This window comes from Megalops cyprinoides, chromosome 4, assembly GCF_013368585.1.
Source record: "Megalops cyprinoides isolate fMegCyp1 chromosome 4, fMegCyp1.pri, whole genome shotgun sequence".
Lineage (NCBI taxonomy): Eukaryota > Metazoa > Chordata > Actinopteri > Elopiformes > Megalopidae > Megalops > Megalops cyprinoides.
Window position 1 is genome coordinate 24443350 of NC_050586.1, and position 51896 is coordinate 24495245.

Below are 51896 nucleotides of genomic sequence, written 5' to 3' on the forward strand. Positions count from 1 at the left end.
AGTTGTTTGTAAATCACAATTGTCCTAATATTTTTTATTATTATTATCCTAATTTTCCTCTTCTAATTATCATTACTTGTACTGACACCACAAATAATACATAGTAGTACATAACAGTACACATAGTAGCTTAGTAGTACCAATCCTTCCATTATCGTTAGATCCAGAACAGATGCAGTATGAAAAAATCATTCTATTGCTACATTAGAACAAACAAAAAAAATCATTACGAATAAAACACTTTCGATACATAATGAGTGTAGAACATTGGTATGAATTGTCTGCATATGCACTGAATAACCTGACACAAACACAACCTGGTAAAGATAAGTAGCAGGTATCTTTTCCTGATCCTTCCCTGCATTTCATACTTTGACGCAATACAATTCTCTTCAAATCATAAAATTGAAATGCAGGGAAAATTTACAAGAAATAACTTAGGAAACATTGAAATAGTTTGCTATGTAATAGCCTGTTCAGTTGTTCAGACCCAAACTGTTTAGTTTCACATCAATTTGATACAATTTTAATGACAGACCAATTATAGCAAGTATTTCTACACAATAGGGAAGTTCATTGTATGGGGAGTAACTTGGCAACGTTGTTCACTGAAGGCATTCCTTAGGGAGATTGGGATGACAAAAGTAGAAGGCCTGGGAGTGAGTGATGTTTCGAAAGAGATGACAATATTATTACAGTTTCTACTTCAGCATATATTTATCTCTTCATTTATTTAAGGATGCCATTGTTCATTTCAGTATTAAAGTATATACTTGTCTAATACTGAATAAAATATCGTCCTCAAAACTAAGGAAACTAAAAATTGTCACACAAAGCATTCAAACAAATAAGCAAAGAACAGTGTGTTTTGAATGCTTTTTGAATTCAAGGTGAACTCATCTCAGATACTTAAGCTCACATATAATGAGACAGAAGGATTTAACTTTTTGTCCAGGCTGCTGTTTTCACTGGCCACTGTACTTGGCCTGCGACTTATGGCTCAGAGCTTTTCAAACTGGTTAATGCGTGCTGAATTTCTGCAGGTATACCTGACTTCTGATCCATTCCGGCACATTCGGAGGTCTACAGAGAACAGCTATTTCAGCACATTTTGTGCATGCATGCCATTTATAGTTGTCCATATGTAAATGTACACAATTTGTACACATGTGACAACTTCCACAATGTCTGCACGGGCCCTGTGAGAACAATACGTCAATAATGCCCCCATTCAACAGCAGCAGAGCACAAGGGCCCGATGTAAATCACCACTAACTGCAAGGCCATCCTGACACACAGCTGCCCGGTTTCCTCCATTATTCACTGTGTTCTTACACATCTCCAAACACACCATCGAAAGCACTGCCAACAACATACATATATCACCCAAAGCGATTATTTCAAAATGCAAGGAGCATCCTTTTTAGAGCCACCGAATGGAAAAGATGCAGTATAACTGCTAAAGGGAAAAGTGGCAAATCTCAGTCAGCTAGAAAACATCACTAGTGTATTGTTTTGTCAAATTCAAATCATAGACATGACATTTATCAACATGACAGTGTTTCTGTAAGGGAAATAACCATGATAAAGAAAAGTAAGTGCTGACAAAACGAGGCAGAATATCTGTTCTTTAGCTCCACAGTGATACCAGTAGCAATGGTTATTCAACATTAACATCAACTGTGTTGAAGCAATTGTATTGCAAAGAACTTCCAGAGGGGGTAATGTGGAGTTCAGAAAATAACCTCCTCCTTCTTCCCCCTTGCCTTGGGATCTTGTAACAGCCTGTGGGGAGTGTACAGTAGCAGAGGCTCTCCACAAGGGGGTAATGCTTCCACAAGTACTGCCAGCACACCTCCGACTCCCCACCTGGCTCACAGCAATCACAGCCAACAGGGCGAGGAAGAGGCTGGCTGTGGGGCTTCCACATCTGCCCAGCAGGGCAGCCCTGTTAACTGCAGAGCTGCCCAACCAGTTCCTAACACACACACACACAGACAAAAGAATGTACATGGACATTGGGCACACACAAAGAAAACACAAGAACACACGCAATACAAGCACTGAGACATAGACAGGTCTCACATCACTCATCTGACTATAACCCACTAGATTCACCCAGATTCACCATTCCTCCACTGACATCCTCCTCTTTTTTCTAACCTTGAACAGTTTTGAGAATGACATGATTGTGGTGACAACTCCATATTTGGCCATAAGAATCCAGTGGCCCATTTTATTGGCAAATCAAATAATAAAAAGATTTTTTTTTTATAAAAAAACGTATACACTGTTTAACTAGGGAGCGGCTTATGCTGTATTTGGTTTATCCACAAAGTACACCATCTGAGGATATAAGCCTCTGCGTTCTGTACTAATCTCAGTGTACTCCTCATCTACCAGAAGGTTGACCACATGCAGCAGATCAAGAAAGAGAAACAGACAGGGAGGGTGAAAAGTCGAGAGACAGATGGACAGATTGACACAGAGTGACAGATTGAGAAAGTCAGGGACAGACAGGGGCTGAAAAACACAGAGAACAACAGGAGACAGGCACAGAATGAGACAGACAGGGAGAGACAGAGACAAATGGGAAGACAGGCAGCTAGAGATGGACTGACGTGAAGACAGAGAGAGACAGAGATAGGACGACAGACAGTTATAGATGGTTTTCCATCAGTTCTGTAAGTTCCAGACCTCCTGCTTGCCCAATCTGCAAGCAGGGAGGCAGGGGTTGTGGAGCTGGAGAATGAGAGTTGCCTAGGTTAGGCTATGGCAGATGAAACGGCACACAGGGGGTCTGCGCAGGTTTGTTTTGACTGTACAGTGCAGGCACATCTCAGGCCTCAACAGCAGACACCTCCATATGCTTGGGGCAGGTGCATCTGAGGGGGTATTAAGTACATCTTTAGTAGCTCAGCAAGGGAAGGGGAGGCTGTGAAATCACACTAATGTATTCCTGCCTTGTCGGCACCTCAGCATTTTAATTGCCTCTCACATGAAAACCGTGTTTCTGTAGTTCCCTTTTTAGATTGCCTAAATTGGGAGAGAGGAAAAAGCTGATGGGGGTCTGAAAGAGAGGAGAGTGGGGAATCACAAATGTGTAGACACAGTCCTCAGCTAAATATTTAAAAAAAGCTACCTCACACAAGACAAAAATAATGCAATAGTAAGATTTAAACAACTGTAGGCAACAAAGGACTTCTCAAAATCAAAATATTTGTTACCTGTAGTGATATCATGATGTTACTGCAAAGGCAGGAACACGGAAAGTTCACATTTCAAACCCTGAGGGTGAGGATGACACCAAGGGAAAACTAAAACCATTGAAAAACTAAAACCTTGGAAAAAATACACCATCAGAGAAAAGAAAAAATGGAACAGTGATTCTAATGTCCTAAACTAGCCCAGTACAAAATTTAAGTAACCTCCAAATTCATACTCTATAGGATTTGAGGTAATTAAAAATGATTTAATTGCGCATGCAATTTAGTTAATTCCACATCTGAAAAAAAAATCACTCCCAGCAAATTAAATACAAACCTAATTTTTTTACTTATTGTTCTGAACACCTTCCAAAATGTCTTTTAATTGGCAAAGAAAGAAATCCCCACTGCACTGCTATGTTTGACAGTTAACCTTAATTAAGAACTTGTTGAGAGAAGAGCTGTGTGCGAAACCAGTTAGTGTTTTCCGAATCTTGACTCAAAGCTCCTGAGTGGCAAAGCTGTAGCATTTGGGGGAAACTTTGAACACAAGCCCCTTTGACTTGTGTTGGGTAAATTGTCCCAATGGCCTGACTATACACTAAATACTCATCAAGGGAATAATCACGCGATCGTTCGTGCAATAATTACACAACCCTACCCTATCAAATTAGGTGTACGTGCAAGCATAATCAATGCACAGTGAAATTAATGAATGACTTATTGATGGAAGTACAACTGATAGGTCTTCCAGATCTTCTATGCTGCGGCATAATGTGCTGCTAAGGCAAAACTATACACCTTATCTTGGAGGCTCCCAAGTGGAATAGTCAGTATTGGCTCTGATTCTGAGTGGAGGCTGAGCCCTACATCCCAAGACATTGTAAGTTTGAGGCAGAGCTTTGTCCTTACCCAACAATGGCTCAACACAGCGGAACACAAATGGCCTCGTTCCACAAGCGTTAGGGCAAGTTACATCATCCAGGGTCCCTGCATCACACCACTCATTAACACCATTTAGTGATTCATGCTTTCCTCTTTTTGCCATGTTCTTCTGCAGGGTGCACTGTGGGTCTTGAAAAATAGTTGTTGGGTGTGTGGGAGTGTATCAAACAATGTTCTGTGTGACTGTGCAAATGCACACATGTGGAGAATCTTGTGGTGAGGTGAGCTTAATGTAGAATTGTTAATTCCAAAGTTGGGGGAGAAAAAGCATAGAGAAAACAATAAAAATAACCCTCAATTTCATTTAACAAAACTGCATTTTAGGATATTGTTTGTTCAACCAAACCCAACATAAAAGCACAAAAAGTATACAAATACATCATACAGGAATCAAGAATTAGGGTCATGTATGTAGTTAAGTTAACGACAGGGGGCAGGGATTGTTCTTACTTCATCTGATCACAACAGAGGGGTGGTGGCAGGGCCATGATAAAAATGAAAATGAAAAAATTGACTTGTACTTATATTTGATGGAGAGAATTAATGGTCAAAGAAAGTAATACACAAATTAACTTTGGAGTCACTGACAGCTGCATTGTTTTCAGCAAAGATCTTGACTGTTGTACTGACATTAATGAAACGAGTCACAGGTGTTAAACCCTGAAGTTTCACAACTGCAATCTCATTAAGCGTTGCTGGTTGAAGAGGAAACACACAATATTGTACAGTGTGGAATTATTTTACAAAAACTGAAGGTGACACCTTGAAATGTAACTTATCTGATGTAGTGCTGTTTCCACCAGACATGACTGACACCAGTCAACATGAACCAAAGCCCTAGGTCAAAAGCTGATTATATGCCATTTCAATTGGATTAACATATTATGTGAGAAATTTGATACAGGTAATCTTCAAGTTGTAACTATGAATTACATATTTCATTTGATGTAATATAGCCAGGGTCTTCTGGTCATAGCTTGTATTGTGAATAAAACCTATTCCTGTAACTGCATGGTTATTTGTATTCTGCTCTATACTATGTAGTGCACTTACGTATTCACACACATTTTAAACTACGTTGTATAAGAGCATAGGAACAACAATGAGGGTGGTCAATTCTGATATTGGTATGGCCAGCTCAAATCTTCACAAAATTTCATGAATGCATTTGACCTCTGAAGGAAAATTTCACATCAACAACTTTATTTCACAAAAATATTTTTATCTACCAAGGCCTCCTTGAAGACATTGCAGGTTTTGAATGAAACACTCAGATATACTTTTGGTATCAATTTAAATGTTTTTTTCCATGACCCAAAAGACTACTTCTTTTTGAAGTAAAAGTACTATTTCAGTGAGTCATTTGGCATTGCGTCCAAAGGTGTGATAATATTTATTAATTATAAAGGGTGATATAACCTCCCCAACCTACCGATGCTGATCTCTCTTCAAAAAAAAAAAGACAAGCCAAAGGGAAACTTGTCTAAGCCCCGAATCTTTTCAACAGCTAGAAACGTCCCTGCACTGGATCTGTATTAAATTGTCTTAAATGTAGTTTAATATAACATTGGACTCCCTTTTCCACATCTGCCGGTCCAAAATTACATTTTCAGATCCTCCTGCACATCAAATACATTATATAAAAACATCTCCCACACAACAGCGCTAAATATCTCAGTATCCTGGATGTGTTAAATGTTTGCCTTTCTAGTAATAGATATTTCTAAGAATATTAGATGATCCTGCCACCAACCGTAATTCATCATATAAAACTATGGGGAACCAACAACATATGACATATTAATATTGATTCTATCAACTTCAAAGTCATGAAATTTATTGGGACATGCAAAAAGATGTAAAATGACAGTAAGACTGTGGCTTTGCCATGAGTAGGTCAGAAGATAAAATATCTTCAAGACAGCCTTGGTAGACACACAATGACAACTTGTCTCAAAAACTGACATAGTAATGTGAATTTTTTCCTCAAATCTTTGCTCTACAGGAGAAATATATGGAACAATGTCATGAAAATTAGAAATGGACAATGACTAACCACTTGAATTATAGTACAGTATGTGATGACTTGAATATTGCTAATTGCTAAAGTACTGTTTCTAAACAAGAAAGGAAACATAGTCAGCTGATAATATAATTAGTCTACAATTGTTCTCATTCTTGATGGTCATACTGGATTTTGACATTCTTGATTGAAGTATCAATGGTTCAGATGTTAAACTTCTAAATTAATTCCAATGTATTTGAAAATGTTTATGTAAGTCACATTTGCTTGTCAGATTGGATTGTGTAAGCATTAAACAAGCATCATCTAAGTTCATTACAGTGGGTTTTCTATTCTGTATACTGTCCTTTCTCTAAATTTGTGAAGGGAAAGTAAAAATGAAAAAATGTGGCAACCATGAGCCAATGTAATCTCCCATTTTTACATAAATGTTTGTATAAGCAACAGTATTGTTGCCAATTCAATTAACCAAGTCAAAGTCAAGTCTCAAGTCACAAATAAGGCATGAGGGAAAAAATCTGATCTCCCACCAAAAATTAGATAAAAGGAGAGAGTGACATTGAATCCAAAAAATCTCTTTTTTAATACTTGTAATACGTAGCACACATAGTAGCATGTGTGTATAAACAAATCTACATTTAAACATGACAATGCAACATTACATAAGAAATGTAAAATTTAAGAGATTCTAATCATATTATGATTCCTCTTAGATGATTTAAAAGAAACAGGTACAACAAATTTGTGAATTTTTTTTAAATTTTACTTTTCAAAATAGCAATGTACTGTACACCTATTTACTGTTGAATTAAAAAAAAAAGATGAGCAAAAAAAAAAAAAAAAACTTTGCTAACAGTGTAGACCATGAAGTTATACTGGTTACATGCATCAGAGACAGAAAATGTATACAAAAGTTGACATATAAACATACATACTTTAAGAGCAGAAAGGGACAACACCTAATCAGCGTTTCATTTCAGAAAGCCAGAGTGAGAGAGGATGGTATTACTCAACTCAGTCCAATGTTGGATGCCACCTTGGCTGAACACCTTTTCAAAGGGTGTGCTGGATTCTGGGACATATAAAACCGTAATGGTAACTTCATACACAATTGGCATTTTATCTTTGTTGTATGAATAATTTACAGTAGTAATGAATTCCTACAATGGCATTATGTTTACAGTGTGTGCAGAACTGTTAGGTACACGTGTTTTTGGAGGTTTAACCGTGCTTTAATTGCTCACTCAAGCCTGTTTGATTATCTAAATTGTTCACAGCAGTGACTGTGAACATATAGGGTGCAAGTCCTCTTTGTCAGACAACCAGAAGGTGAAGTAAGTAAGAAGTTGCCTCCATTGCCTGTGCAGAATTATTAGGTACTTTTAAAGTAGGTACCGTGATGGGGCAGAAAAAAGACTTAACACCTGATGAAAAGTATAAAATAGTGAAATTGCTAGCTGAGGGATCAAACATGAGAGAAGTTGCAAAAGTTTTGAATAGAAACTGGAGAACTGTGAGGCGTTTTGTGAACAATTCTCAAGAAGGGCGGAAGAGGAGAGTGGAGAAGAAAAGAAGAAAGCTGAATCAGAGGGCTCTATGAAGAATAAAGAGAGAGGTAAAGAAAAACCCTCTACAAACCAGTTCAGCCATATTCACAAGCTGTGGCTTGCCAAATGTACCTCGTAGTACCAGATGTAGTGTACTTTGTGAAGTTTGTGAGATGAAAAAGGCACAAACCCGGCCTCCTCTGAGAAAGGAACATAAAGAAAAACGTCTTGAATGGGCAAAGAAGTACATGAAGATGGATTTTTCCAAAGTATTATGGACGGATGAGATGAGGGTAACTTTAGATGGTCCTGATGGATGGGCTCGAGGCTGGATAGCTCATGGACAGGAAGCTCCGACCAGATTTCAAAGGCAGCAAGGTGGTGGAGGAATTTATGGTATGGGCAGGAATAATCAACAATGAGGTTGTGGGCCCAACTCTGAGAACTACTGCCAGTTTCTTAAGAGCACTCTGTTCAAACAATGGTACAACCGGAAACCTGCAGCTTTCAAGAAAGCAATGGTTTTCATGCAGGACAATGCTCCTTCCCACGCCTCCCGCTACACAACCACCTGGCTAGCTCAGAAAGGTATTAAAGATGACCGCCTCATGTGTTGCCTACCAAACTCACCAGATTTAAATCCAATCGAAAATTCCTGGGCTATATTAAAGCGCCTCGTTTATTCTGAAGGAAAGCAGTTCTCAAGTTTGGATGCTCTCTGGGATACAGTCATCTCAGCAGCCAGGTCTATTGACCCTCAGCAGGTGAAGAGTTTGACTGATTCTGTGGATAGAAGATCGGCTATGTGAACAAGTGAAGGGACTAAGACTGAACTTTAACATGTTTTTTTCTTGCCTTTGTGGTTAGTAATGTTTAAAGACATTGTTCATTTACAGTTTTCATCTCCTTTTCTAATTTCCATTTGGTTCTGCCTAAAATTTTGTTGTAATAGTTGTGCTATTATCTCTGTACCTAATAATTCTGCACAATTCTTTCTGAGGAATTGTGCAATTTTTTGTTATATAAAAGCAAAGCAATCTTAAACACTGTCAATATAGAAACACAAAACACAACTGAATTGTTGTGCTCTAAGGAAAGTACTTGCTTCATTAAAACTATTTTTTTTTATTAAAAGATCAATGTTTCTAATAAATCTACACACACTGTATACAATATAGCTATCATTACTACCATTCACCTTGGGTTGTACTACCTTGGATTTTGTGATCCTCAGTGATTGAGCCCTCCACATCATTGATGCTGATGTGTACCAGGTTTGATCAGTTTATTTGATCACATATTCATTTTAACATTTATGATTAAATCTGCCTGAAAGTGCAAATCTGAATCATTTAAAGGTGAAGGTCCAAGAACAAGTCCAGTCAAAAGTCAAGAAATACATGAAAGCTGGGCTTCAAGTCCTGGACTTAAATATTGCAATACTGATAGGCAATCAGAATATCAGGCCAACTCACTGAACACAACACCTAATGTGTTAGACTCTGAAGTAAGTAATGATGTACAAATAAAAGGGGTAAATGCTGAATGTAAAGTATTGCCACTGTGAAAATCTGATTAAACTTTTCATACAAAATTCTGAAAGTACTTTATTTTGTCCTATAACAAGATTTATAGAATTGATCATAAAAGACTTGCTCATATGTACAAATTCAGCTCTTTACAATGGTTCACTATTAAAGAGATAGCTTTCCGCACATTGCCACAACAGACAACATACTGATTGCATTTTATAATTTTTCAAATGATACAAGTGGGCAATGCTTCACAAACAAATGAAAAAATAATATAGATATGAATGAAAAAATAATAGAGATATAAATCTCTGATAAAGAAGGGAATTTCAGAGGAAATGACTGGAAGTTACTTACAGCGATAATGTTGGGTTGGAAGAGGCATGTGAATAGGCCATGTCTCTTAATATAGAAAACATACACTTCTCCTTTTTACTGAGCTGCGCTTTAGTTTTAGGCTGCTCATTTATACCATTTTTGGCCCTGTGTTGGGCAGTTGTGAAGAAAATATTTCAAACCGCTGACATGTAGGAGTGATTTTGTTTGCAGATGTCCAAAGTCACAGCTGATGTGTACGTTTACTATAAGGCTCTATGAATGTGTTGCCTCCGTAGATCAGATGGTATCCGAACATTAAATGCACAGAACTGGGCTTCTACTCCCTCAGTCCTCCCCCTGTCCACCTCCCTCCATGTCCTCCAGGATTTTCTCCAACACCTCTGACTGTTTCCTCTTCTTAGGGGCATCTGAAAGCAGAAGCAGCACAATGAATAAGCACAGCACAGACACCAGTTCCTCACTCAAGAATTACGCTAATAACATCAAGTCACACACTAGTAGCTTCTGGGCTCATTACATTCAAGGGCCCTGAGAGTTGTTCTCTGAAAACAATTTTCAAAACTTAACCTTGCTTTTATCATTTAGTAATGAAGCTGATGTGAAATTAAAAATAAATTCAGGTAATCATATTTTATATCGCAGCGCTGAATTAGGTTAGAGGGTAGATGACAGGGAAAGACATGTGGAGTACAGATCAAGGTGATATAACATTGCATTCAAGAAGCCAGTGTTTTAGGATATCTAAAACAATCACCATTATCAACTTCATTATCATCATTAGTAGTACTGGATACATTTTAAGTTAATTTTAAAGGTGCAACAGGCAGAATTTACAAACTCATTATGATTACACCTCAGATATGAAGAAAACAAACTAGTCTTTCACTCCACCAAAACCCAACTAACACAGGTTGAATGTGTCCAAAAGGGCCCCCAATTACCCTCCTACAGACATGCCTTCACCTTCCCTTCATAGTTGTTGCATTTTTATGTGTTGACCCAGTTTGCACCTGTGGGAGCTATGAGACGCTTTCCACAGCTATAGCCTTTTACTCCCATGTCACTCACTCACCTGAACATGATGATGATGGTGCAGAGTATGTGCTGGTTAACCAGTACTGTTAAAAGCTGGTAGCTGCTCTATCACTTGTTTGGGTGAAATGACAAAAAACCAAATACTGTGTATTAAACAACACCGTGTTCACATTTGACAAAGGAGACTTTATGAAAGTAGGGACTGGGAAACATTTCACTGCAAAAGCATTTTACAACTATATCCAACAGAACCTCAATCATTGTACAGTATCAACTCCAGCCTTTTGCTAATCTCAATCAAAGAAGCAGAAAATATTCATTATCTGGATAATATACCTGAAATTAAATCATTTAGTAGGTTTTAGGGAGTAAATAAATGGTTTATATGTAATTAGGAGACATGCAACTTGCACACAGTTATGGGCAGTAGTGTATGCCAAAATCAGGTGGGCCACTCAGAGAGAATGGAGATACTGTTGAGTTGAGAGTGTGTTAAGAACTGTGTGTGCACTATGTATGTGGAAGGGGGTGTGTTGGGGGAACAGGGGTTTAGAAGTCCAGTTTCCCTAACCACTAAGCCACACTGCCACTTTTTGATACTGCTGTTGTGAAACATTTTCTCTGATTACCAGTTTGACAGTAGTACAAATATATGAAATATGCAGGTTACAGTATTTCACTATACATTTCTGCACTTTTAATAACATAAAAACTATGAACAATTTCTGTTAACTACAGACTAAACTCAACATATGTTCAAAACCTTTGTTTAAGAGTTAATAACCTATGTTCAGCTGTATTACCCTGTTTGCCAAAATTAATCAGCAGGGCACCTGTTGCAACCAAATTACCAAAATACCAATGGTTTCTCTGTTTATAAGGAATGAGAAGGTGCTCAAAACCATCAGGCTACATAAGTAAACACATAAAGACACACAAACAGGAGCACAGAGAAACAAATGAAACCATGATGAGCAGTGATAGGAAAGTGATAGGAAAATGGATGTTCATGCAACTAAAAATGTGCTTACAAATAAAAGATAAGAAGAAGAGGACAGACACCCAAATCTCTTCTCAGTGTCTATTTTCAGGCTTTCACACAGCTCTACATTGCTGAATGCTTTCCTCAAAGCTTGACTGACACATTTTAAAAGGGAGCACAAGAAGTTGCAATGTCTTCGAAACAGGAATCTGATGCCGCTTTCTTTTTGGGTGAAGGAAATCAATAAGCAATAATTAATTTCGATTTTTCTTGTCAATGATCGATCACACTCTCTGCTGCCCAGGAGAGTATGCACACCAATCTCATTTGCTTGGCAGTAATGAATAGACACGGAGGCAGCACAATAGAGCAGGGAAATTGGATTTGAGGAGAGGTAATAGGCAAACTCTAAATAGAGTGACAGGCAGCAGAGCATGGCCACTGACTCACCACTATCATTAACATCAACAATAGAAGAGTACAGGAGAGGATGAACAGAGAGGTGAATATTATATTTATATATATATATATATATATATATATATATAAAAGACATTTTAAAATCAACACTAATATGTGAGTTTCTTAAGCAAAATGAAGGATCTAACAGATGCTGGGTGCTCAACTCACATGTGCTTCAGTCATAGAAACAGAAAAAATATTTCATGTGTCACAGGAAAGGGAAAACCATGACAGCATAATCCAAACCAGGAAAAACTGCAAGAACAGTGGCTATAAGCTGATAGTGAAAAAGAAAAAAAAAAAAAAAAAAAAATTGGTGTTAAAGATTACCCCAGAACTGAATCTACATCTCCATGACCCAGTCTCAACAAAAACCATACATCAGATATTTATGGTAGGGCTGCTACTCAAAAACCACTTGTAACCAAGGCTTCATCTCTCAAAGAATTGCAGGTTTTCCTTCTTGAAGAACATTCCAGTACAATTCCCTCTATTTATAAATAATGGAAACCCCAAAAAGAACATAAGTCTATCCATTTAAGTTTCTGTGCATTTTTGAACAACATCTTTATCTGTGTAAACTACACTCTCTCAGGCTGTTTCTCCTTTTGGTGCATGTGTGTATCTGTAAGTGCGATCACAGGTTCACTTTCAGACCTCACTGTGAGCAGAGGTTCAGAGGGCATTGATTACCCAGGATGAAATGCTGATGAAGGAAACCACAGATCAAGACAGATTGATTGAGGCATGAGCTTTGAACAGCTTAAATATCTCTCTAAACAAACATGTTGAAATGGTATTGACTGTCTGACACCTCACACCGCTCTTCACCATTGCCATATCACACTGGTCTTAACAATGATACAGCACCGCCTTGGGCAAAACCAAGGGACACTTACACCAGAACATACTGCACACAGATGACGTAGACAAGGAGAGTCTTACAAAGAAGAAATGAGACAGGATGCAAACCAGTAAGACAGTTATAATCAAGGTCACACTAGGCAGAGGTAAATGGTCACACTGGACAAGCTGTATAAGAGATTAAACACTGTCTGCACTATGGCACTGCAGAATTCAAAAGTGTGCCCATCTAAATGCCTATCCATCCTTGGTGGAACAAAACCAGTTTGGCTGATGGCAGAACTGGGACTGAATTCAGGCTACAGCACTCAGCTTGGACTCAAAGTAAATTCTTAACCACGGAGTTACTTGGTAGCCCCAAAGGATGCATTTTTTTTATGTTTTGATATTAGTCTGAGCAATTATGAGGCAGTAACATGCCACTGCTGTGAACTCATGGTCCCTGTCAGGTAATAATACAGCGCAGATTAAAACTTCAAGTGTACTGGCCTGCAGGGTTAAGCCTGTCTTCAGAAAGAGGGCCTTAACCAATTTGGGAGCCCCATGACATGACAAATGAACTTTGGCATAATGTGGGAGGGGAGTGCTGAGTAAAGTATCAAGGAGAGGGACTCCTACCATGGAAATGCTGGGCTGTCTTCCTTCTGAGGGCCTCCACCGTCTCCTCTGAGTCAGCCCACTCGAGAACCAGCCGTCGGCCATACAGATGGGTGCTATGGCACAGAGCAGCAAAGGCTTTCTGCAGAGGAAGAGAAGAGGAGAGAGGGGATTAATCCAGCCATCGAAGCACACCTTGTGAGAGTGTTTCTGCTTGGTTGCTGGGGCTGTCCACAGGTAATACAAAAATAGTGTTAATGACTATGACAGTCTCTCGTAAACTCACTGCTGTCTGACAGCATTTTAAAACAAAAGTATGTGCTGTAAGTACCGTTCAGCTTTCAAAACACCACCAGTTCATAGGTAATAAAGTCCCAACAAATATTAGGTAATATAACCGATTAATGGTGGTTAAAAGTTTAATTCAGAAAAGAAGGAAAAAAGATTTAGAACATGATAAAGATTATTGGTCTACACTGAAATGGTTGCTGAAGTTTCTGAGGGGTGGTTCTCCTATGTCAAGTTTTCATAACTGATTTCAACACTCTACTGCCCACCTTCAACCTATGCAAACAGGGGTTTACAACATTCAAAACTGGAAAGCAAACAAAGATGTGCATCCATTTACTATGACCCGCAAAGGTGCCACCTTGCTTGGAGAAAACAGCAATTAGGCATTTAAACTGCTGGCTGTTTATTTAACCTGACAGTGCAGTGTGCTAATGGGGAATGGGGGGAGGGCGTGACAGAGGTGCGAACACGGTGCTCACAAACAGCTGTCACTTGCCAACATAGCAGCTTTCACTGAGACTCAGCTGAATAAATAAGTGTTTGTGTGTGTGTGTGTGTGTGTGTGTGTGTGTGTGTGGGTGTGTGTGTGTGTGTGTATGTGTTTTATCAATATCCTTTGATCAAGACTAGTAACAAGGACTGACGACAGCTGGCTGCTGCAGGGATATCTGGCAAGAAGTGGCAGGTGATATCCTTTCCAGTTTTTACTTAGTGTCATCCAATTGGTTTAAAGTCCACTGAGGAAGGAAAACTGTCAAAAATAGCAGTAAAAGCAATGAATCTCACAAAATGTAACTTACCTCTATTAAAATGACTGGGATAGATAGGATTTAAAATGTACAAAAACATCCAACATCTTCTGGGGGGCACCTCAAAGAGGTGGACCAAGCAGCACAGCTCACAGTGTCAGAGGTGTACACACTATCTCTGAATCCCACTACCAGCAAATCCAGAAAACTGTCACCCCTAAGGTTGCAATTTGTGGGAATATTTACAGTGAATTTCAAAATTTGCCACAGTTACTTTCCTTTGTTTTGGCAACTTTAGGATTTTTTTTTAATCATGCATTTGTGAGAACACTGTATTCTCAGTTTGGATCAGGCCTACCTTTCTGAAAAGAATGGAATTTTGCAACCCTAGTCATGCCTTTCTCCTTTCTATCCAAAAACACTAATGATTGATTTGAACTCTTCAACCTCCCCAACCTCCCCAAATTCTCCCATGTTACTCCCCTGCTGAAATCCCTCCACTGGCTTCCTGTCGCTGCCAGGATCAGATTCAAGACCCTGACCCTCGCCTTCTCTGCAGTCAACAGGACAGCCCCTGCCTACCTCCAAGAACTCATCCAGCCCTACACACCAGCCCGACCCCTACGCTCAGCAGCAACTGGACGCCTTGCTCCCTGCATGGTCAAGGCAGGAGGTGCTCGTTCTGCCAGACATCGGCGTTTCGCCTACATTGCTCCCCAGTGGTGGAACGAACTCCCGGTCTCACTACGGACAGCTTCTTCACCCCAGTCCTTCAGACGGGGCCTGAAGACGCACCTCTTCAGACTCTACCTGGACTGACCCAGCACACAATTGCTGCCCCCCCCCCCCCCCCCCCCCCGCCCATCAGTGCTGTCGTAAATTGCTGTGCTTTTTAAATTGTGCTTTTAAATTTTGTCTCTTGTTGCCGCCTTTACCCTGACGCTCATCGTGCTGTTTGAAGTTGTTGAAGTTTGCCGTTCGAAAGTGTATCGTACTAGTTGCCCTTTAGGCTGTAATTGTAAAAATCTGATAGTACTGCGTCCTCAAACAGACCTTGCTCTCAGCTGAGAACTGTCTCATTGTGGAACTGTACACACCCTGTCCCCGTACTGTCGCTGTACCTACTGTATGCACTTTTGTAAGTCGCTTTGGATAAAAGCGTCTGCTAAATAAATAAATGTAAATGTAAATGTAAACTGTGCCAGAAGCTGATGCAGCATCTTGTGAATAATTGGGCAAATAAAGAGGTAGTATCAGAACTTAGCTGCAGGATTTTGTAATTCAACCTTAACCCCCTTCTCCTACTGAGCTCACCACCTCTAAGATGAGGGCAAAGAACTGGGGGTGGCATGACTGGGAGGTTACACCTCCTGTGGCAGGGGCAAGCTGAGCAGACCAGCGGCACAGGGTGCTCCGGAAGGACAATGCCACACCTTTGGAAGTGTGATCCTCTAATGGCAGAGGGAGAGGTGCCTCGTGGGGCCAGTCCAGACACACGAGAGGGGAGAGATGAGTGTGTCACACCACCTTGTCATTATCAACCTGACCAGAGAGACCAGTCCTGAGAGAAACTGAGAAAGCAGGGAAGGTGCAGAGTGACAGGAGTGGGAACTGAAGATAAAGAAGGAGGTGCGCTAGGAAGAAAGGAGAGGAGGAAGGAATATGTTTGTTTCTTTTTCATGCACCAAGCTTGTGAAAATAACAAAGAAGAGAGCCCAACAAAACAAGAGTTTCATTTGTGATAGCAACAGGTGTCTGGACCTATCACTGCTTTGGTGAGCCTCCTACTAAGGATGGGGGCATGTAGGAGGCGGGCACATACTGGCCTAACTCAGGTCCACATGGCTAGCCACTGTTATCTGGAAACACCAATTAGCCAAGGAGAAGCACTAACAGGGACAATGACAGCACCCCTAAGTCAGGGACTCTTGTGTATCTGTTCTAGGCAGGAGGCTCACCAGCAACGGGAAACTTGGATGTTCCTACAAGGATAGTTTTGGTTGAGGTCACACAACAACTCAACACTGAGAACTAAACTGAGTTGGCATGGCAAGCTGTGAAAGGCAGATAGATTGACAAATGTATGCTCTCACCTTGGCATCCTGCTTGGTGATGAAGTCCACAAAGCCGAATCCCCGATGAGAGCCAGTCCCGCTCACTTTCTTAGGTAAGCGCACCGTCTTCAGCTCACCAAAGGTACTAAAAGGGAGGGACACTCTTTATATCCAGTTTTCAAATGGTACAAGCTGAAAACCCGGATTTGAACAGCTCTAGAATGGTCAGCCAGCAGTAGTAAAGCAGGACTAAATAAAGATGAGGAGCTACATCTAAACCGTCTAAACTGTAGTTCATATGTTCCCCTTTTTTCTACACTGTTCTATACTATTCTGAAAAATGACTGATCAATTCCATCATTTAATGCATAAGATAATTATATCATCAGGATCAATCATATGGAAAACACCACAGTTACTAATAACTACTATATTTTAAAATGTTAAAAAGTGCACTGATCCATGAAAATTCTTACAAAATATATAAAACAGATCATACTTACTTACACAAAGCTTTTTATTTTTCTTGGAATTCTTTGACCTTAATTACTTAATTAGAGTAAAATAAAATTAATCAAATTGACCATTGCTGAGGCCAAGGATTACAACATTGCCAAGACAAGGTTTTAACCCATTTAAACTAAAAACAAAAGATTAATGGTATATACATATACTGAACACATTATTCCCGGGAAATTAAATATGCAACATTTACAGGGCAACTTTCAATTACTGACATTAACATGGATTTGTGTGTCAAACAAATTCGCCATATCATTATTACAATCATTGTCATTAGCACAACAGCTTTGTACCATGACAAATATAATAACTAAATAATTCAACTATATTAGTCCTATTAATATATCTTTAGACAACTGCAAGATGACCTCATATTACGAAAGCCCATAACAGCCTCAATAACACAGCATAAATCTGTACTAAATCTAATATTCAAAGCAAGAGAGTGGGCAAGAAAAAACACACAAAAGCCTTAGAAAATGAAAAGCTTTTTGTCTTATTGCCTAACATCTTATTATACATGCCCACTTATGAGTTGTGAGGGAACTTGTGAACTTAAATGGTTGCACTGAAACTGGATTTTGTATCATTTTGGCCGACAGTAACTTCAAGCAAAGGCAGTGTCTAGACAAAAACCCAGCAAAAAGTCTGTGTTAAAGCCTTGTTTAAAAGACATTTTAATGCGCATTAACAGAACTTGACATTGATAGGGCTCCCTTTTAAAGATTCGGGGGTCTACTAATTTGGTATTAGTATTACAATGGGAATGCTGAGTGGGGGGACCAAAGCATTCAACTGACTGAGGCACCAAAAAAGCCCTTGAATTTCAATATTATTTTTCATTTGTTCTCTCCCTTGATTTCTATACTGTGTCAATTATCTGATTTTCTGAATTGGAGAAAAGACTTCGGGAGAGGAGTCTGCTGTAGAGATTGAAAGGGAAAGAGGGGCCCTGTTTCACCAAATCCCCCAGTCATAAATAGTGGAAATATAGCAATACCTCCTTGCCCATAAAATCATAACCAATGAGCAAAAAGAATATTCTGCTTTCATCAAAAGAAATTTCAGTAAAGAGCTCAGCTGACCAGTATACTGCCTAAAGCCATCATGTTGCCTTCACTACATTGTAATTCAACCGGCGAATCAAGTTTTACTCTATCAGAAACTTTTACTATGGCTGCCCTTACTGTGAAGAAGACAATATGCCTTTATTTGCATTAGGTCAATTTTGTCCCTTAACGGACTGGAATCACTCATTTTTCCATTATGCACTAGGGTTCAAAAAACACATCTGTAGCCTGATCAATCAGACACCAGCGCAAGTGTGCCAGTATAATAATGAGGGATGAGAATCCTGACTGTTCAGCACCTTTCTGGACACAACCCATCACTCCTAGTGGGGCAGAGCCTTGCAAGTATTTCTCTGCAGAAGTTACAAAGCCAAAATGGCCATATTAATTCATCAATCAGGAGCCAAATAACACAGCCAAGTTCCCCTTATGTTCATTTCAAGAAAATCCACCTTTCCTTACCAACCTGATGAATTCACCAATGGTAAGCTTTCCCCAGAATGAAAGCTATGCAGTAACTCTGAGAAGTGAATGTGTGAAGGCAACATCTTGGCACACCAATCCCATTCAAACTTTAACAGAAAATTAATTTATTGCAATGCAATACAATTAATTTAATACAATGCTCATCCCAATAAGACTGATTGTAAATACAATAAATAAATTACTTTAAAATAATACAGAAAATACAATAGTGTACTAATTCAGAAAATACTACTATGTTCTTTTTCTAACATTTACAGATTTCAGCCAGGCAAGGCTTGGAATAAAAAAGGTATCTTCCCCACTCCCCCAACTGAAAATGTTCGACTTTATTTGAAAGGTAAATTATATCCGTTAACTACCAGAGATAAATCTGTAGTGATATCTTTGTCGACACCACCAACACTCCACCAGCTAACATTAACATTAAAATAGGAAGAACTGTGCCCACTACCGCCACTGACTCAGAGTTTACTAACTTTGCTAGCAAGCAACCTAGCTCGACTTAGTTCAGTAGTTAGTTAGCATGTTAGCTGGCTAAGGTGTCAACTGGCTAGCTAGTGACTTAGTTTATGACTTACCTAATGAGATGACTAGCCAAAACAAAAATTAGCTGGCTGACTAGCAAGGTAATGATGTGGGTAGCCTGTGAGTGGACCTGTAACTACTTAGCATGCTAGTTAGCCAGCTAACAAGCTAACCTGCCATGTTACATGTATTCAAGAGAATACAACTGCGTGTGAAGCTGATGAACAACACTCACGACACCACGAAAACTCATTTCACAGTTGGAGATTGCACTTCTTATCCTGATATCAGAGTTTGTTATATATTATCGTCATACAGTGATTAGCTGCTGCCTTACATATTGGCACTGAAGTAAATCCTTGCATCCTAAAACTAGAGACAAAGACTATCTCCGCTGTACCTAACAACCAATTTTCCCCCCTCAGAATTCTATGTAAACAAACAGGGGTAAAATAAAAGGTCACTTCTAACGCATGAATGGTGCTCATGAATCAGCTACAGCACTAAGTGGCATGCTAACACCATATATGCAGATATAATGAACCCTAACTACATAAAAATATGAAATACTTGATTAGAAAGAGAAAGTCGTAAGGAATTTTAAAGAAAGGAAAAAAAGCCGCTTACTTGTCTTGCTAACCAGTAGTAAGACTGCTAAATCTGTGTATGTAGTTGGCCAACACGGGGATGCAGGATATAGGTCACTTGTATAAAGGAGCTTTAAGGTTAATGTAGTTAACAATTCACAAATGTTTTTTGCAAATTTTAATGGAAAACATGTAAGTTTCACCCACAACACTGCAGAGTAAGAAAATTAAAGGGGCTAACTTCTTGCTCTTATTGCTTAAGTAATTTATAAAGTCCACCAAAGGCCATACACTAAATTAAAAAGACAGTCACAAACATTTGAACATATTAAAACTTCAACCACTTGTTTACTTGTCAACCCGCCCACCAGTAAAGCTCCAATTGAGATATAATAATCTGTTTCAAATAATTTGTGTAATTACTAATAGAATAAAATGGCTAATTAATCACAATGAACTGTACCAGCTTTTAAATTGCTTATTAAATTAAAAAATAATGAAGATAACGGACAATAAACTAAAATAAAATAAGCTTAGAAATAATGAAAAAAAACCTACCGTATTTATTTCTTTATGCAAGGCTGCACGTCTTTCAAACACAGGTACATTATACACATGCAACCCCTTGCACTTGTTTAACTGAAAGTATGCACACAGACTGTGTGAAATTTACTTTATTAACCAAGGCCATTCAAATATCGTCTAATTCTTTTATTTGGTATGCTGCTGTCTTCCTCTGAAGACACTGTTTTTTGTTATTGTACAAACTCCACTGTCCGAAGTCACTACAAGGTTAACACAACTCACTAATGTTCCCTGGTTCACCAGACCGCTGTTATCAGTTTGCATTTTTGACATTAAAATGTCACCCATTATGACATTTTTAAATTTTTTAGTCACAATTAATTTTTTTTAAATCATCTGACAGCTCAGTTTCTGGGGCACACTAAATGGCTGGGGCCCCATGCAAATATACAGATTGCAGCCACAATGCACATCAGGGCTCTGTTATGACATCAAAATGATGCCAAAGTATTTGTAAATCACAATGTGTACTCATGAAACAAAAGTTTGTACGGCACAGTCTATGTCTGCAATTTCCCACCTATACTCATCAAATAAAATGCTGTAAATTTCAAAAGCTGCAAAGATCATCCTGTACCAGTAGGTGGCATCCCCACAAGCACTGTATTACACAATTCTCAATTCAAGTATAAAACCTATTTTACAAAATTTGATCAACAAAAATTTAAGACTATTTTATACTGCATTTGGCTGATGTATGTGAAAGCGAGTGAGGTTAATTTACTCTTAGATGAAACCATGGGCTCAAGAAATGTAGCTACTAATCCCTTGTGCTTTATTTCCATCTAAACTATCTCCTACTCCCATTCGGTATTTATTTTGGATTACAGTTTCACAAGAAAACATCATAAATGCAACTGACTAACAAGCAGCTTTCTAAAAATTCAAATATTTTACCTGGGACCGGGATTTCTTGTTTTAAAAAGTAACTGCCAAGAGAGGGATGGATCTTGTTCTTGGTGTGATTGGATTGTATGAGCTTCAGTGTACCCAAGCAAGATGGAAATTTCTTATGAACTCATCACTTTGCAATTACTCCTATTCTGATGCAATTTGCAGTCCCCTGCATACAATTGAAAATGGGTTTCTGGTGTTAATTGAATGAAATTGCTGAAAAAATGAGACATTTTCCTGGCTCCTGCTAAAATGGGGATTAACAGGCTCTTGGTTTGGAAGAGATCAGACATTACTACCTTTCATATCCTCTGTCAATTACTTCTATAACAGCTGAAGACACTGTCTTTCCCATTTTATAATTTAGCTAAGACACCACAATCTTGTCCACTATGAACATTGTAATTCCCTCTGAGAACTTAATACATTTAAACAACACTATTCTCACAGTTCACAAAAAAAAAAACTACTTCTATACTAACAATACCAATACAATTCAATGTTGGCGATTAGAGTTCATTTGGCACAACGATAACAGGGATTCAGAGCTCATTCGCAGAGTTGCAGACCTCTTTCACATTTGTTAGGCTACATGTGCAGTGCTTTCCCTTTCGGAGATGGCATTTCTCCATAAATAACTTAATATGCACTTCTGTGTGTTTCTCAAAAAGTAACCATGCTGTACAGCAGCGCTACCCAGCTAGCTAGATATAAAAACAGAAATATTTAGCAAACTAAATAAAATTACTCTCATTACAGTGCAGGCTAATACTTTAAATATGTCCTTGCCACCTCTTTTGGCAATGCAGCAGGGAAATGTTTAATGTATTGTATTTAATTCTGCAGGCTCCGCACCTCTCTGAGAGGCAGCAAACAATTTGCACACTTGCTAGCCAGCTTGCTTACTCCTGCTAGCAAGCTGATTTAGTTGAAGAAGCTGCAATTCACTCTCAAAGCTACTACAAAGCTACCAACACAGTACTCTTCATATAATGAAATTCAACCCACTGTTCTTATCAGTAAATTTGTGCTGGCTGTAACAACATTCCCTGATATGGAATTTTTGTACAGTACATCATTTTTAATATCATTGCAATTTGAGTGCCCATCACTACTACAAATCATAATCAACACTGGATGAATTTAAGGCTAACATAGCTAGCTACCTATAGTAAGAGGAGGGATAAAATTTAACAGGTTTTTTTAACTACATGAAACATTATTCACATGATGCCTGAAACTGCCCTAGTCATGCAAATATTCACAATATTCATAGATTAGCTTGCTAGCTAACAAGTGAATTTAAGATATGTGTCAAGCCATGGCAATAACTAATGTAGCCTCAGTGACCACAAGGCAGAGTGCTCACTACAAAGTTACAGAAAACTGTCAGGAAACAGGAAACAGTCACCTGCAGCCGCCTGCAGTTATCAGTTATCTACATTAGCAGCTAGGAGCAGACAGTTGTACCCTGCACGAGAATAGAAGGTAGCACTGCTCGCCAGTTGTGCTTGTCAAGCCACTGTTAATGCTTGGCTTCAGTGCACATCTGTGAATCATTAATTCAGGGCCAAGTGTTAGCCCTGGGTTACAGATTGTATGTGTGTTAAAGGAGGGTAAGATAGCCCTGGGCCAATTCATAGCCCCGGGTTAAGAATAACCCTTGGCTATAAAAATTAAGTGTGAAAAGCCGTTATTAGGGTTGTATTCAATTAGAGCAAGGTGATTAACTACTGCTGTTGGCAAACAACCCCTGTGCACTTATACACACCCTTTGGACAAAACATAGCAACAAAATAGGCACAAAAATGCATTTTTTACATGCATTACTTTTTCATGGTTGTAAAAAACAAATTTTAATTAAAATCTTAGTAATGTTACTTTATTCTTAATATCATTGCTCAAAGCAAAGTGGAGCAAGGTCACACTGTTCCTAAATCATTTTTTTTCTAGAACACATAAGAGACATTTATTCACACCCCTACAGGTCACTCTTCTAGTGTGTATAACACTTTCAAAATGCTTCTTGTAAATTTTCATACTGGGGAGGGAATTTTGTCCATTATTCCTGGGTTATTATTTTAGTTTGTATTTGTGAACTGCCTTCTTGAGTTCGAGCCATGAAGGTTTGATTCAGTTGTTCTCCATTAACCATTTGCTTGTAGATTTGGATGAAATCTTTGGATCACTGTCATTCTAGACATTTTCAACCACGTTTAAGCTTCTTGGCAAGGGGAAACCAGGTTTCCAGCCAAAATGTCCTGGTACATGTTGGAAGGCATAACTCAGTCTACCTTATCAATGGCTCCAGGACCTGTAGATCAAAGCAGTCCAAAAACACGATGAACCCCCTGCCATATTTCACAGTGAGTTTTCATAGCATGGCTGGGATCATCGCTGGGTTGCTAGAAAGTTGCAACTCTTGAAAGCAAGCCACAAAAAGTGGCAACTTTAATTTTTCAAAAACCACATCTGAATGTCTCAGGATGAGATGTACATCTCAAATGAGGATATGCACATCAACTTTGCATTCAGGATTAAAAAAGTTAAGCCTATACACATATGGTGGGCTGAAGTTTCACACTGCCTTCAAGAAAAATTAGGGCATTCAGTCGAATTTACCCCATCTGGGAAACACTGGCAAAGACTGCTTGCACCTCCTCTGTCTCAAATGGAATACTAAAAGGGGGTTCTCTCTTCAAAGTAGAATAGAAATGGCAATGAGAAACCTACAGTTTGTGCACATTACATGCATTTGAAAATTCTACACTTTAGCCAGACCTCAATTTACAGACCTGCACAATCTGTTTTTTGGGTTGTGATTTGGGAGCTTAGGCTATAAGTCGTACTTATTATGTTAATTCAAGGAAATGTTTGGCTTGAGAAGAAATCAAATCAGTCCTTTTAAATCTAGCAATTACGTTCAGATTGTTCATAACCAGATCAGTCCGACACTTAATTTATATTTGCAATTATTCAAATAATGGCAAACATGTTATTAATGCACATATTTGCTAGCAATCTATTGATCAGTTGTGTGCTTGCTGTGTTGGAACGATAACAGTTATCAGACCTGAAAGAACATCAGCACCCATGCCCCTCTCCAACATATACAGTATATATAGTAGTAAATTTGATATGTCTTAATCCTAGATATTTTGTAGACTACAGTACAACAAACATATGGAATCACAAATATTTTCAGACTTTTACATGCCTTTTCCACTTTTAGGTTTTCCAGACCTGTGCAGGAACCTTGGAAGCTGCCTCCCACACAAGTTACAAGGTTGATTAGAATCACCAACGCACCAATCCCCATGTAGGGATTTTAAAATATCTGCTGAGAGAAGTCTGTTCCTACATTTTGACAAACCGCTGTGCAGTGACTTGGCTAGCAAAGTAGTCGGTGCATGTGTGTGTTGCAAAAGGGTGCACACTACACCAAAGACTAGATCATTCCCTGTGTTATCACAGCTTATGCTCTTCAAAACAGCTAGCATTCATGTGTTGGGAAGGGGTGTTTATTTTCATTATTTTCAGAATGCTCACATAATAGGACTAATTTACATTTATGATAGCATTTTTTTCATTTACTATTGTGGGCAGTAAAATTTTTGCTTGTTGGACAACATAGATTTCTTTCCAGGATATAGTGCCTAAAGCCTAGAATGATCGCATCTCATCAAAAGAGGCATAACCCAAAATTTGAATTGTAAAGAGCTGTAAGCAGTTTTCTTGTGATTGCTAGCATCAAAACACTTCAGGTCTGTTTGTAGTCCAGCATGTAAGTTTTGTAACTATCCATCTATCACTCTGGCTAGTTTACATGGTCTTATTATGAAGCAGTTATATCTGTACCACTAACAGTGAAAAGACTGGGACCAATTTCAGACTGTATATGATGAAAGTTATCTTTACAGAGAAAGTCTTGACGCGATCCTATATGTGGACCTGTCATAATTAAATGTGAAGTGCAACAGGCACAGGTATAACAACTACTGTCAGACATCTTCAAATGGGCCAACACTGGATGTCTGAAAATAATTGTTACTGATTGATTACTACCTTGGCTTTGAATGGTAAAAACATGCAAGATCATTAAACTGTCAAAACCATACTGGAATGTAAATACATAGTGTGAAAATATTATTAAACTACCCTTAACACACCACGGATGGATGCGATTTCTATAAACAGAGTTCACTTTATTTTTAAATACATTATATTCTGAAAATACTGGCTGTAGAGTGAGCCAGAGTGTGAGCAAATACAAATTTGATCAAAAGCATACTGTAACTGTTAAAATGAACTGTTTCTTATAGTTTAAAGCAGTTAAGTTGCTTTATGAAGATGGGTGTTTTTGATGGAGGATCAGTTAATTCTCAGCACAAATTATACATCAGTCCTCATTGCGCACCTGGTTTGCAGGAGATATGGTTGTTTAGAACATGCATGCATTCAGAGGAGTGGGGGAGAAGGGGGTGGGGCAGGGAGGGCCTCCGCAATGTGACAAGGCAGTTAATATAAGGTTTGGAGATAAGGCCTTGCAGACAAGCATTGACAAAAATCAGCCATTTCACAAGCAAACCCAGAACCGTCACTCACACTGAGAGACAGGCCAACAATCACCCTCCGCATTCTGATAAGGCACTGAGCACACGCCTGCAACTGTTAATGTAAAAGCAGCCTCCTTCAAGACAGAGAGAGATGGAGAAAGAGGAAAAGAAATGAGAGACAAAGTACAGCGGAGAGATGCAGGAAACAAAGTGAGAGAATGAGGAAGGTGGCAGAGACAAACGAAAAGGGAACTGAAATCAGAATAATTCCCTGAGCACTTGTAATGCCATAGGGATTTGTGGTCCACAGTTGAGGTATACCACAGGCCGGCCTTTTCTGAGGTACTCCTGGAAGATTGGTGGGGCTCTGATTTGCCAGCGTAAGATTTTGTTTTATGCATACATCTTTGTGACATAGGTGTGATGGCAGCTTTTAAAAATAGCATGTCTTCCTGAGGCCTTTCAGCACCTGGTGGTGAAAAAGTCCAGTGGAGACTCATTTCTGAGACACAGTCAAAGTTCTTTTTGCGCCTCCTAGGGCAGAAGCCCACTGGGGTGAGTCAAAGAGGTAGCAGAGAATACAGATGGAGAAAGGAGAGGGTACTTATATAGTTTTTTCATAGGTGATGGCCACAAATTACGCATGGATCTCTAATTCTATGTAAAAGAATTGCATTAAAGTATAGAATGAACTATAATCTGCTGAAGAATACACATATACTTTAAGACATATGTAAAACACATTAACATACAAAACATAGGCTGCAGATGCACTGAATCGCGTACATTGTGCATATACAGTTGTTTTGACTCGGTGAGACTTAGTAGCCCTCATTCTCTCTCTTTTAGTTATCCTGAGTGTTTTTACTTTGTCTGCTACATGCAGATCCAATTTTGTCCCAACTGCAACAGCCCCAGAGTGAAGAAAGCTACCCAGGCTCAAGATCATATAGTTTTATTTGGCCCCATTTCTTCACACACTATAATTCTACTTAAGATGAATCAAAACACAGAAAATCCCAATTTGTGTCATCTTACTCAATATCCTTCCACTTAATATGATGCCTTTTTCCTTACCCAAAACAACTTTCCACGCGTCGTTTCACTGTAAAATGTATACCTATTCTTAAAATCACCAGAAAACCCTATTTATAGTCACTACTATAGAAAATTATAGCTTTCTGTCTTTTAGCTGTAGAGTTTTAAAATAACTGATTCAACAACTGACACTTAACTATACACTTAACATAGTGAAATGACACAGCCCATGGGCAAGTGTTGCAAAGTGACACTCCAGAGTATCATCTGCTAATATACACTGGTTAGCGAGCTTGTCTTAACTGCAAAAAAAGGCCTGCATGTCTATTCAATAAAAAGTGGTCAAAATGCATACCTTTTTAGAATAAAGTCAGCTAATGTCACTTTTTTGTGTCACAAAGTTTGTCTAGACATCTCCAGTATAAATACCTGTAAGATACTGCCAGCTAGTGATCAAGTGTTGCTAATGTTAACATCTTGATTAGGTGTTCTGCTGAATCGCTACATTGCCATCAGCAGTCCTGGTGTAGTCCCTATGTGTATGTGCATATCAAGGTTTATTCAGTTATTATTATAGGTTTATTCAGTTGTCTTTGAAACATTTTAATCAGCAAAAAATAGCAAGTAACTGAGAAAGACCAGGTACTTGTTTGCTTTGTTCTTTGTAATTTAAAAGGCAGAGTCTACAAACAGCATAGGCAAAACATACTCCTTTATATCACAATTTATGTAGATGGTTATTTATTGCTTGTAAAGTGTTAAACACTTTTATATAGCTTACAAATTTCTGAGAATACAATCACGTGTCATTCAACTGGTATTTTTTCTGCATTAAAAAGGTACAATGCCCCCCTGGCATGCTTGTTATATGTGTACATATGCAGATATGTATACAGTCCAGATCTATACTATCAGTATCTGTAGAGACTGTAGTACTGACATTTGTTTCGGAAGGGGCATATGAGTTGACATTTTTTTCAACAATTGAAAGGTATTTCACTTCATACAGGAGGACACCTAAAATTCCTCATGTCATGGACTGGGCTCCTGGTGGTATCTTCCAGGAGACAAATTAGTTCTGAACAAAATGGTATATGGCATGCATGGATAGATTTACAGATTCTGAACAAACTGCCAAAACTGGGCAGCGTCCAGAACTTCAGTAAACATAAAAAAGGCAGGGTGGTGAATTTCAGTAAAGAACATCAGAGGCATAGGTGAAGCTGCAGCACAGGAAGAGAACCAAAAGCATAACAAAAAAAAACACACACACACACACACACACACACTCACCATAAATCTATTCAGCCAAAGCATAAGGTGTATGTCTATGGAAAAAGTCAGATGGTAGTGCAGGGAGTGAGTGGTGCATAAATACAGCACGGATGGCGTATGATCTGCCCCTCTCTGTGGTGTGGCACTTATTCCAATCTGGTATTGCAGTCACGCTCAGTGCTGCTACACCACAGCGTTTACATTCTGTCCCCTAGCACAGAGCCACTCCCCTCCTCTGCTAGAACACACTGCCACAGAACCACACTGCCCCCTACTGCCCAGCACACAAACCGTGGACAGTTTACTGCACATCCTTTCCTGCTGTCACCGTCTTTGTTCAAGCAGTCTGTTTCTCAGGGGAGGAGCAAAAAAAAAAACCTCAACCTACTTCATAATGTCAGCCATAGCAGCAGCATCAATGCACCATGTATATGAATCGGACAGGTGAAGTGACCGAAAACAGCAGGAGATTTCATTGACCAGAAGGAAAAATCTCATGGTAAAGAGTGTCAGGTGATTAAGGAGCCAATTCATTTCAGGAGAAACTCTTATTTCCGGCTCCACCTAACCATTACCAGAGTGAGTTATAATAGACACCGATTTCAGTAAAAGAATCACAGATGGAGTAAACGCGAATAAAGAAATACTCACAAACCAACAAACCCCAAGCATTTTGGGTGAGTGGTGATTCGGAGGGGCAAGAGCAGAAGCAGGTGACTGGAGAAAGGGTTAAGCCTGCCTCTCCATCACACACGGCTCTTGGCTGCACCGACAAGGCCCATTAACCCCGCTACACCACAATGCAGCCCCATCAATTACACCATCAGGCCCATCAATAGAGAACAGAGGAGCGAGGCCGGCTCACATAAACATGACAAACCGCTGCATAAAACCCCCAGCCTGCTCCCTACCACGCTTGGCTGGACTGAGGTGGTCTACCTCTACCTCTCTCTCTCTTTCACCAGCCTCACAGAATTCATAAACATACATAATCCCAGACATGCATATGCACCACCTGCACCCTCCAATCCAGCACGAGTGTGCACGCACACGCACACGCGCGCGCGCACACACACACACACACACACACACACACACACACACACACACACACACACACAAGCCTACTCATGCATACACTGCATATGTTACCTCCTTCTCCTTGTGTGTAATACACCGTTTCTAGCTCTACAGATACACATACATACCTCACAGAGCAGGTCTCAGCCTCACACACCACGCTGGCCCTTACAGAGCAGCAGCCATTTAAACGCAGCCCCTGACTCTATTCAGAGTTTTACTGAATGTTCTGAAAGGTCGCTCTGAATATTTCCCCTGTCAGGAGTCAAGACCTCTCAGCTGAATGGACAATGACACCCCCACAAATGTATTTCACTGCAACTAAGCTCTTATTCAAGGTAATCAGTCGGTTTCACGCTTTCATTGGAAATCTAAAACATTATTTTAAAATACATAGGACACACCCATGAGCTCTCTACATCTCCCAATTTGATTAAAACACACAGCCCATTTCACTCTGCTTGTCAGACAAGTAGTGTTCCTGGGGCCCCTGGTGGACATCAGAGGAACTGCACCCTCATGCAAAATCCTCACCAAGACCGGGACTGACTGGGTCAGCTGGATCACAACCAAATATTTGCAGCCACAGAACAAATTCAGCCTCTTGTGGGTATGAGTGCCCGCATCAGAGAAAAACTCTGGGGTGAAGAAGTGCAGGATGAAATGTCACAGGAGCAAGCAGGATGAACTGTTATGGGAGCGGGATTAAAAACAAACAAAAAAAATTCTGCACAGGATTTTTCCATCAAGTATAAGAATGAAGACAACAACTCCAGCTGACAGGAACAATGCCAAACCACTTTCCTTCCCTCCCTCCAATGACTAGCTAGCCAAGACAGCAGTCTGCATGATGTGCAGTGCAATGATTCCAGGTCAGTACAGACAATTCGAAATGCAGCCACAAATAGAGGGAGGGCGGGCTTACCTGAAGAGTTCCCGCAACTCCCGGACATTGGCCTGGAAGGGTATGTTGCGCACCAGGATCTTGGATGTGGTCTGCTTTTTAGTTATCTGCTTCTTTCGAGAGGTGCCTACACTGGGCCTAAGGAAAGAAAAGACACATTCAACAAGACTTATTAACACCACAGTGAGAAGACAAAGACATTCAATAACACAGCTGATGCTTTCAGACAAGGACTTTTACCTGGTGGCTTTTTCAGATATCTTCAATTCCAGCTGGTGCTCATCCACAGTGCAGTGCTGAAGGACACACAGAAAGCAAAGGAGTCATCTACATAATCTGCTGGATCATGACCCTCAACGACTAGAATGTTGGACCCAACAAGTAAATGTCCCTCTTGGTATGACTGTAAAAACTGGTCTATCAAGAGCTTATACAACTCATTAGCACCATTTAGCAAGAGATTGAGCATGTCTGAAGTCAAGTAACCAGTCTTCCAGTGAGTGAATTTTAAATCCAAACTCCTTTAATTTTCATGTAAAGTAAATACTAATTACCTAGGAAAGAAAGAAAGTGAAGTTTTGGTAGCAAAAATGTTGGGTAAATCCCATGTAAGATTCACAATAATCCCTCTGAAGTGTACTGACATGTCAAAAGCACGCAAAGTTCACAAATTCACTGAAAAAAGCTCTCAGTTTGACAATATCTCTCGGACTGGAAGCTTTATAAGTGCTGTTGAGTAGGCGTGGGGTGTGGCATGGCACCGCTGAGACCTTACTGTACCTGCAACTGTTTCAGGGCCTTCTGTGCTGCCTGTGGGCTCTTGTACTCCACAAAACCATAGCCCATTGACAGCAATACACCTGTGTGAAGATAGGCATCGCTAATAAATAACCAATAGGAGAGAAGAAAAATTCGAAGGATATGGATCTATGCAGCAGCAAATTATCCGTACCAGCTTTATCCTTCTTCTTGGAGATTGTACAGCTCTTCACAGCACCACACTTGGAAAAGACCTGCAGAAGGTGCAAAGAAACACACAGGAGCATATTTTTCTTGTACATAAATGTAGCACATTTGCAGCAGTTTTCAAAGACTTGAGCTCATCACAGCTGGCAAAAATGCAGAGCACCAAGGGTTCACCAGGTCCCGATCTTACTACCACGTGGGCCAAGTGCAGAAACGGGAAGGAGACAGTTTCAATGTTAAGATGTGGTTATGAACACGCATGCAATGCAATGGTATTTCTGAACCTTTCTCAAACTAAAATCACAGGTCATATGCATCAGTTCCTCAAACTCAAGTGAATGGTTCTTGCTGTTTCAGACTGTTAATGACATGGAGTAGTATGACATTGATTATTATTATCATCAACATTAACACTGCTACTACGTTAATACTACTATTGCTATTATTACTCCTGCTATTACTATTATTACTGCTAGGCCTAATAATAATAATAACAAAATCGTTAATCCATTATTTTCATTTTTAGCTTTAATTTGCAAGGAGAGTTGTTATATCCTTTTGGGTGTTTTGAGTTGACAAGCAGCATTTGGAAAAATCCTGAGCTGATGTGGCAGCAATGTGTGGTTTTTCTCCTCACACATAATGTATACTTGCCTGTGATCAACAGAAGTGTCAAATAAGGTGTTTAAAACAAATGAAAAGTGTGCACAAAGAGGAAATTAACACCATGGAGCTTGTTTTCATGAAGATCGAGCCCTCAGTGACAGAACACTCAGATTCCATTAAACAAAGCCACACACTGTGAGGAAACCTTCTCCCTAGCCTCACCTCCTGCAGGGTTTCTTCTGTGGTGTTGAAGTTGAGGTTCTTAATGAAAAGCGTGGAACCTGGAACACTCTCTTCGTCATCGTCTTCCTCCTCCTCCTCCTCCTCCTCGGTTTTCTGTGCAGTAGCTTTGAGTGTGTTCTGGAAATCTGATGCTGGGGTAGGGTGAGGATGAGTTCAGTTTTTGGTGATCTAGATCTCTTTTTTTAAATTACTGAAACAGTAAGCTTCCCTACTCCTTCTTTCCTCTAGACAATACATCATTAAATTATCCTCAGCAATGCCCCTCTCAAAAGAGAGCGACCAAGGCTGAAGAAAGAAAAATGTCCTTTCAACATGGTAAAATAAACCTCTGTAAAAAAACAGCTTGTATTTTGACACAGTGGGACCAATTCCATATTTTACACTTAAGGAGGATGCTGGCTGGTGCTCTAAGTCAGCGTTTCTCAAACCTCTCCTGGAGTACCCCCTGCCCTGCATGTTTTAGATCTCTCCCTGCTCCAACACAGCTGATTCAAATGATCCACTCGTTATGAACTCCTGAAGCTGCTTAATAACAAACTGATCATTTGAATCAGCTGTGTTGGAGCAGGGAGAGATCTAAAACCTGCAGGGCAGGGGGTACTCCAGGAGAGGTTTGAGAAACGCTGCTCTAAGTCATACCAGCAACACCCACATTACCTAACATTGTTCACAGAAAGGTGTTTTCACATTTAAATTATCATGAAGAGAGATTACCTGAGTCAGATACAGGGGGGTTCTCTGTCTCTCCTGCTGGGGGTGAAGAAAAGACCCCTATGGGTGCCCATTCCAAATATAGGGGCACATGCTGAAACTAAAGGAAGACAAAGAAAACCATGTGAAACAAAAGACCAAGGATGTGGCAGTAAGTAAAGTGAACACTAACATTGGGTCAGGTTGTTGGCTTGTTCTGCCTTAGAATATGCTCTATTCCACACCCCATGAAATCCTCCAGTGTTGGCCCGTTCAATCAAAATTGATCTTATTTGTGCTGTGAAGTTAGCTTCCGTTTCAGCTGGCTTCTTTGTTCACACCTGAAGATTCATTTCTTACTCTGGCTCAGGATTACTCTGCTAATTAAACTGTTTTCTACTAAACTATATAAAAAAGTAATCTAATGGTTTAACACAGTTCTTATCTGTACCAGCTAGCTTGTACCTTGTCTGGCCAATCATTGAAACCTGGTCATGCAGCGCTTCTAATATTGTTGACTCCGTGTGGTTTTTTGCTTGTGTTGTTCTCTACCTCACTTGTAAGTCGCTTTGGATAAAAGCTTCTGCCAAATGAATAAATGTAAATGTAATAAGGTCTATCGCACAGACAAAGGTGCAATCAATTCTTTATACTGATTCACTCTTCAAAATAACAAACAGGAAAGAATCCTGGTTTAGTGTAAGCTTATTTAGGTTAGCTTGTAGTTTATTTTTAAGAAAACAGGACATCATGGTAACCGAAAACTGCATTACACCGAATGATATATTTTTTTATTTCAAAGAATCAAGATCTGAGAACCTCAAACTAGAGCCTACACAAAGCAAGGTAATGAATCGTGTGGATTCTAGGAAAGAAAACATTTCTCTAGTTTTTGGCAGAGGAAGGCATTTGTCATAAGATCCACATAGTATGTTTTCATGTGGTTTTATCTAAGAGGCATGGCAAAATCAATATTTAGAAAAATTCATATACATAAAAAAGAAACAATCATAGTAAAGATGGTAAATGACAATGGAAATATTTTTCTGTCATTTCCTGATTTGACTACTTCCATCTAGTTACACTACAGCGGAGTAATTTTTTCCTCTTATTTGGGGATAATTTTACAATTTTGCATAATGTTGCTTCAGTAACATTTCTGAGGTAATTTGACTCATACGGGATGGATTTCCATACTATGTAATGACTGTGTACAGACCCACCTTTGTGTAGGCCAGCCTGGAAAAAGCCAGCTTTGCCTCTGTGGGCTCCATGAACTCCACGATGGCAGTAAGGCCAGAAGGAGGGAGCAGCACACGGCCCAAGGAGCCATGGGGTGAGAAGAGGGCCTCCAGCTCGGATACCTGGACCCCTGCTGGAAGGTTCTTCACCAACAGGACTGAGGTACTGCGAGGGCCTGCGGCCTGGAAGACAGTCACACAATACAGGAATCCATTACATCATAAGCAAGAATAAACAGTCCATAAAACATAAACAAACACTGTACTATAAGTACTTCACAAGGTAGGCCTCTGGCAATGGAGAGACATTTTTAAGCAACGGTTGGGAAGATACATACAGTATTTCAGTATCAAAAAATGTATCAGCGCTTTTTTTCATCTAAGGAAAGCCCTCATCGTAGATGAGGCTTACTGCATACCAGTCAAGCCAAAACAAAAAAAAAAAACGTTTCCTGGTAGTACTCCAAGCACCTGAGCCAAAGCCCCTTAGAGGTGGGCAGTAAGCACTAAAAAATCATCTCAAAATTTCTATGATCACAGTTTATATTAAGCTTAGGTGCTAAGGGAAGTGGGGTTGTAGATTAAAATATCAAATAAGATATATAGCTGAAATCATTTGAGGAAAGCAATATTTGCATCCTACTTGACTGGGCAAAAGCACAGGCATAAAATAATTAAATGCACTCAAACATGTGCAGCTAACATATTTATCTTCAACCCTGAGACATATTTTTTGAACATTGTCTAGGTCAAACACCATCTACAATTCTTGCATTCATTTAAGAGGTATAGAGAGTGATTTTCAGAGAAAATTATCTGATAACAATTATGAGCTCACAGAACTGTGAAGTTAATACCTGGCTGAAGGAGTCAAGGCAGACATTGTTGTCCAACAGGAATTGCCGTGTCTCCTGGACAATCTGAGTCTCTCCTAGGGCCATTCGCACAGCCACACTGCCCTGGGATTCCTGAGGACAGTAAAACAAGGGAAGGTCAGAAAGTTGACATATTTCAACCCTGGAAGTATGGCAGTACAAATGTGTAATGCTGGACTTAGCCTTTCATATGACATACAAAGCAAGTGGAGACCAGTCAGTATGAGTTACTATGAGAGGTTCCTGACTGCCTGGCATACACTTCAAACAGTCAAAAAAAAAGATGTTTATATGTCCTGACGGTGTATTTCATTCTTCCTGAGTTAACTAAGATTTCAAATTAATTTCACTTTCCAAAGCTCTTTTTAGAATTAAAGCTCTGTAATCTGACTCAAACCTGAAGGGACCCGACTAAACATGTTGGGTTCGGGCCAGCCTTGGCCTATGATTGCCTTAAAGCACTCAGGTTTGGATCAGGTCAGCGTCAGTGTTTCTGGATGTCAGGTTTTGAATGTACTGCCATTTGATACCTGGGCCAAAATCTCACACTGAATAAATGACACACAACAGGAATGACTTTAAGGCTACCAAACATATCAAACTCAAATGCAGGATTCATTTCATTTGCTTACTTGTTTAGGCAAAAATATTCCCAAAAAGGACTGTTTGTTTTCCTGAACTACTGAGCTTTTTTATCATTTTTATGTTTTTACTTGTACACATTTCACTCACTGAGTAAAAAAAAAAAAAAAAAATATTCACAGAGTGCACTGCATTTTACTGAAAAGGATTTAGTAAGACAATTTTGATTACTGCAAGCTGCTAAACATGATTTTGTTTTTCATTATTACCAGAGACCTACTAGCATTTTCACATGAGCCATTTTTCCAGTATACTTTAAACCTAACAATAGCAATGAAAGAAGACTGAAAGGAAGATAGATCCAAACTCATTAGCTATAGAAAAAGCCCTCTCAGGCAGAGGTGTAGGATTCATGTGACGGCAAAGGTCACTCACATGGTCAAGGACTTGACTCTTTGTGGTGTTGTACTTTTCAGCAATGGCATCAGCAACTGCACTGGTCCCCAGAAATAGTGTGTTCCAGTTGTGGGAGCTGAAAGAGCCGATGTGACAAAGAAGGATTATTAAAATGGAAAAAATGTTATACAAATATGGCAAGAACGCTATGCTTTGTGCCATGAGTACCACACTTAAAGGCAGACAAACCAAAAGACTGTCAGCAGTGTCCAAGGCTGAACAGTCTCCAACAAAAAAAAAGCTGACAGACAGTGGAACTGGATCAGATGTTTTCAAGCAACAACCCAAAAGACTGCTGCAGCCACTTCAGACAAGCACTCTTAAGCTGTGTTTTAATCGAACACAAAGCGAAATTTCACCCTGCTTTCCTTGCGCGGGTTTGATTGCTTGCCCTGAAAAATGAACAATTGAATTTCGCGCCACGCCACAGCAAGCACGTGATTACATCAACGCTGCTAGCAAATGACTGAAGAGATTTCTAGAAAGGGGGTGTGGCTTCTGGCCACATTTGTTTCGCCAGGCGAAATTTTCGCTCGCAGTTTCGCCGTGATTAACTCCGCCCATTCGCCTCCTGCCATTGACTTTTCACGCATTCGCGTCGCTCGTAAATTTCGCGGCGCGTTCGGTTAAAACGCAGCTTTAGTGAGGGCGCAGCAGTCTCAGCTCTCTGCATGTGGCTGTGTGGCCTGTGTGCCACTCAACACCACTGAGGATTGCAGCTGGCACACCTGGCACTGCCCGCCTTGTTCTTGGCATCTTTCTGCTTCTTGTAGGATGAGGCCCCAGGGGTGCTTGGGTCCTGAATCGATTTCTCTTTTTTCACTGTAGAGGGTAAGATGTGCAACATACGCCCCTGAAAAGATGAAGGAAGGGAGACAGCTATACCAACAGACACACTGCACTTACACATTACTACAGTGAGGCCCCACATCATTTCTTCTGTGTACAAATTTAATAGGAGTTTATCTAGACTGTCTACAAACAAAAAGTTCCCGTTTTAATACAATACTTTTTTCCAATATCATGGTCTGCAATGGTCATACGTAATTGGGAATAAATTTCATGATGCTTCTGTGGTTTCACGTTTCACTCTTCATAAACGTTTATGTGCAATCCAGCATGTGTTTTAGGCGCTGGCACTCAAGAGATGAACACACTGATCTATACTGTCTCAGGGTGTTCCTGACATGTTTGTAGATGTTCAACAATCACCAGATACACAAAAAATGTGCCGGATACCCTTGAGACCAATAATCCCATTGTCAGCATACTTATCACCTGTTGTCTGTTCATGTCTAGCAGTTGTTGCATTTTAATTTCCAAAATAAAAGTCACATCTGGCATACATGTGTAGTAAATGTCTAGCACTGTACATTTATAAATAAATATTTCAGGGAAAAGGCTTAACTACTAACTGAAAGCCTTTAAGTGCATTAGGCCCAACACAATAATGCCCACTAAGGCAGCTCTGTAGTTATTCAAAGCTTTATGGGAGTGGAAAATGGGTCAGGATGCCATACCTGGAAGATGTGCCCATCGAGGTCAGCTAGAGCTTTGACAGCATGCTCTGGGATCATGTAGGTTACGAAGGCAAAGCCTTTGGGCTTCTTGGTCAAGCTGTCAATGGGGAAGTGTACCTCTGACAGGGGGCCTACAAGACACAAAGAGAAAAAGCAGGGAGAATGTAAAGCAATCTGTTGCTAAATTATGATATGTAATGTAAATGATGTAATGTTGGCTGTTCACATTTGCAAGCACACATATGTACCAACATGCATTCTGAGGCTGTTCGTAGTAATGTATATGGGAGTATTCCCATTGAATACTTTCACTTTATATAGAAAACCGCAGGCAGTCAAGAGTACACCAAGCAACATCACTTCATGGGTGCATGGTACAATTCACTTTTTTAAAAAAGTAAAGGTTACACTCAATCGGTAGAAATGTTCTTTGATCAAGCGGGTCAGAGGGCACTTGACAAGTTTTTTTGATTTGGGTTTTTTTGGTTGTTTTTCACGAACAAACTTTGGTGCACATACAAATCCACAAATCCACATTTGCAATTATGAAGAGCCTATGTTGGCAGAACAAGCGGTCTTTGCTCCACTGGAAACCGGAGAGGGTAGGTCAGCCCTCTTAGCATCTGAGTGATGAGAACAAATAAGATGTCTTGCTGTTGGTGGGTGAGGCAATAGCGTTCTCCTCCAAGTGTTGAACGCACCATACTTAGCAAAGATGTCAGACAGCTCCTGTTCAGTACTGGTGTACGGCAGGTTTCTGACGAACAGACGGCCAGACTCAGACACGTCTTCCTCCTCCTCATCTTCCTTGAGCTCCCGATGAAATTTTTTTTCATGCATATCCGGCTTCTCAGTGCGAGCTCCTTTCCTGCTGCTGTCACCACTACTGACGCGGAACACCTCAATGTAGCGCCCCCCTATAGAAAGAAGAAATCAATGAGTGGCAAAGTCCTTACCAGCCACATCTGAATTCAGCCAAAATTCTATTCTCCAGTACATGAAATTCCTTTATGATGCAATTAAACACCCCACGTGGAGCTTTTTTAACATATGGGTTGTTCAGATGCCCTGCTGTGTTCTAAAAACCTGTTACACTGATCATCCTATGAAGGCCTCATTTCTCTGTTGGCTGTGAAGCAAGGCAACATAATCACATAATAAATCACACAATAAATCTTTCCTACATTGAGGTCATAGGGGAATGTATATATTTCACATATATCACCATATTATTAATATATTAATGATTATTGTGATGCAAGAAATCAACATCTAACAACTTTCATTGACAGTGTAATGTTAAACCTTACCATACCTCCTCAGATACTGTTCTAGCAACATATAACTACAGATTGACATTGGCATGGATCTGTACTGATATCTGAACAAGAGTGTCATTACAATGATGGAGAATTCTGCTCTGAAGCAAGATTAATGCACAATTGGCAATTTCAAAGTTAATGGGAAAAAGATCCAAGGTTGTGAGGATACCTGATGCTGGCTATATGAATCTTGTGTTCAAATCAGAGTTGGAGGGAAGAGTTGCCAAGAAAAAGCACCACTGTTCCTCCCCAGAGATAGATTCACATTAATATTTTTATTGGCTTGTATAAAAAACAATAATTGTAACCTGATTCTGGAGGTAAATGACCCTAAACCTAGCCAAATTATGCCTGAAATTTGCAGAACGCTTTCCAGCATAAATTATGATTAGTGCTACTGCGTGTAGCCTCTTCTGAAACCCCATAGGTTTAATACAAGAGCTGGAAGCTTCTATAAAGGTCCAAAAGACTTTCTTATTTTGCAGGTTTTTGTTTAGAGTATCAAGCATTTTTATTTTTGAGTTTTTTTTACAGAACTGAGTATCTCAGCATGAAATGTATTGCCTTACATAAGCAAACAACTCACTGTGGAGTGTTTTTGTGGGTAAGCAAAGGGGGGTGTGGGATTGTCTTTTTACAAAATGAGAGACTAAAAATACACAAAAAATGTGTCGTTTTACACACAATCACAAAGTGATAAGTAGCACATAGTAGTGGTAAGTAGCACATCAAACAGGATTCAAAACAAATAAAGTCCTCCAAAGTGCCTTAAAAGGGGCTGTTGGCCTTCAGAGATCATTCTTGACTATTATGCCGCGTTAGGCACTGGTACATACACAGAAGAGGAGATCTTTACTGTATCATTCTTGCCTTTAGAAAGGCTTAAATGTCACAAAATGGGCAAGGGACACTTTTTATGTAATGGCAATAGAAGGATAACAATTTCATTTCAGGTTGTTAAAAACTGAGGTAATGTAGCTCATAACATAAACATGGCTCCATTGTGATCTGAAGGACACAGAGTTAGCATTTGGTGTAGGGAACACGAATCCTGTCTTAAGTGGGTGGGAGGCATCAAGGACTACAGTTGGGATTATTCTCTTTGCACTGTGGCTGTAATGAAAAATAAAAATTATAGGACTGCTGTTGTACCTTTAAGAAAGTTTCTTAACCACCTCAGTGAAAACCCGGGTTGGATATGAAAAGCACTTTGCTGACTGAAACAGCAAAGTAATGTAACACAAAGACCTATATCCCGTCAGTGACTGGATAAGGACACATGGCATCAAGCCAAACCTCTGCTCTCTCACTCTGCCAGGCGGATCACAGTTTTCATAGGTTAATTAGAATGCAGTGATGTAGCTGTTAATAATAACTCAACCATTATGTTATAAACATGTTATTTACTTTTTAGTAAGTAGGAGATCCACACAGAGGGGCCATTAATTTTTTCACAAAGCAATGAAACAAGTTAATCCAGCCCCTTCACCCTGTTTTTGTAATTGCAATTCAGACTTTAAGACTTTCAGACTTAAGCCACAACACATCATCCTCTATGCCTGTGCAGTTACTTCAAGCTAATTTGTCATTTTCTGTGGCTTAATAAATAATTCTACAGCAAGAGATGTTTCAAAAACTCTAGAAGGCATTCTGCAGTCTCTGTCTGGGTTGAACTACATGGGGACTGGATACAGATTGCAGAGATGAACAATGTTAACGGTATCACTGTCTTAGAAGTCTCATGGTGTGACATATAAAAATGGAAAAATATGCATGGCTTTACACATCTCACACATGCACCTCAACAGTCTTTGGGGGCTCAAATGGATGTTGTGAAAATCACTGGCTTGTTGCAGTGTTGTGTTCATTTCTAATTCATTGGAAAGGGGAAATTCACCATGCAGCACCAGCGAAGATTAAAAACTAAGAAATAAAATGACATTTTGCTGCCTTTATTGATGGTTTTGTGCATTTCACATGGACAACCACAGCACTGTAAGGTAAGGAACAATTTAAAGACACATTTATTTTGAGGTTTAGTGCAGTGCTGAGGAAATGGATTCATGATGGCATTCAGAAAAACCTCAGAAAACATCAAGCTCTATGAATGGATGATGTGAGAAAAATGTAAAGGGCCCTTGATAAGGGCACCTGATGAGCCAAGAGGTATTTATGGCAATTTGAGCAACTCAATGAAGGGCACGGTTTGGATCAGTTTTAATCAATGACTGACAGTAGATTAAGGCTCCACACATTATGGGGTGTCCCAAGCCTGACCCTCCCATTACTAGAGACAGGCTCTTCAGTAATGGCCAAGTAGTCTGCATTTTTTATTATTCAGAAATTTGTGATAATGCTGAGAGTAGACCTCCACCCTGAAATCCCAAATGATACCCATTGCAGGGATCAGTTATAGAGTGGTACGGCTGTGGTAGGGTGGTATAGCTTTCTCTTATCTGATAGATGACACTGACTTGGCATGGACAGTATTTGGATAGGAGACTTTGGGAAAACCAGATTGATGCTGGTTGTGGTTGTGATGCTGGTGTGCCAGGAGGGGGCACTTGGCTGAATACCAAAGACCTGCTTAAATGACAGGGATACAACTTTAGGAGACACTTTCCTTCAGATTATATAAAACTGAGATCCTGATGCACCATGGACATTAAATGTCCTTAAGCACTCACAGCAATGAGTAGGGGGTTCCCTAGTGTCCAGCCCAGATCAGGAAATACTGTCTTACTTGACTTAAATAATTCTTCCCTTTCCACATAAAATATGTGGTGAGCATTCTGCAGCAAAATGACTACATATTGGTGGTGACTGATGTGAGTCATTGCCCCTTCACTGTGAAGCACTTTGTTATCCTTCATAGGCACTAAATAATTGAAATCCACTTTTACTATCAGCCTCACTGAATTTGAGTTCTTTTTAGGCTAACTGGGTATCTAACCCACACACTGGAGAGCAGGAGAGCAGGTTAGAAGCGTCTGAGGAGCTTCATTGGCCGTGCCCCAAGCAACAGGTGCCCGTCCTTACCTTAGACAGTAACCACCTACCCATATAATCCTTGTTCTTGCGCATGGCCTTCTCTACCTCCTCCTCCGAGCGCAGGTCCACATACACATACCCTGACAAACCAGTCAGAAAGAGGGACATAAGTATTGAAATGAAAGACACCATTTTAAGCTGTAAAAATAAGCCTGGTTTCTCTCAGGAGCAGTAACCAAAACAGCAGCGTTCTGAGGTCAAACACCTCATTTACTCAGGCTCCCTATGCATCATATCCAAGAAGATATGGCTAGTAAGACAATTAAATGCCAAGAATTACAATTACAAATCTAATGATGAACTGAAACACGTGCAAGGCTTCTGCAAGGCAGGTTTTGTTCAGAGAATTAATGTTCCCTCCTTACCAGAATACCAATGATATTCTATTCTCACATCTCAACATTTGTATTTTCAAGTGTTCCTAAGAGAAATAAGAACAAGACGTACCTTATGGCACCTTATGGAAATGATAATTAAAACACAACAGGCACTCATGTGGCAGGAGATTAAGAAAGTGAACAAAAGGTTGCAGTACAATAAAATGTTGATCCACACCTGTCCTGTTGCCATAAGCATTCTTCGCAATACGGATTGCCACAGGCTTCAGTGGTGTCATGAACTCACGTACTTGTATCTAAAAAAGAAAAACATTTACAACAGAGTGTATTATCCTGAACAATGACTGCCAAATGAGCCCAGAGAATCTCATCAGCTGGCTCTGAAACTAACTAACCCAGTAACACGTAATACACACAGGTTTCACAACAGTACTGACTCATTCCGTGTCAAATTTTATTTTATATTTAATCTTTAATTAACCAGGTAAGTCCCACTGAGATAAAAATCCCTTAGACAAAAAAGAGAATAACTTTATATAAAACATTAAAAGGCAATGACAACATACTAGAGAAGGAGAGAGATACAAGAGCACACAAGAGCTAGAGGTAGAGAAAGAAAGATGATAAAGAGAGAGAGGGACAGAGAGAGAGAGCACATCCAGAATAAGGGAGAGAAGGGGAGAGAGAGAGAGATGGAGCAGATAATAGTTTATTCAAAGTATTACAGTTTCCAATAGCCTTATCTAGTCGTAGCCTTGATAACAGATTTGAAATTAGACAGAAAAATCAGTTCCTTTAGTTTAAATATTTTTGCAGGCTATTCCATGCAGATGTCAGATGTCAGATGACAGTCAGTAGAAAGAATTATTAGAATCTCAGGTTATACTGAGTTTAATTTTTTTCAGGTAATCGCATAAATAAAATGGATTTATATAAAAGTCAACCAGTGACTGAAGATGGCCAAGGACAAAGATGGACAACGAGCTTTGAAGTATACTGTAAAATGAGTGAGGGCTTTACAAATTGCAACAAATCTTAAAGCACTATCATAAACAGCATCTAATGTGCAAAGACACTGAGCAGGTGCATTCATATACAATGATCAATAATCACGACAATTCAGTAGAGGTAAAAGGTAGCAGCAACCAGTCTTTTTCTGGTTTATAAAGAAATACCAAACGCCAACCTTTTCACTTGTTAAACTTTTTCACAAAATTCTGAATATGAGGCTTAAAGGAAAAACAATCAATTAAAATACCTAAATATTTGTAACAAGATACTACCTCAATATGCTTACCCTCAGTGGTTACTATATTTGGGAAATTTAAAGGTTTCTTGCTGGCATTTGTAAACATCTTTATCTTAGTTTTAGCATTCAATATAAGCTTCAGTTGACAGAACTGTGACTGGACAATATCAAAATCAGACTGCAAAATCTCATTTATTCAATTATAATTACATTTATTTAGCTCTTAACCAGATCGACTTGCAGCACATAAGAACCGAAGTGTACCCATTCAAGCTGAATGAGAAACAGTGTCAGACCAGGTAACAACACGCCCAGACCAGCAGGTGTCAGCATAACACTATTCAAACTGTACCACAAGTTAACTTGAGCAACCTGACTAGACAAAGAAAGCCAAGTATACTACTATACATCAGTCACTAGATCACAGAATCCACAACACAATCTATTTTCAATCAGAATCTATTTTTGATGGCACGATGATATAGATGAGCTACATTGCACTAAAACAAGCAAAATATTTTACACCATCTTTACCAAACTAACTGGCTACTAACAAGCAGAAAACAGAACTGCCGTTAAGGCCTTTTAACACCAAGTATGATTTTCTATGTAAAATTCTTTGTCTGTGATTGCTTACACACTGACTGCACAGCTGTTGTGCTGCTGTGATCAGCTTGTGTGACCTTTACGTCATCACAGCTTTAACAAGCTGGTGGTATTTGTGTCGGACCAACTAGAACTTTTCAATAAAAAATTAAAGATTACAAAAACTCACAAGGTGACAACAGGCCTATATGGCAACATATCAAAGAGCAGGTTTTCTTCCAAGAGACGTTATTTTAACTCATTCACTGACAAGGCTATGCAACGATAGTAGTCTGCAAAGTTTGGCATGTGAGAGCAACATTCCTGTCAGCCATTTTCACTCACAAGCAAAACTTGTATATGTATTTATCAAAGTAGCTAGCTACAGTGGATATAAAAAGTCTACACACCCCTGTTAAAATGACAGGTTTTTGTGATGTAAAAAAATGAAACCAAGATAAATCATGTCAGAACCTTTTCTACCTTTATTGTGAAATTATAACCTATAAATTAAAGTGAAAAACAATAAGAATCATCTGGGAAAATTCCACAACAAGTACACCTCAAATGGGAGGACAGCTGGGGTTGCAGGACTTCCAGTGTCAGAAGGCTGCAACACCCAAGCCACTTATGTATAAAAGCCTATTGCACAAATAAATGAAATCAACTTTAACCAACACTCCTGAACATCTCCCACGCTAGCTCATCATAAGTCGTTTGTAAAGAAAAACATTACATTTGTGTGTACAGCTATATAACATAGCCATAAACAACTGTACCAATTAGCTCTTTGAGAACAGCACTAACAACATTTTCCTTTCTGCTAATTACTGTCTCCTATTTATATTTGCAAATCAAATTTCATTCACTGCTGAAATGAGGACGTGCCAATAAAGCATTATAGAAAAGCGAGATGTGTAAAGAAACATTTTTATAATGCTTGGTAGCTGACCAGCTTTGGCATGTGCTTTGTTCTTTTTTTTTTTGCTGAATATTGACACGAATACTAATTATTACTCAAGCCGCTTGAATTTAGTATGTCATTCTCATCCCTTCACGTGTAACAGGGGTAGTAGTGCTTTATGACTCACAGCCTAACTCACTATCCTGCACAGGTCAGCAAAACAAGTAGCTCGCAGAGCAAAACACACCGATTGTATGCATTTCTAAAAACAGTACCGATAGGCTGCCGCTCCATTCCAAAGCCTTCCCTTCACCCTCTCACCCACCTCCTTGACAGTGAAGGGAGCTCCCCGAAGCTTCACTGTGAAGTCAGTGGCGGGCTCTGTCTGCACAGAACAGAGCAGTAGTAAGAACAGAAGCAGTGGCCTGGCGTCAGAACTCACGCAGGCATATGATACGACATCAAATTTACTCCCGCACACAGCATCTTCAGGCTTCCAGCTACAACTCCAAAAAGGTCAGCCAGCAAGTACAAACGGATATGGATTTTAATAACAGTAAAAGTGTAACTACAGTGCACGTAATTATATAATTATACTTCTAGAGCAAAATGGTCAAACAGAAGTAATGTGTCGTTTATTTTGGACAAACATATTTCTGGACCAAAAGTGCATGTCCTGTCAAGAAAATAATGTGGTAAACGCCAGCTGGTGCTTTCGGCCACATCTTGCTCGGCATTCACACCCTTTGCTGGTCCAATGGCTTATTCAGCTTTTCGTTTTTTCTGAGGTGTTAAGACTGACCTGTTGTTGTTTGGGAGATTTGCTATGCCTCTCCTTCCCTTTGTCATGGGATTCAGCTAGCCCTTTCTCCGTCTGCTTTCCCTCTTTGTCAACAGTTTCACAAATACTGTCTGTGTGCTGGGCTGGAGCATGCAGCTCTTCACTTTCTTCAGCATCACTGTCATCATCGTCACTGTCGTCTTCATCTTCCTCTTCGGCGACATCAGTCATTTTCACCATCTTGGAACGCAGATAATCCATGTCTGACAGGCCAGTCGTTAGGGCCTCTTTTGCAGCAGAAGCCTCTAGGATTATTCAGATAGAAGCAAGGGTAAATTGAATAATTGTGGAAGGACAGACTGTACAAGTACAAACACATGTGCAGGGGGTGGATACAATAATGGCTACACCAAAGCAAAAATGATTCATATTTTGAAGTAAATTAATAATAATTAACTCATTGTCTACACATTCCATATTAATGTCAATACCAATTACTAATGTGCATCTGCTACATAAGACCTTTTAAAATCAACATGTTAATATGTGAATTTCTACAGCAATCTAAGATTTTGAAGGAGGTGCATCAGCCCAAGAAACTGCAAAATTATTTAAAGTGTCATGGGGAAAAGTGTCAAAAATTATGACAGCACATGCCAAACAAGGAAACTGTATCCAGAAAGAGGAAGCGTGGTCGCAAGTCAAAGCTCATCGAAAGAGGTAGACGGACACAGGATAGTTACTCAAAACCACAATGGCCTCCGAACACCGAACTCAATCTACATCTCCATGATTGAGTCTCATAAAAATGCGTATATCGTGCGCTTCACTAAACAAAATGGCATTAGTATTCTAAACTATTTTAAATATAAAAAAGAAAATTTGGAGACAGTCTGATCTATGGCTTACAGGGTGTCCTTGTGTTCTGTAGGCAAGTTAGATATTGTTCTTTTTTGGAACCTAGATCCCTGACGTAGACTGGATGCTTACAGTACAACCAGAACCACACACTTACACTTGTGGTGCCTTATTTTTTAGGTCCAATCTAACACATTATAGTTCTTACTGAATTCATTTAAACAACAAACAGGGTTCTTGTGGACTGACATAAGTATTACTCAGGAACTGCAGGATTTATGACAATGTATTAGGGCAGGAAAACCAGCAGAAGAAAAAAAGAACTCTAATTTTATATATGGAGTATGTCCTGCCATCCCATAGCATCCTAATTAACGGCACTTACTTTGGCTCTCCGTTTCATCATCTTCTTCCTCATCCAGACTCAGATCCTCTGACTGGTCTGAGTCAAAGTTAAGATAATCATTTGTGACAGCTGGATTCTTTGCCTCTTTCGCCTGTGCCTTTGTGGGGTCTGCTCCCTTAGCATGGGTATCATTGGCCCATGTGGGAACTTGAGTTCGGTTCTGGTGAACAGTGAGGAACTCCTGGAAGCCCTGGTCATGCTCCAACTATGAACATATAACATTTCAAAAAGCATGGTTTAAATCATCAGCAGGAGCCATGTTTCCACAGTAAATTCAACAATAGCTAAGACAATTTGTACACAATTTCCACCAGACAGAAAGTCATTTCCAACTAATTACAGAAGTGCATTTGTTTCAAGAGTCTCCATTTTTGCTTTTATTTTCACTGTGTTTTGGTGCTTATTAAACTTAGAGCAATGATTGAAAAAATACAAAGCAATTCCAGAGTGTTCATTTTAAATATCTAAATCATATTACTGGGTCAATGCATTTTGTAACTGAAATGTGTGGCACATATTTACAAATGTTTACTTTCATTTGTTCTAATTTGGTGTATTTTTGGTTATTTGTGAGGTAGTTTTTGGTCATTACAGATTAAACTAAAAAGGCAAACCCTAGTTATAATTCAACCAACAGCATAAGGTGGGGCTTATGTTAGCTCTTTCCATGTTAGACAGCTACTTGATTGACTGCTATACCTTCTTTCAAGTATACAAAAACCCTGCAGCCTGCAGAGACTTCAAGGTCAGCTCACCTCTCCAAGAAGAGTGGAGATTTCTTTCTTTTTCTTCTCTTTCTTCTCCTAAGGCAGCAAAGAGAAATGTTTAAGTGAAATCTGTATACAAGACAACCAAGTTGAAAACCCCGCAAGCACGTAATGTTCTTTGCTTTGACATGGTAGCATTATACACTATTACCAAAACGCTACACTAGCAGAGTGTGAATGCTATGGGCTCTCTGAAAAGCGGCACCATTGAAAAGCCAGACATGCTTTGAGGCTCACCCATTTTACCTTCTTTGATTCCTTCAGATTCTGTTTCTGGTTTGTGTCAGATGGTGGTTGGCGTGTGTGCTTGCTCCAGGCCTTGCCCTTTGTGGGGTCCCCAAAGGACTTACACCATTCCACCTGGAAGGAAACAGAACTGGCTACATGAAAGAAGCCATTCAAAGACAAAGTACTGCCTGAGCTCAATTCCCCGGTTACAGTGGTGCTCAGTGGTTCGTATAACAGGATTTCTTCTATACTGAACAGCAGAACTGGGAAACGCGTATTGATGCATTAGCATTAAAGCTCACAATGTAAAGTTCAATTTTCAATGCTTGCAACTCAAACTAATTTCCACTAACATCAGTATAGTACAACATTTAAATTCAGAGAATGTGATGGTGAGCTATTATATTATCTGCGTTTTTAAGAAATCATGTGCAGAGTGTATCAATAATCTACTGACATCATGGTGGCAAAGCTGGCACTTGAGTTACAACCTCTTGTTTAGAGGCACACAAGAAATGAGTTTATATTTGTATCATAAATCATATGAAATCATAGTTTTTGACAAGAGAGTCATTTTTGGCCAGAATGCCATGCATTGCTCTTTTCAGATAACAACACACTGATGATTAAAAATTGACATTAAGACGGACTGCTTATTACATTGGAGGAAAGTGAAAGGATCCATAATAAGCATTCCCAGCCTTGATACAGTCCCTGCCTTTTGGCTCCCTCTCACCGTCACTCTGGAGGTGTCCACGAAGCTCTTATTGAAATGCTTCAAGGCCCTTTCTGCCTCCTCTTCTGATTTAAATCCCACAAAACCAAACTTGCGGAACTTCCCGTCCTTGGTGAACTTCAGACCACAGTCAGTCAGAGTCCCAAATGCAGCGAACATTCCTCGAAATCTCTCCTCCTTCATCTGTATGATGTATAATGAAATACAAATACACTGCTATGAACTTGTCCAGGTCAACAATCTCCAATGAACGCAAAGCTCTTATTAATAATTTAAATGGGCATTACCTGAACAGTTAGCTGCCAGTGACTAATAAAGTAGCTGATCACAACTACCTAATCACTAAAATTATCTATCCACTGAAAATAATCAAAGCAAAAGTAGAAGCCACAGAATAAAACTGGCACAGTAAACAAATCTCAGTCAGAGGAACATGCACAAGACACAGCATGCTAACTTTCCATCTATGAAATTAGCATGATCCTTTTGGATTGTTCTGAAACTTGGCACAAAGAATCCTCTCATCGAGGAAGGAAGTTTCCCACATTTTCACACTTAAAAATAACTTGATATAAGTTTGTCTGAGGTAGGAATACTTACGAATTTCTGCGCAACCCTAGCTACCTCTGACACCAGCTTCTTATTGAAACATGCTACAGACACAATTGTGGTGGCATATTTAAGTTAATTTTTTGTCCAAAGACCTAGCAGTATTTTGGGGTCGCTAATCATTTTTAAAATATGAAACATTCTGCGATTCCATGAAAAATGGGTCCAAGTGCATTCTGCGAAACATTCTGCATTTCCATGAAAAATGGGTCCAAAAGGGGGTCCAAACCAAGTCATGTTGGCTGAAAAAGCTAGAATCTGGGTTATACTCTCTGTTACACAGACAATGTCTTCTAGTGTAATATTTACAAAGACTGCAAGCTCCCCTAAGATTGACACAGTTGTGGAACAGGTATGGAAAGAACAGCACAATCGTTATAACAACACAATACATAATTGCGAGGGGAGTGTTAAGTGAGTGTGGAGGGAAGAGTGTCTGTATAGTCAGGTCGTAAACTATCGTACTAAAGTTATTCGTTTTCCTCACTGGTTTAACATCCTTGCATTCAGTCTAGCTTTCTGTTGCTAAATATATTCATTTTAACTGAGAACAGAGAAACGTTAACATTTTAGAGCGATGATGAATGGGTTTAACTAACTATCTTGTGTTGTTGCCCTCATGAACATGTACAAATTGATGGCACAATGTGCTAGCTAGCCACGTAGCCACGTGGGTTACTCTGTGCCATTTAAATTACTGCGAATGGTGGGTATGCAACGGTACGAAGCAGCAGCGATAGTTAAATAACGGAAAGTGGCAAATTTGTTAACTACTTGTACAACCTTTTAAACGTGTTTAGCTAACAAGGTAACTGACTGCTTGCTGAGCTATCACTAATCAATTAACGTTAGCTAACTAGTTACTTTTCATCGGGGTTGAGTTTACACTAACACTCCCAGCTACCTAGCTGTGTGGAATGCTGTAAATTACCGCTACTATGTTGTCCGGTCATTCTGTGCCATTTCACATGATGTTGGTTGGAGCTTACTACATAAGGCTGCTCATCTAGTGTAGTTTCCAGTCTCCATGCTCATTAGCGAAATGACTACTCACCCCGTTTGGGAGATTCTTGACGATTAACCGAGACATTTTCAACGTATTTTAAATCTTAATTTAGAGAAACTGAAAACCGCTAGCTAAAAGTGGCTGGCAACAAATCCACATACAAACGTGACTAGCTCACGGCGTCGCCATCTTTCCGTTTACTGTAGAGAGTTTGACGTGAACTTTCACACCTCTTTCCAACGATTGGCTGTTTGCTTACTCTGCTGTACCGCAGCTGACGGACGAGATGGTAGTATTTCCGGGTCAAGAGTTGTGCGACATGCGTCAAAATAAAAGTTCTTATTTACCGACAAAATATGATAATAAATGCCTCACCGTCATATTTATCAACTGCAATATACATGAAATATATATAGGAAACATTTACAGCTGTTTAGAACATTTTACATGGCTTATTTGGTAACAAGCATTATTCAAAGCATATGGCACATATATTCGGTTGTAGTCATAAAGTATACTAATCAAAGGGGGGTACTCACGAGGTCCTCCTCTAACCACAAACAAGTAAGTTTGAACTGAACGTTTGTTCTTATGAATTATGGATGGGTTTTAACGCAGCCCAATTTGCTGCATAATTATGTATACACGTAACCGAAAACGTTGTCTTATGTTGTCATATGGTGCTTTTACTGCAGCCAAATTGGCTGCATGCTTTAGGTGCCTTTTTGCTTGTGCACATGCAGTATGTACTGATCATTGAGAAAGAAACAAATATTGGCTTGTTTTTTATTTGTAAAGCTTCTATTTCCTTCATTCTTTTAGCCCCTAAAAATTAATGCATACTTGTTTAATTGTTGAATCAGTAGCTGGTATTAAATTCTTTACCATTGTTGTGCGAGAATTAACAGCCAATAGAGTGATGTGGCAATAATTTTCAATATTAAATATTACTACTACTACTATTTCGCGATTGGACTGAGGTCAATATGCAACATGAGTTGTGAAGGCCAAGGTTCCTAATTGATCGCCTAAGTGTCTGCAGCACAGTCGAATACTGCTGAAGACCTTGAACATTGTATGTCGTGTTTAATGACGATGATTCTAAAAACTGGTTGAGAAAAATCTGTTAACGTTTGCCCAGGAGTTTCAAATAAAATTTGTAATAAAAGTAGCCATTTAGCAATATTTTAGCCATGAACTCACAAATAACTGACAAAATATTAAACAAATATACAGATATAATCACCCTCTTAATGTTTCCATCTTCATGTGTTTTTTCCCCCACAGGTTTCCTCAGCATTTATAGTAAAACACTAGCTGTTCACTGCGTGCATACTTGAATCTGATTGGGGTAGTTGGCAGCATTGCCATGCAATGTACTAACTTTCTGTTGCTCCTTGTAAGTTCTTCTAAATAAGAGCCTACATGACTACATTGACACTGCAGCTAATTATATGCTCACGTGTGGGAAAATATGTTAAAATCTCTGACAAAAAACTAATTACACCAAAATAAACGTATGAACTACAAACTACTGTTGCACGAAATCTACATCTGTAATGTCGATAATTTTGATTTTCAACTCTTAAAAGGGACCCGATCTAATTATAATTTCACTACGTTTTAGGCAGATCTACGTGAACAGTCAATCTGTTATAGGACAACGTATAGGACAATTTGTAGTAGGTTACCGCTAAAATTTGAGAATTTTAAAGATGGAGTGGATAAC

At 39.5% G+C, this 51896-nt stretch overlaps 1 protein-coding gene across 2 annotated transcripts; it reads right to left on the bottom strand.

The window, feature by feature from the left end:
• Positions 1 to 9624: 9624 nt before the first annotated feature.
• Positions 9625 to 50357, bottom strand: rbm19 (RNA binding motif protein 19). Of its 2 annotated transcripts, none has more exons than XM_036526905.1 (24): positions 50216 to 50357; positions 48553 to 48735; positions 47835 to 47948; positions 47577 to 47624; positions 46801 to 47026; positions 45579 to 45862; positions 45102 to 45161; positions 42256 to 42334; positions 41709 to 41780; positions 38029 to 38244; positions 37328 to 37458; positions 36536 to 36660; positions 35787 to 35883; positions 34752 to 34862; positions 33877 to 34077; positions 32678 to 32774; positions 31943 to 32094; positions 31101 to 31161; positions 30929 to 31008; positions 30389 to 30444; positions 30170 to 30286; positions 16666 to 16771; positions 13554 to 13674; positions 9625 to 9999 (listed from the first exon to the last, which is right to left on the bottom strand). In XM_036526905.1, the coding sequence occupies exons 1-24, from the start codon at positions 50249 to 50251 to the stop codon at positions 9917 to 9919; spliced, it is 2856 nt and encodes a 951-aa protein (XP_036382798.1). In that variant the 5' UTR covers positions 50252 to 50357; the 3' UTR covers positions 9625 to 9916. The 2 variants fall into 2 exon arrangements, with proteins under 2 accessions (XP_036382798.1, XP_036382797.1); XM_036526904.1 differs by having other exon boundaries at positions 47826 to 47948.
• Between the last annotated feature and the right edge of the window lie 1539 nt (positions 50358 to 51896).

Coding starts and splice junctions, on each gene's coding strand:
- rbm19 (XM_036526904.1), bottom strand. CDS start 50,251: ATGTCTCGGTTAATCGTCAAGAATCTCCCAAACGGG. Junction 47,625..47,825: donor AATCAAAGAAGGTAAAATGG/GTGAGCCTCAAA, acceptor TTGCTGCCTTAG/GAGAAGAAAGAGAAGAAAAA. Junction 10,000..13,553: donor GACAGCCCAGCATTTCCATG/GTAGGAGTCCCT, acceptor TTCTGCTTTCAG/ATGCCCCTAAGAAGAGGAAA.